The sequence below is a fragment of the Arachis duranensis genome, chromosome 9, assembly GCF_000817695.3.
Source record: "Arachis duranensis cultivar V14167 chromosome 9, aradu.V14167.gnm2.J7QH, whole genome shotgun sequence".
Lineage (NCBI taxonomy): Eukaryota > Viridiplantae > Streptophyta > Magnoliopsida > Fabales > Fabaceae > Arachis > Arachis duranensis.
The window spans coordinates 16,403,972-16,456,592 of NC_029780.3; the positions used below are offsets into that span (position 1 = coordinate 16,403,972).

Genomic DNA, 52,621 nt, shown 5'->3' on the forward strand with positions numbered 1-52,621 from the left:
TCTTTATATTAGTTATTTTTAGAATTAGAGAGTTAGTTGTTCTTAAAATATTAATAAAATATATATTTCAAATTTTAATTTTAGATTTTTTATTATTTTATATTTTTTATTTATATGAGACCGATTTTATCGGTTAGACTAGTAATTCATCGGTTGAACCAATAAAACTAATAATTTGACCGATTCGATCACCGATTATATTCTTACAACTATGTATTCTAGTATTGTATTTGTATGTGGTTTTTCACTTATCAAGAATCGATATATAATTCTCATATTCCTTGTCAGCACAAAACAAAACAAGTCTAGAGACAAAAACACAAAAGACATAAAATCATATTTGGCAGATGAAATATAGACAAAGATATTGTGTCTAAAAATACTAAATTAATTTATTTTGTTTTCGTCTGACAAGAAAGATACAGAGACACTAACAAAAGATGCAACTTTTTTTCCTTTCATTGTTCTTATTAATTTTTCTAATTATATTTTTCATTATATTTTTTCTAAATTTTTTTAATTAAAAAAATAAAAATAAATTAAATTTTTATAATTTGTTCTAATTTATTACCAAACAAAATACAAAGATACTAATTTTTATATTTGTGTCTTTTATGTCATCTTCTCAATATGTTATCTTGTCTTATTCTCATAACCAACCGTCGTCCAAGACTACATCCTATAGAGGCACGAGAGTGTAATAATTTCTTTAGGGCTTTGTCTCTAATCTTTATTCTTTATAATCCTTCTCACTCTTCTTCCAAGGGATGCATTGCTTCTACAAATGTGACTTTTTAGTAGTTTGTCATTAAGCTACCATCACAACATTGTTACTGCTGCTGTTAATTGCTTTTCTTTTCTTCCATTTCAATTATAGGAAAACTCAAAATATTGCGAGAGCCATTACTCCCTGTTTAATCTCATTCAGTAATGCTCTCAAACTCTATCAATCTTATTTTCCTCACCAGCGTACCAGCTTTCTTCCTGAATGAAAATTGTGATTCTGTTTGTTATACCCATTCTGAATGAAAATTGTGTACTCTCAATCCAGTTACTCTCTTACAGTAATTCCTTAGGCAACAGTAACCATCTTTGGAACAAAATTACAGACATAAAGGGTGTGAAACGTACTTAGAGAATGAGATAGGGACATCTCCCGAACTGTTTCCATCCCAGGAACAATTATGAACCTAATATGGAATCACCCAGAACAAAAGATTGAAAATAAAAAGCAAACACCAGTGCAGAAGTCAAAATGAAAAAAATAAAAATTAAGTGATGAATCAAAATAATGGAAATATACCGTAATTTATTTGAACCAACAGAATTCCTTATGGAATAAGCAATTTTGTAATGCATCATGGAGAAGTGGCCCATTAAATATCTGAATTTCTTTGGACCCTTCCAAGATAAAGAATAACCATCATCTGGATCAGAAATCCTCACTTTCAACTAGCCACAGCCCACAGTGATACACCAGAGGTTAGAGCTTTCTTCAATCAAGCTGTTTCACTGTTAGTAAGATGCTCCTTAATCCACCCCCAATCATGATCCCTGAATTTTGTTCGGTCCCTCTGACCCTCTCCCCCATCCCTGTCTCATCCCAATCCTATCTTTATTGATCCTGTTCCCCATCCTGGTCCAGCAAAGTGGCCTCCATTTGACAGTCAGACTTGGACTTCAACTCGTCTCTTGCTCCTCCCTTAAGAGCCGTGCTTTTGGAGTCATAATAAGATTTCTTAGATTCTTTCAGCTTATCAATGGCTTGCTTAAAAATAGGGAGAAGGAACAAGAAGAAGAATACAAGACAATAATGACCTTTACATTGAACCTTGTGAATGACTTCTTAGTTCATAAAACAGAAGAAACAGAACAAAAACCTGCCGTGTGACCATGACAACTTGCAGTCTGCCAGACAATTAAGGTAACAATCCAAACCAAATACGAGTGGATTGAGACTAGGCAGAACATAACAAATGGAGTGATACTAATATGCTAAAAAGCAAAGATAAGATAACAAAAATAGTTAAAAGGATACAGGCAAAGCAAAATAAAACTTGGCTGAGATTTCAGCCATAGATTGTAAGGGTGGTCTGAATGGCATCGTCTATGCCATCTTTCCTAGATGGTGAATTCTGTAGCTGCTCATAATTTGGAACTCCAAAACTATGTTTGGAAAAAAATTATGAAAAGAACAAAAAGGCTTTGGTCCACACCAAAGATTTGCAAAATGTTAACCTCAAAACTAAACCTACTATTAATCATCAAATCATGATTCAATATATTGCATCTGCATGCTGCAGAAAGGATTGATCTTCCAGGAGGAACCTATCCAGAGTGCATGTCAGCTTGCAGGTTCTGAAGTTCATGGTTTGCTTGAGAATCTTCTTTCAACATTTGATGAGCTTCAGGAGACACTTTCGATGCTGTAATGTACGTTGTAAGCCAGGAATCATCATAATTGTAACTCTTGAAAATCCTGCATAACTCCTCAACACCATCAAGATCTGTCTCTTCATAATACTTCAGAAAGGCACCTACTAATTCTGGTGTAGGGTGCCATTTGCTTTCTGAAACCAGTGCTTCAAGATGGCTCATGGCATTATCCAACTGACGCTTCTCCAAGAAGTAGATCATGAACGATTCGTGAATCTTAAAGAAAGGTCCTTTGCTCTTACAAGTAGCCTCTTTAAAGAGTGATTCAGCTTCTTCATACAGGTTCTGACTCAAGTAAGCACTGACAGCAATACTAACCAACCTTATATCATAACCAACAGTGTTAGATTCCCAATCCTTAAAGCATTTTATTATACCCTCTGTATCATTAAGCTTCCGAAGGGCACGCATCATAGTCAAATAACTTGTGCTGGTCACTGGGGAGACCGTCTTGAGGGAGTTCCACACTCTATGAACCTCTTGTAGATTAGAAGTGCCTGCGTAGAGGTAAAGCATGAAATGATAAGCGTCCCGCATTGAGGGTTTCGCCTTTTCCTCTAGCATCTTAAGCATAGACTCGGCTTTCTCAAACTGTTTGGCCTTTACATAGATAGAAGTAAGGTTGCAATAAGTATGCCAATCAATTTTGTCATTGTTTTCTCTTTTCATCTCGTCATAGACTCTTTCAACACCGTCGAGGTCATTCAGATTCCCGAGGCTATTCATCCATATATGATATGTGAAATCATTCAAGGGGATCTTCCTCTGCTTCATATCTTCCACCAGCTGAGGCACCTTCTCGGGCTGACCCAGCCTTATATACAGAGTCATCAAGTTGTTGAAGGCCAGGTTAGTGACATAATGCAACTCATCCATCTTTCTAAAATGAGCCAGTGCCTTGTCCGTCATTAGTTCCTTGCAGTAACAGTTCAAAAGAGCACCATATGTAAACTTGTTCTTGGCACGCGGTGGAAGACCACTAAAGTAATTCTCAGCTGCAGCCACCCCTTTGGTCTTCGACACAAGATCTAAGTACACCGCATAATCATTCAAAGCAAAGTTAATTTTCCTCCTCTCCAACCATTCCATTATCTGCTTAGCACAAAATAAAATCCAGATACATGAAATTCTATCACTGTTTGACACGATAGAGCTAATAACAATGTGAAATTAGCTATTACCAAGAACCAAAATGATCATTCACTACATTTTTGTCATAACACACAGGCCAGTTTTCACAAAATGATATATTTTTTCCCAGCCGTTATTCCTATATGCATATGAAAAATGATGATAAAATTAAACCTAAAACGAAATAAAATAAAAAGAAATGTAAAATCTTAATCCCATTCACGCTCTTCGTTGAAATTGTGGATATACCTCAAGTGCGTGCTGGAACTTACGATACTTTCGGAGCTCCACGACATATCTTTCGAGCTCACGTTTGCTGATGACGTTACCTTCCATTACGTACTGGTTCAGTATCTGAGACACGCTCCCTCCGGTCATGTTCAGCGATGATATCTTCCGATAAAGAGATTCCTTCTTCTTCGGTGGCAGAGCCTCAGTGGCAGCCGTGCACAGCCGGCGGAGCAGCCATGACCCTCCGGAAATTAGACGCTTGCAATTCATCTCAATCAATTTTTGGTCGCAACCCTTGCTCTGTTTATTATCACTCCTCTTGGGGTTTTGTTAGGGTTTATCAGAAGTTCAGAACACACAGGTACTGCATCGTTTTGCTTTTCTTTGTTTTTTTTTTTTAATTTTTTAAGTCACCAAAAAATAGCATCTGTTATTACTTAATACTTATTATTTACAGAAATATTTGATAATAAAAAAATATTAGTCAAAAATAGTTAAAATATGTCTTATTTAATATTTATTAATTATCACAATAATTAACAAATGTTAAATAAGACAAATTTCAGCTATTTTTTTGTTGTTTCTGTAGCATTACCAATTAATTATTAGTTATTATCGATATCTTTAAAGGTAAAATATTATATTCGCAAATTAGGGGTTTAAGGAAGAAAGGAATCATTTTTAAAAATTTTTTGCCACATCAGTTAATTATTACATTGCTAGAAATCAGTTCAATTTTTTAATGATAAATAATGAACCAAGAGTGTCTGAAATCATGACTATAATTATCAGAATCGAATCAGATCGGTCGATTCGACTGAAAAATCGATAAACCAGTAGTTTGTCCGATTCGATTTTATTATTAGATCACTTCAGCAATTAACTCGGTTAACGATAGTCAAATTCGTTGAAAATTAGACGATTCAATACGAACCAGTGCAGTTTGGACCGCTGACCCCGCGCCTCCACAGTACACCAGCGGAGATGCTGAATCACAGTAGAAGATACTTGTGAATTAATTCACAAAAATTCTTCACATGAAAGGCTTGTGTAAAGCTGCAACTGTCTTACCACAAGTATGATTTTGTTTTATTGTATGCTAATAATAAAATATATAACAATCAAGTTCACATGAGCAATGCTCCAAACTTACAACTTTACATTAGTTTATATCTTATTAGAATAAGAGTAAGGACAAATTCATCCCTAACCTTTTTTTCTGCAGACATTTTTGTCCTTGAGAATTGAAAAATACTTTAATGTCCCTGACTCCCCGAAAAAATGGACGTATCTACCCCTCCGTTAGAGTAGCTCCGTTTGGCCTGACGAAAAACGGTGACGTAGCTCCCGTGGCGCTGACCTGGCCGTTACGGGCTGTCATGTGGGATGGGCTTTTGAAAAGAAGACGTATTAGTCCCCAGGAACCAAAACGTTGTCGTTTCTCCCCCACCCCCAATTTATGAAATCCTTGAGCCCTAATCCTTTAACAAAGTATGCGTTATTTACGATGTCATCTGTTCATGAACCAAATTTATAATATTCTCATGAATGGCTCTCTTCCTTTTCATCACATCAACCCATTGACCGGAAGGACCCTGCAATTATGCGTCGTTTACGATGTCAAGATAATATGGTAAAACAACTAGCTAATGATGGAAGCCAAAAAATCACAAAGATATTATTCCTAGTGACTTGCTAGGGGCAGGCATTGTAAACTCATGCATGATATATCATGGAACATGAACGATCATTAACATGGATATCAATATGTGTGAGATGACACTAACAACCATGAAACAACACACCAAAAATTAAGTTAATGGAAACACAAACTACCTGTACAAGCTTTGATTTAGCTACTTCCCCTTCAGCTTCCAAGATAGTCTGCTTTGGTCTGAAAATTACACGATCTAGTTAACTTATGATAAAATGATCAAGCCATTAGACAATTTGTATATAATCTTATACTCACCTAAACTTTTTCAAATGCTCTGAAAATGCAAGGGCCATTAACTCTCCAGTTTCCAATACATTCTTGAACATCGGATGCAGATCCTCACGTGGCAAATCCTTTACTCTTCAAATAGACTCCTTGGATGGTAAGGGTTTTTCTTCATATATAAACGGAATGCATTGTTACATGTTCTTTGCAATGACTCCAATTCTGCATTAGTATCAATAATTTTCCTAACTCTATCTGAAACAAGGTCAATGACTGTTTGAGGGAATCTGCCATAAACAATTTCTCCATTTGCCATTGCGTGTTCAATTTTCGACATTACTCCAGTCATATTCTGCAAGACCTTTTCTTCGGTGGGAGCAGCTTTTATTGGCTTCGACAGAAACAAATGAAGATCCAATAGGTAAGCCATATCCTCTGATGTCACGAAGGAATAAGCAATGCCAATACGGCCAGCCCTTGCAGCCCTTCCAACACAAGGAACGAATATCTTAGGCTTTGGAGGGAAGTCCCAATTGATAACATTATCAAGCAACGGAATATCAATGCCACGAGCTGCAACATCCGTCACAATCAATAGCATCGTTTTCCTCGACCTAAACCTTGCGTAGGATGGGATTTGATGGATTATGGCTCAAGGATTTCATAGATTGGGGGTGGGGGAGAAACGGCAACGTTTTGGCTCCTGGGGACTAATACGTCCTCTTTTCAAAAGCCGATCCCACGTGGCAGCCCGTAACGGTCAGGTCAGCGCTACGGGAGCCACGTCACCGTTTTTCGTCAGGCCAAACGGAGCTACTCTAACGGAGGGGTAGATATGTCCACTTTTTCGGGGAGTCAGGGACAATTAAGTATTTTCCAGTCCTCGGAGACGAAAATGTCCGCAGGAAAAAAGGTCAGGGACGGATTTGTCCTTTACTCTTAGAATAATTTTAACCTCACATGTTTACTTATGTAATTCAACTTATATATATTTATTTATCTTTTAAAATTTTGATTGTTTCTTATTTTTTATCAACAAATTATTTTTACTTTTAATTTTATCTATATGTAACTTTTTTTAATTTTTTTTCCAGATTAAACCTATTAAATTAAAGACTAATAATTTATATAAATTATATATATCACATTAAAGTAACAAATTAATGAAATTTGCATATAATTTATTTAAATTTAAATAATATTGAATATTAAACACTAATTTTTATTTTTCATTAAATATTGTATTATAGTTTTATATATTTATTTAATTATTACCGGGTCAAGCGGTTCGACCACTGACCCATCGATTGAACCACTAACCCAATGACCCAGTAACTTTATTGGGTCGATTGCCGGTTCGGTTTTGATAATTATGATTATGAGTGTTGGAGTATAATTTCGAAGACAAATTTAAGAAGAAATTATTTAAATAAAATGATTGAAAACTAAATTTATTAGATTATATTTTTTTGAATTTGTATATTTGTTTGTAACTTTTCTATAATTTATGTAAATCGTTAAAGGCACCAACAGATTTGAAATTAAATGCAATCTGTTACTGATAGTCGCAGTTTACGTTAAAATGGAGCCGGGCAAAAATCATTATAAATTGTTTACATGAAGGTTGGTTATAAAATCGCGATAGCCAGCGGCAGATCCTTCATTTGGTGTGAAGAGTTCATTTAGTTAGAGAGAGAAAATATTTGAGAGAGGGAGGAAGTGGCTGAGAGAGGATTTAGATTTTTCGGAGTGTGCATATTCAAGTAGGACTATGATAGACAAACCACTTATACTGACTCAATGGCGTTACCCATATCGTCGGAGGTATCATTGAAGAGGTTAGTTTGTTCTTTTTAGTATCAGAGTTTGGAATATGGAATCTAGTATTTAGAGTATACGAATAAGAATATATAATTTAAGATTTATAGTTTAGTATTTAAAATTTAAGATTTAAATTTTGAAATTTATGATTTCAAATTCTAAATGTAGACTAAAAAATTAAAAAAATTGGCACATTTGTTACTTGTGCTAATGTACGTTAGCATTTATTCTATTTTTATATACAGTCATATATATTAAATATTTTATAATGTATATATTGAATCGGATTTGGACCTTTGTAGTAATCATTTAAAGTTTAGGCTTGTACATATTAGAATTTAATTATGGTGTGGTTATTTATATCACATAATGCAGTCGAGTAGGTGTATTTACAGCATTCAAAAGCAATAAAATATGCCTATACATGAAAGGATCATACTTTATTTGAAGAGGAATGATTTATACCACTTGCTAGGGTGAATAACTGTTGGTTCTGGTTGGATAAGCCTATGGTCAGCGTATTCATTGAGAGATGGCATTATGAGACGCACACTTTTCACTTGCCATTCGAAGAATGCACCATCACGCTGCAAGATGTGGTGTATCAGTTGGGGTTGTCCGTCAATGAAAAAGCTGTTAGTGGGTGCCTCACTGACTTTGAAAATTTTGTGGAAGATGGCAGACCAGCTTGGGAGTAGTTTCAAAAGTTATTCGGCGAGTTGCCACCGCCGAATAAGGTCAAGCAGATGACAGTCCAATTCACATGGTTCTATGAGAGGTTTAGGGTGCTACCAGCTGCTGCAAGTGAGGATACTATTCACATATACGCACGTGCCTATATCATGATGCTGCTATCCACTCAACTGTTTAGTGACAAAAGTGCAAATCGAGTTGGTGGTTACCATTCGTGGCGAAGCTTGACGAGATGGGCAGTTATAGTTGAGATTCAACCACATTGATATGGTTGTGTCAATGTATGTGTCGGGTGGCCAATAGAAATGTCACCAACTTGGCCGGTCTTCTTCACCATCTACTATCGAGTATCTCTAGTGCAGTCTTGAATAGCGATTTTCACTTACCCCCATTTATACATAAATCCCTATAACCAATAGCGATTTATGTATATTACATGTCCTTCAGGAACCATTACAACCTATAACAATTTCTATTCAACTCTATTTCAACGTAAATTGCGACTACGAATAACAGATTACGTTCAGTTTTAAATTTATTGATGTTTGTAACGATTTACATAGTTATAGAAAAGTTGCATACAAATATGTAGTTTCAAAAAGTTGTAATCTAATAAATTTAATTTTTAATTATTTTGTTTAAGTAATTTGTTCCAAATTTAAATAACTATAAATTTTAAAAATCATTTAAAAAACTAGATGCAACTCTAAAAATTAGTCTGAGGCTTACTTACTTGTTATAATTTAATATAGCATTTCGTTAGGTAGACAACAGAGAATTTGAACAATGTAAACAATGAGTTGATTTATTGGCTCACTAAAGAATAAAGAAAATAACCATCCAAATCAAGTAATAAAAAAATCTTTTATCTTACATTTTCAAATTTTAACTATCTGCTACTACTACTGATTTCAAAGTTTTAAATTTTAAATTGCTGATTTTTTAAATTTTAAAATCTGTTAATAATTATTTAATTAATTAGAAATCTGAATTTTAATTGCACCGTAGGTCCTTCTTTCACCGGCCAGCCTCAACCTCACCGAGCTTCTTCTTCATCAAGTCATCGTTTTAGAATAAAAATAATCATCTATATAGCTGGTAAAATGAACATTTAGAAAATTTTATTGTATCTACATAAATCCAATCCAAATTAAATGAACATCCACTTTAAAATGAAAATAACCATTCATATACCTAGTAAAATGAACATCCACATCCAACAAAAAAAGGAGAAGAAGAGGAAGGAGAGAAAGAGGAGAAGGAAGAAAAAGAAGAGGAGGAAGAGGGGAACCACAACAACAAGGAGAACGACGACGAGACAGTAGCAGCGCCGCCCATGAATCACGAGGCAGCAGTAGCGGTGCCACGTATACAACCCCAAACACATTAATAAGGGTGTCCGATGAAGCAACGATGGTGATGAGCGGGGTTGGTGGTTGAAGGAGCGACGACGACAAGAGTTGGGAGGCGATAATGGTGTCCGGATAGAGGGAGATCAACGCCGGTGAGAGAGCTGGTGGGATGAACAACGGCGGCGCTAATTTGGGGAGAAGTTGGTGCGGCGGGAAGGAGGAACGGCGATGTTCTTTTACGTTTCACCGGCCGTCTCCGACAACGATGGTGAATAATGGTCATGGATGTGAGAGGAACTGGTGCGGATGTCAAAAACGTAATTATGGTGTGATTAGGAATAATCGTGCTTAGTGTGAATATGTTTAGGTGTTAATTCTAATTTTTTAACTTTTAAAATTTGTTAATAATTATTTAATTGATTAAAAATCTAAAATTTAATTTCTTTTTTTAAATTGTTATTCACATTGTTCAATGTAAGATTTTTTATTTTAATAAATAAATAAATTATAATAATTAGTGAAATAAATAATTTAAAAAATATTTACCAAAATAAATATTCTTTTCATATTTCGTTTATACTGTAAACAAGTGGAAACGAGATACATGTTATCTCGTTTATACTGTAAACGAGATATATATATTCATAAATAATTAAATATAATTTTTAAAAATAATAAAAAATATTAATGATTTAAATTGGACAAAATTCTTAAAAATGGAACGTAAATAATACTGTAGATGGACGATTTTAAATAATGATAAATTGTCCATTTTAAATGATAGAAAAAATGGACTCTCCATTAAAAATAAGCACTCAACTCGTCTACGTGAACGCACATAAGTGCACCACTATTAATACGATTACTTTTTTTCTAACTGACCAAATTTTTAAATTTTTTTTATGTACTCTTGAGTATTAATTTTTAAATTCAAATTATATATATTTCAAATTTCATTTGGTGCATAAGAGTACATAAAAATTTAAAATATAATTTAAATATAATTATATTTCAAATTTTGTTTGTAGTATGGAAGTATGTAAAAATTTGAAATATATTTAAATTTCGTTTGTTGTATGAGAATATATTTAAAAGATGGGAAGCATGAAGTTGATGTACGATAACTAAAATAGAAAAAAATGAGAAGAGAATTGAAATGGTTATCTCTCACTTATTTATTCTCGTTAACCTCTCCTAACAATTGGCAAACCTCTCTTAACAATTGCCTAACAATTTTCTCCTACTCTTACTATTTACCCCATTAACTTTTCTTAACAAACAGTTATCTCCCACTCTTTTTCTGTTTTATTTATCTTTGGTACAATTATCATATTTATTCTCATCATAGAACTTGAACGTACGATTTTTTTATTAGACCGTAAACAAGATATTTTGTTTATACAATAAATAAGATACGTACAAAATTATCTTGTTTATAATGTAAATAAAATAAAAAAAATATTTATTTTCATAAATATTTAATTTATTTATTAAAATAAAAAGTCCGTTCAATGTATGTATTATTTTGTTTTATTATTTTTATGCTTGCTTGTCTTTAGAACTAAAATTTAGATTTTTTAAATTTTAAATTTATATTTTAAAAGGTAAATAATAATTTTTTAATTTTAAATAATTTTATATATTTATTTTAATTTTACCTATAAAATAAATAATAAAATATCACACTTTATTCTCAAGAATAAAATTCAAACTTTAGAAATTCTGAACCTTTTGCTAATTCAGTAATCGTCGTTCTTCTCATCCCTTGAACTGAAGAGCCTTATAGGCGACTACTGCATGTTCAGCTCCCACATCAGAAGCTCTCACCTGCACTGCATTCTGCAACCCTAAGCCATCAACCATGGTAACCTACTCTCTCTCTCTCTCCCCGGTGAATTCCAGTCTACAAGTTAGTTTCGTATTTCAAACTAGTTTCAGATCGTCTCACAAATACAATTGATCCCTTAATCATTCCCATTCCCTATAACACAATTCATCATCTACTTTGACTAATCCTGTAATTTTGGTTACGATTCACCATGAAAACCGATTCTGTTTTTTTTTTCCTTCATTTTTTGTTATCGTTATTATTTAAAAAAAATAAATACGGAGTATGCTGGAAAAATCGGCATGTTATCTTGATGAATATGCAATATTTTGCAAGAATTAACATCTTTTTGTTTGAAGTCTAACCCTTGCTATTTTGAATTTTTTTTTTTTTTACTAGGTTCTTCTACAGCTAGATCCGTTTCTCAATGAACTCACCACCATGTTCGAGCGCAGCACCGAGACGGGCTCTGTTTGGGTTACACTTAAACGATGTGTGTATGTGTGTGTTAGTGCTGGCTTCTTGGTTGATCAAATGTTTTTGGTTTTATATTTCTGCAAACCGAATTTAGTTCATTATGCCTCCTTTTCATGTTCTTGGTGTGCCTTTAGCATCCTTGAAGTCTAAAGCCGTGAGGAATAAAATGGCCGCAGCTGGTGAAGCGATTGACTATAAATGCCTTATTCGTGCCACCAATGGGAAGAAGACAATTTCTACATCCGTACGTATCTCTTGTATATTCTGAACTCGTCATTTTGGTTTCTCAGTCTGCTTTCAGAACCTTCATGCTTGGTGATGCAAGTTTCAAGTAGTGTAAACTTAGATTATCCTTTGAGTAGTTGTAGGCATAAAACTCCTCTAATCCCCTGGCATGTTATTCTTCGATCCCATTCATAATGATTTAGTGCTCTTGGTTAGAGTAGATTAATCACCAGAAAGATATCAAGTGAAAGAGAGAATGACATAGAAGTAGAATCTCAAACTAATTCTCAATAAAGAAAAAGTAGAGATCACAAAATCGATCTAAACCAATTCAATTGTATATTTTTTTGCAACTTATGTGAAACCATTCTGTATGATTTGTTCTGAATATGCCAAAGACCTCCTTTCAGTCTTCATTGTATTTCTTTTAAAGATGACCTGGTCTTTGTTTTTCTATTGGACTGTGAAAATGAACCGGAGATGTGATTATGGTGGAACAGCTTCTTAGCTGTGAAACTTGTTTTATTTATTGCATTATTTCTTGCTTGTGTGGAATGTTTTTCTGTTTGAGTTTTAGATTGCAAAACATTTTTCTTCTATTGTTAGCCTTTTTTTTTTCTTATTTCGAATGTTGTTCTTTCATGCTATCTTATTGCCATTATTGGCACTTCACTTAAATGAATTACCTCACGACCTCAGCCCTCAGAAGAGTTTCCATGTGGTAGATGTCCAGAGGAATGAATTTGGTGGGTAATTGGTGGAGTTCTTTGATGCAAGTATTCAGATTTATTAATGAGAAACACGTTGCTCTGTAAAAATTCAATGACTGAGTTTCATACACTCTGGGAATACTGTCTAATAGTAGTTCAAATATTTAGATCGAAGCATGGACGACGAGTTGATGACCATAACAACATGATCTGTGGGAATAGCATTAGAACCAAAACAGGAGTATAAATCTAAGTGATGATGAGTTGCAGTTAGAAGTCTAACTTCTTGATAAACATCTTTGAACTTGATGTCACTTAGTAGTTATCTTTTTTTAACTTTTTTATATCAACTTTTTAATTTGCATATATGTTGTTTCCACTTCTGATATTCCAAATTTCGGGTAATTAATTGGAAAGGTTGGAACAAAGGATCATCAGCGCTTTCAAGCTTCTTATGCAACTATATTAAAGGCCCACATGACTGCATTGAAGAAGAGAGAAAGGAAAGACAAGAAGAAATCTGCGGAGGCTGATAAGAGAGAAGGCACTTCAAAGAGACCTAAGAAATCTTAAAGTAACAACCTTTGCTGCTTGAGCTTCTATACAAGTCTAAAGCATGCGATTTGTTACATATATATTTTTTCTTGAGACTGATGTTCCTTCGGGTGGCAATAGGTTAGAATCTTCCTTCAATTCCCTTGGAGATCATAATTTTTTTTGGTTAGATCCTTGGAGATTATAAAATGAATTTGTAGGATATATTCCTTTTTTTTTCATTATATTGCATGTTTTTAACTTGTTCAGAGTTAATCTCACTTGAACTCATTGAATCATGATTGGGTTTAGAAAATTGGAAATGAGGTTGAGGTTGCTGCATCATAGGTATGAGACTTGTCCATCATATTTGATTTTGTCGCCATTATTGGAAGCATTTGTTTTAGATTTCAAAATGATTGAACGCCACATATTGATAAATTGTGATACATGTGCGGACGTAAATAATTTAGGTATAGGCGATTTATGCTATCAAGTATCAAGGTTTCATACTTTAGTTGTTGAGCAATTCAGACATACAAACTATGACAGTTCGACTTATATGAGATAAAATTTGTATTCGGTCTGTGTTTTAACTTGTTTTTCTTAAATGTAAAAAGCGTTTCGCCAAGATTACTTGTTAAAAATACAAAAAAAAAATGTTTCTTAAATTTTGTATATATACTTAAAAAGTAATTTACAACTATGAAGCAAGAATATCCATAACCTCAGTTCCTTGCTCAAAGACAAGTTGGGGCAATAATGTGCATGGTATTTTGAAGCCATGTACATCAATGCTCTGAAAGCCCCTGACCAGAAGTTATGTCTTCGGGCACGTAGTTACATCTATATTTCGGGCAACTGTTCTTCGTTTTGCTGCATTCGGACATATTTCCAAGCAAGGTTCCTTCAAGACACTATCGTCCTCATGCGGTGGGGCAAGAACTCCGAATTTGAACTGCAAATTTATTTGGACATGGTAAGAAATTTATGATGGGAAGGTTTATCTCATAAAATGGAGATCCAGAAGAGATTATACAATACTTACCTGACAGCTGTAATCAGCAAAATTGGGTTCCATAAGTAATGGAACTCCCATATGATCCTTGAAGAACGTCTAGATCAAAAAAGGACTCAGACTAAATCATTGAAATAGTGCGGCATAATAATTCTATCTCGAAAGATTAATGTGAAAAACAAAATGTGGGTGAGAATGTTCAAGTATCACTAACCTGAGTTGGAAACTTACAAGTGTTGATACAAATACCAACACACTTGCTTTCCTCCAAGTACTTACATCTCTCCACAAACACCTTCAAGATTTTGAAAATGCATCACTTATACAACACATCTAAGATTATAAAGAGTATTGCTTCAAGTTTACAAAACTCAAAGGTGGCTGATTCGGTAACTTTCTTATGACAGAATAGAGACACAACTATTTCTAGAAAACAAAGTGATACAAAACGAAATAAAATATCTTTTCACCAGAGACAAAATTTGCCAATTTTTTATTTACCAAAACACAAGGAGAGTTGGGACAAAGATATTTTGTCTCTGCCAGTGTCTATGTATTTCTGTCCAAGAAACTTACCAAGCACAGCCAGAGAGATCAAGCACAGGCAAAAGTATAGGTAATCACCCCACTACTACATAAGGTTCCATCCGGTAGCTCCACGGAATTGACTTTGCATGGGCCCATGAGCCATTGACAAGTCAGTGCGGTGACCCTTGCTTCAAACCCAAAACATTTTAGGATATCTAACCAAGTTTCTTAGCCTATTATGTTCAGGGGAAGATCAGGCATGAATAAAGAATGGAAGGTGATTCATATGGGAAAAAAAAATGAGTTGGTATCTGATCAGACTCACCAACCATCATAGCAGCAATTTTGCCCCTTCCCAAAGGAGCTATAAAGATTTTATAGAGCTCCAAAAGGAATGGAGGGAACAGAGCCCTCAATACTCGTACCTGTCACAAGTCACAAAAGCAAGCCAGCGGACATGACAATCTAGAATTTATAAGAACATAGATTTGCGTGAAATAGTATAAATTTGACAACCTATGTTATGCATATAAATATAAGGATTAATGTCTTATAAGGCACTTGCCAAACTTTTTTGGTAAAAACAGTAGTAGAATTTTATTCTTACAAGTTATAATCTTGGGCAATGGCAATCATTATCTTGGAAATGATAAATTCTTATTTGGTCAGTTTATAATATAAAATAATTTCAAAAAATTGCACCCAAACCTTTTATTGCGCATTAGGAAGACTTCCAATTAGGAAAGAGATGAATGTTTAGGTTAATTCCAAAAGGATGACTGGTGGACAACATTGAAAAAAAAAAAATAAACAAACAAACAAAAACAAAAACAAAAAAGAAAGTACCGCTGCTTCTATGGTATCAGAATTTGTTTTGCCCTTCATCATTAGACGGTTCACAACTTCGATAAGCCCATCATATCCAGGTCTCTGTGAGTCCCATCCTACCTCCTGTTACAATCGGTACAAAACAGTTTACCACGTATAAATCTATGATGCAACAACTAAAAAAAAAACGAATTTTCAGGTAATATCCAATTTGGTTTCTGAAATTCTCTGAATTTACAAATTGTAAATCTCTAAACATCTCTAATTCAACAGTAGTTATCAGTTATCACAGTAAGGTAAGGTAACATGATTAAAACTTCAGTGTAATTAAATAAGTGTCCTAAATCAATTAGGACTTAACGCTGGCACTTAACTTATTATGCATTACCTCAACCAATGTCACTAATTAACAAAATTTAATTTTGATGCACCGTAAAATAGTATTATACATGTATTTAATTATATAATATCTCATTAGTAAAAATCTTTTATATTAATCGCATAAATAATCATAAAAAAGAAGGAATGTGGTTGTAAAATGCTTTACGGGTATCAAAAGTAAACTCAAATGAGAAAAAAAATGTTCATTACCTGTACCAATTTGTTGCGGAATAAATTGAGGAAAAAATCATCAAACACTCCGGGCTTGTATTCAGATTTTAGAACAGCAGTTTTAGCTTGTTCTTGTACCTGAATTCAATTCAATTAATTCACATTCTTAGGTTACCGTGCACTGCACAGAGGCTCCGTGAAACATAGATTTCCAAAGCGAATTGGGAGCAAGAGAAGAAAAGTGAAAAAATTAAAGGAAGATGCGCACCGTTTTGGACGAAGAAGAGCAAGAAACGCAAAACGGATTGTTCCGAAGAGGCTTCTGCTTAGGTTCGTGGAAAGAAGTTGTAAACCCCGTTGGGGCACGAGCAGCAACAAGGCCTAACGCTTTCATTTCTCTGCAAGACTTACGTAACAACTGTCTAAACTGAATTTAACACTACCTTTTTTTTTTAGTTTATCAGTTTATGGTGATGGGGTGTAAAGCAACTGGGTAAGTGGGCACCGGCGGAGAGTGTAGGTTTATTGGTTTTGCTTAAAAAGGAAATTTTTTACAATTTTTTTTGTAATTTCAAAAAAAATTTCGCTAGTTGTATTTATAAAATAGACCACGGATTTGTTACTCCCACTTTTATGTTTTTATGTGCTAATTTCGGTCTCGGTCTTTCTCTCGCACTTCTGTCCTTGCGAACTAGCCTTTTTAAGGTGGAGTTTTTCACTTTTCTTAGGTATTTAACATATTGTCATAATTTACCTCTCCTCGTTACTCTTTTTCAATAGACAACCTTTACTCCACACTACATTTATTATGCTTTTTCTTAATCTGCATTTTATTTGTGTATATTGATCATATTCTAATATTTGTAGAGCTTAAAAAGAACAAAAAAAAAAGGTTAAATTAATTTAAGTTTCGGGTTTGAAATTTCTCAAGAAAGAGAGAAAATTCCTAATAAACAACTCAGTCTTACAAATGTCATTTTCATGCAGAGTATTGCACATTATGCAAAAGGATGCTCAGGAAGATCCTACAATATTTTTCGATACCCTACATGCAAGGAGACTAGTTAATCAGGTTCTATGCCATCCTTTTGGTGTTACTTGGTGCATAAATGTAATCTCGTATTTTTTGAAAGAATAAGTTACAATTTCATCTGGAATCTTAGGTTCTTAAGGCATTTGAAAATAAATTTTCTAATCAGCAATTATAGTTCGTTTATTTATTGTTTTTTGTTCTCGTGTAGAAGCTGATTTTGATATGATCTTGTATACTGTTAGATGGATAGAAAATTGGTTAAGCAGACAATGATGACATTAGTATATGGTGTCACGTACATTGGTGCGCGGGAGCAGATAAAGAGGAGGTTGAAAGAAAGAGAATCCGATTTAGATGATGACGAACTCTTTGGCACTTCTTGTTATGCTGCAAAGGTGAGAGGGTGAAAATAATTCTGTATTATAGATATATATTATCCTTGTAGCATAACATGTATTGCTTGTTTAATCTCATTTCCTCCTGAGGTCTCCTTAACTACCTTGGAGGAGATGTTTCAAGGTGCACGGAATATTATGAAATGGCTTTGTGACTATGCAAAAGTATGTTACAATCTTTCTTCTACCTACATGTGTGATGCACATATTCTGATTCTTGTTTCGTCCTTTTGTTGTCGTCGTTGTATTAGTAACAGAATTGGTATGACAATGACCTTGAATAGGTAATTGCATCTGAAAATCAGCCAGTCCACTAGACCACTCCTCTTGGACTTCCTGTTGTGCAACTTTACCGGAAATTTGGAAGGCATATTGTAAATATAGTAGAATTTTCATGAAATATATTTCTCAGGATATGTTTGGATGGAGGATTATCATTTTATTCTTTCAATTTTTAAAAAAGAACTTCAAAATATTGTTTACTTTAAACCTCAATTCATCATCCCTTCCAAAATTCTCCATGCCAAATATACCCTCAAATTCTGAGTTTATGGCTTTATATAGGTTAATGCTATTATTATGTGATGGGTTACAGGTCAAAACTTCACTTCAGATGTTGACATCGCAACGAGAAACAGATAAGGTAAGCTTAACATCATGTATAGATATTTGGATCATTTACTTCGGAGGCAATTAGATTTTATCTATTAACTATTTTATGCTTTGCCCAAGGCATCTCTATTGATTATAATTTATAAGAAGTTATGATATGAAAATAACACCAAGATTCAAAACATAGGGAAGCTAAATAACATTGAAACTATTCAGAAATTTGTACTTCTTCAATGACCTAAATAACAGCTTAGGATTTAAATTTTTAACAATAATATGAAATTGTTTTGTTCTATAAATGTTCTAGGTCATGGCAAAGAGGCAGAGGACAGCATTTCCCTCAAATTTTGTTCACTCACTTGATGGTACTCATATGATGATGGCTGCGGTGGCCTGCAAAAAAGAAGGCTTGAATTTTGCAGGTTTTTGCTAGTTAGGTTCTTCTCATTCAGATTTGATTTATAATGATTAAAATGCTTACAAGGAGTGATTTCTGTTCATACATTTAGGGGTTCATGACTCATATTGGACACATTCGTGTGATGTGGATAGAATGAACAGAATACTCAGAGAGAAGTTTGTTGAACCCTATGAGACCCCAATACTGAAAAATGTATGGTTTAGATGTTAACGTCATTTACATGATATGCTATTATTTTTAATCTTTGGTATTCTTGGGAATATTTGAGGGGAAATTGATTTTATTATCTTTAGTTTCATTGGTATTTTCATACTTATTTGTGTAATTAAATAGTGGATACTTCTTTTGGTATTGTGCTTTGTTTTCTGCAACCTGAAACCTGGTTTAAATTTCTCAAAAAAAAAATCGCGGGAAAAACCATTCTATGTTTTTAGTAGATGGGGAAACTTATGTGACTAGATGCAAAGGTTGATATTAATGGTTAATTTATTTTATTTTATATTTGTATAAATAGCCTCTTTGTAATTTCTAAGTTATTGCTAGATCTGTTAACCTGTTCTTATTTGTGAGCAGTTAAAGGAGAGCTTCCAGGGATCTTTCTCAACATTAATGTTCCCCTCATTATCGGAACGGGGAGACTTCGACCTAAGGAAAGTTTTAGAGTCACCATATTTCTTCAACTGATCTTTCTGCAGCCCTCTGTAGGGCATGGACTCTTTTTTTAGGGTTTATTGACTGCATTCTGAGTTATTTCGACATGTGCATAATAGCGACAACAGTTCTTCCGAATGTGCTCGCAATACAACCCGTTCCTCAGTGGCATTATATATCTTTGAAGGGATCCAGGGTCTTGAGGAAGACTCTTGTCTGGTATGATAATATAAATTCACTCGTCCCACTGAAATTTTTGAGGGTATATGCCTTAACACCAGATAGAAGCTTTCGTAGCTTTTGCAACCATGATGCTTTCAAGAAAAAAATAGCCAAGGGATAAAGCTTGGCATTGCTAGTTAGTGAGTGTAGTAGTTATTAATTTTAAAAATTTGGGAAGAAATCTACGAATAAGTTCAGCTCACAAGTCTCCATGAAAACTATCCCAGGGATAGTTGCAAGACCATCTTTGATATCAAGAGAATAGCGAATGTGTACCTTAGATAAGGTTTTACATGTGTATTTTCTACAAGCTTTCTTTTGTAAATAATTAAATATAAAAGAAACATTCTTTTTTATTATTTTATAACATGTTTAAGATAATTTATTGTAGACATTATATGCACCAAAAATAGAAAAAGAATATGAGCCCTTTTTAGCTCATGAAATTTCAGAGACCAAATGACGTACTCATCTTTCCTTCCTTAAATAAACATCTTCATGCATATGGAAAAACAATGAAGATTTTTCATAAGCATCTATGTTTGCAAACCACCTTTAAGATGATGAAATATTGAAATGTCATTTCCCTATAACAATGGAGCCCTCCATTAATCCTCTTAACACCACACACCTACTTCAAATAAACTTTTACAGTGGCAGCAACAAAATTGTTTTCCAAATGACTCCATTCTGTACTTTAAAAAAAAAAAGAAAAAAACGAGAAAGTTACTTGTTAGTAGCATTCTGATATCCTGTGGCTGTACCAATGGTAAAGTGCATCTCAACTTGCCATGTCTGCTAAATACACTACTGTTGTAACTTAAACACCAAGTAACCTCATCGTCATCCTTCCACTTCCAATTGATAAAAGGATGCAGGTCAATGAGTTGTCCAACCAACTCTGCAGGTTCAATGAATCTTACCAGGTTCTTCCAAATCCTCCCTCGATATCCATTATTTCTTGAAATCGGCAACATTATGCATAAATCTGCTCAGTAGCCATATTTGTCATTCAAAGAAGTTCGTCCATCACCTGATTGTCTTGCACACACGATATAGGAAAATATGAACATTCTGAAAAAATGACAATCCAATCATATAGTAAGGACATTGAAACCAATTATGCTTACCTTGAGGGGGAACCCATGTGTCATCTGTCTGATCGTTCAAAAATAATGGTTTCTCAGGCCCAAGCACTCTTTTAGGCTTCCTCTTCTCCTCATCTTGGTTTTCCACATCATCAGTTGCATACAATCCCCTTTTGTGCTTTATAATAAAGCCACAGCATCCTCAGCCATTTTTTCACCCACAGGAGCAGAAGTCGATTGCCGAGTGACATCATTACTATTTGCACCTGTCATCTCAACTTGTTTTCTTTTCCTTAAAATCAAACCAGGAGCAGTAGACTCAATATTAGATTCTCTAGTCTTTGCATCATCACCTGAACCCAAAATTTTGTTCCTGTCCTTATAGTCAACGAACTGGTTGGACTCGTCCGTATCATGCAAATGGGCTATTGGTTGTTGGTTATCATCTGTAACCCTGTCCTCTAGAGCCCCAAGCCACTGGGGCTTTGGAACCGTGTATACAACATTCTCACCCTCCACTTTGTCACTTCCAGGTTTTGACTTGTCCAAATCCATAGTTGCATCTCTAGGTTTCCCTTCTTGTATGGAGTTATCTGCCTTTGCACAAGTGTCACTGATATTCTGGGTTTCCACAAGTGGTTTCTTCTTATCGACCTTATTACAAGATTCACTGATTTTCTGGGTTTTTGCTTGTGGTTTCTTTTTTAAGTTAGAGGCAACTTCTTGAGATTTGTTTGATTTGGGTTCTTGTGTTTTCGACTTCCTTTTCTTGACAGCTTCGCCTGTTGGGTCAACAATCTTCAATAAGTAGCAAATCCTATCCAACTCGAACTAAAGAGTTGACAATTCCTTCTCAAGCTGCACACTTTTGTCTTGAACTAACAACAACAACAAAATCAGCAAGGATAAGCTAACGTGTGCTAATGAAATGTCCAATTTAAGACTTATAATTGCACATAAAGTTAGAGTTTGAAGGAACGAGACAACTCATTTTCTAGCATTACTTCCAAACACATCAAAGCACACAATTGCATACAATGAATATGTGCAAATATAAGCAAGCAACCAAAAAAAGCAAACAAATATAACTCTTACCAAGTTGTGGATGAAAGTCCAGACATGTAAGCATCAAGGGAATCATCAACTTCATCTTGTTTGGCAAACTCTGATGACATCTTATTCTTTTCAATTATAAGAAACTCTTTCTTCTCATTCATCTCTTGGATAATGGCATCTTTTTTATCCAGAAGAGTATCAGCAGTCTCAATAGATTGGTTTTCACCAGGCTTCTGGCGAGAAGACGTTTTCTCTGTGCGGTCAAAAAATTCATCATCACCGTCGCTATACAATGCAAGTAATAACCATAGTCCTTTTAGTTTTAGTGCATCACTTTATACATATGGTATACATAAACCAAGATAGCACATGAAATATCAGATTTGCTCCACAGTCTAAAAGAACAGCTTCTCAAAAAGGAGATAAAAGCATGTAAATAGCATTAAGCAGTTCAGATTATGAGTATATCCTCTGTCAAAACCAAAAAATTCTAAAAATCACAGCATGTCACAAATTAAGCACAAAAAGAAAATAATGATAAAAAAAAAATCAAAGGTACAAGTTCTAAATGCAAACAAGAAACAAAGTGCTACTCAATACTTTATTACAATTAGAGAATATAGGAACTGCAACCTAGTTTCTTCATGCACTTCATCATAATAAACACAAGTTTATAAAAAGAAACACCATCTTACACCATCTTGAAGGTAAAATATTAACATCATTCTCGTTTTACTAACATCTAAATTTTCACAAATTTTACAAGCAACTTATGTCTCTTGCTACAATTCACACCTTATTTTCAAGATTTTTTCAAACCAGTATTCCTAAAACATTTGTATTATATCAAATACTACCAAACATTATCGAAACTTCAGACACCAGTTAAAATGTTGCATGATAAATTTCATGTTCCGGATATAAGGGTGGATGCTTCACGGACCAAGTGAAAGCCATGAAATGCATTCCTCATAAATGCTTACCATCTTATGCCATTATCAACTAAAGAGAAATAATTTTAAATAGTTCATCAATCTTTACTGGTCAGAAACATGTGTTCTGGACAAGCATTGTCTATTTACATAGATCCTTACATAGATAGAAATACTGAGTTAGGTACAAGTTATACTTGCATCGAGTCTCAAATTTATCATGAAATCCTACCAGAACAAGAGCATCTAAATTCACATAATTTTCATAGAAAAGACAATAAAATAAAATAAAACCTTACAAGAGTAGTTCGCAAGGGCAGAGGTGCGAGAGAAGGACCGAGACCGAAGTTAGTAGTGAAGAAGAAGAACAAAGCGGCAATATATACGAAGAGAAGGGGAAAAGAGGAATACTAAAAAGGATTGTCTCATTTGGAGAAAGGTGAAGAATGAATGATAAACCCTAGTAGAAGTAACTGATTCATCTCTTAAAAATTTTGATTGAACGAGAAAAAAAATATAAAAAGTAAAAAACAGAGAGACAAATTTTAATTATTGATTTTTCCGAAAACAAAAACACAGGATCTAATTTATAAATATTTTTATGTTGGTTAACCTTACTCCCACATAAAAGTGATAGTAACAAATCTGTGGCCTATTAAATAATCGAATTAAACATATCAAATTATTTATTAGTTTTACTTTATGTGAGTGGCCACTTTCTAAAATAGTTTTTTATACATTATTTAAAAATAAAAATTTAGAATTAATCTTTTTTTAATTATTTATTATTTATTCTTTTACAACCATTAATCGAGATTTCGTATTCTTTCTATATTCATTATATTCATCGAGCCTCTATTTCCATCCGAATTTTTGAGTTAATGTTTGAAAACCTAATTTTGTCTTATTGTCGATCTTTAAAACCTTGAGTGGCTGAATCTTCTCTCTATTTATTTCTCTCTGCATCCATTATATTCTTCAAGCCTCTTCTTCGATCGAAATTTCCGTTTTGAGGTTATGAAAATTAATTTTGCCTCTTTTTTTTTGTCAATATTTAAAACGTTGAGTCGATGGATTTTTTTATTGATTTTTGTTTGGTTTGTGAATATTTTTTATTTTTTAAATTTTATAAAAAAATAAATAAAAAAATTTATTTATTTATTTTTTTTATAAAATTTAAAAAATAAAAAATATTAAAAATAAAAATACAAATACAAATAAAACATACTTTAATAAGGTGTTTGAAAATTTTTTAAAATTTAATTTCTATGAAAAATGAATTCAATTTTAGTATTTCAAATAAAAATATTTAAATTAGTATAGATGGAATTCAATTTAATTCCATTGTTTTCTCTCAAAATCAATTTCAGTTCAAATAGGTTTAATTTAAAATTCTATTCTATTGAAATTTTACTTAAAATTTAAAATGTCTAAAATGTCTTTATCATCTATTTACTTCTTTTTTTTTTAACTCACTTTCTCTCAATGCCTCCCACATTTCAACAGACACTCCGTCTTCTCTCACCACCTTCATTCTATTTTCTTCTCTTTCCTTCCACTCACTTAATATAATATATACTTTTATTTTTTGAAAGACCTACTATATATTATCATGGTACAAAGGGTTTAGGAAATAAAAGAAGAATTATTCAGAAAAATATTATTTGTTATTATTCTCACTTGTGATTACAACCTTCTTACCAATATATAAACCAAGAGTATGTTAATGAGTACGTTAATTATGAAATAATATCCTAATAAATTACATTGAATTTTTTTACCCTCTTTGATATTTTCTGATTTTGTTTCCTAATTATGATATTCTAATACTCCCCTTAAGGTGAGTAGTGGGATCACCAATACTTAGCTTGGTTAGTACTTTAGTAAGGGCTTGTCTTGAAATCGCTTTAGTAAGAATATCAGCCAACTGATCTTCTGATCTCACAAATAGAAGCTCAATAATGCCATTCTCAATTTTTTCTTTGATAAAGTGTCGATCCACCTCAACATGTTTTGTTCTATCATGTTGTACGGGATTCTCTGAAATGATAATTGCGGTTTTGTTGTCACATTTCAACCGGCTTGGCAATTGTGGTGGAAACCCAATTTCATTCATCAATTTTCTTATTCACAATACTTCAGTTATGCGTTTAAAGATCCTTCGAAATTCTGCCTCTGCACTTGAAAGTGCTACAACTTTCTACTTCTTACTTCTCCAAGTTACCAGGTTGCCTCCAAAGTGTAAAGCAACCAGCCCGCCCAATCTGCGTCAGTATATGCCTCAACTTTCAAATGACCATTCTTTTTTAATATGACTCCACTTCCTGGAGCTCCCTTCAAATATCAAACTATTCTCATGGCGGCTTCCATACGATCTTCTTGTGGCTTATGCATAAACTGACTTACTATTCCCACAGCATAAGCTATGTCAGGCCGAGTATGGGATAAGTAAATTAGTTTCCCAACCAGCTGGTACCTGTCCTTATCTGCTAGGGTGGCACCTTCTGCTATCTTCAACTTGTGATTAACTTGCATGGGCGTATCTATTGGTTTGTAATTCACCATTCATGTTTCTGCCAGAAGGTCCAAAATGTACTTTCTTTGAGAGATAAAAATTCCTTTGCTGGAACGTAGAACCTCTATTCCTAAGAAATATTTTAGTCTTCGCAAATCCTTTATTTCAAAGTTTGTAAATATGTTCCTTCTCAATTTTGTAATTTCGTCAGCATCACTTCCCGTTATGATCATATCATCCACATAGATTATTAGGCAAGTGGTTAAATCTCCCCGTTTTTTCAAAAAAAGGGTATGATCAGAGTTTCTTTGCTTGTACCCATACCTTTTCATGACCAATGTAAATCTTCCAAACCAGGCACATGGAAATTGTTAAAGCCCATAAAGAGCCTTCTTTAACCGGCAAACTTCATGTTTTCTAAATCCCGTTGAGAAACTTGGAGGAGCTTCCATGTACACTTCTTCTTTCAACTCTTCATGCAAGAAAGTATTCTTAACGTTAAATTGATGGAGTGGCCAATCTTCATTTGCTGCAACTGAAAATAACACCCTGATAGTATTAATCTTTGCAACCGGTGAAAAAGTTTCAGTGTAGTCGATACCATAGGTCTGTATATAACCATTGGCCACTAACCTTGCCTTGTACCATTCAATGGTGCCATCTGCCTTGTGTTTAATGGTGAAAACCCATTTGCACCCGACTGACTTTTTTCCTATCGGTAGGATACACTTCTCCCAAGTTCTGTTCTTCTCTTGAGCTTCCATTTCTGTATTCATGGCTTTTCACCATTCAGCTTTCTCATTGGCTTCCCGGACAGTTCTTGGAATGTCTTCTATCAAGAGTGTGGTAGAAAAAGCCTTTGCAATATTTGCTATTCCTTCTCTAGCCATCCTTATCGGATATCTTGAGTTACGGGAAACATGTTCTGGTGAGTACTGATTAGGAGGCATTCCTCTGTTATTGTTAGTGGCCTCATTAAAGGTATTAGGCTCTGGTTCTTTATGTTCCAGTGCTATACTGTTATTGTTAGTGGCCTTATTAAAAACAAGGAGTAAATTATCAGATTGGCAATTACTTACCTTTTGTCTGACATTCTCAACAGGACTCTCACTGGTTGTATGTACCAAGTTATTTTCTACGTTGAGTGAAGTATGCTCGGTAGCTCCATCTACTTGCTCTGTTTGAACAGTTTTTGGGCAACAAATATTATTTAACCAACTTGGTGGTTCGTTATTGTTCTCTCCCTGAATGCTATGTTGGCGGCTGAAATAAAATTTGGATTCTAAAAAATCACAATCTATGGACACATGAATACGATGAAAGATTGGATTATAGCACCTATACCCCTTTTGGTGTGTAGCATATCCAACGAAAATATATTTTTCTACACAAGGATCAAATTCGGTTCTATTGACTTTGGGGATATGGATAAAGACAGAATATCCAAATACTCGAGGTGGTAAGGTTAGAAGGCGGGATTGGAGTCTGAGTAGCCAAGATTTGTAAGGGTGTTGTGTGGTGGAGAACTTGGGTAGATAGACGATTCAGTAAGTAGGCAGAGGTCGCTATAGCTTCAGGCCAAAAGGTTTTTGGAACTTGTGCATCAAAAAGCATGGCTCGGGTCATCTCAAGTAACTTACGATTTCGCCGCTCAGCCACACCATTTTGTTGGGGTGTATTTGGGTAGGAAGTTTGATGGATAAGACCATTTTTTATAAAAAAATCGCGCATTCATTGGTTTATAAATTCTCCACTATTATCTGAGTGAAGTACTTGGATTTTCTTGTTGAATTGAGTTTGAATAATTTGATAGAAAGCAAAGAATTTATCAGGCACTTCAGATTTGTGTTTTAAAAAATATACCCAAGTCATGCAAGAGAAATCGTTCACAAATAACACAAAATATTGAAAATTATTATGGAAAATAGGGACTGGACCCCACATATCAGAATGTATTAGAGAAAACTGGAATTGACTCTAGTGTTGGTTGGAGGAAAAGAAACTCTGTAATTTTTTGCACGAATACAAGTTTCACATTTGAGGGGTTCAGTGCTACTTGTAAAAATACTAGGAAATAAAAACTTGAGGTACCCAAATGTAGGATGTACGAGACGCTTATGCCATAACCAAAGTTGCCCAGTAACCGTTCCATGAGCAAGCATGGCATGACCCTGGTGTGATACTTCATCGACGTAGTAAAGACCTTTTCGCTCAGTACCACACCCAATGATCTCCTTCGTAAGAATGTCCTGTAAAAGACAAAAAGTAGAGTACATGAGTACCACACAATTTAGTTCCTTTGTTACTTGACTAATAGACAATAATTTTGATGATAGTGCATGGACATAGAGGCAATTTTTTAGTTTCAAATTTTTTGAAAAAGTAATGGAGCCTCCTCCTTTAACGTTAATTAATTCTCCACTAGCTGTTTCAATATGGGCTTTTGAGGGTATAGTCAAGCTGTTAAAATCATGGAGGTCATGAGTCATAGTATCGGTAGCCCACAACTAGAAAATTGTTTAATACAGACAGATTTGGTCTTTATTCCAGACAGATTTTTGGTTACCGATAAAATTATCGACGGATTTTGTCCCTCTGTAAAAGCCTCGTCAAAAATTATTTACCGATGGATTTTTTTCGTCGGAAAATTATCGAATGATTTTTACCAGTTACCGACGGATTTTCCCTTTGTAAGTTCTCCATCCATTTCCCTGAAACGTCAAACTTTTCGACGGATTTTTCGTCGGTAATTATAGACAAATTTTTCGACAGATTTTTCATCGATAATTACAGATGGATTTTCCGTCGGTAATTGGAACCTTGGAAAACCATTCCAAACTCTAAATATAGACAGAAAATCCATCTAAAAATCCGTCGGTAAGGTAAAATAATTTTTTTTTATTTTTTCATTGCAAAATAAACTTGTTTTCATACAAAATAAATATAAATTTAATAAATACAAATTTTTATCTATTTTTTATTCGAATATTTATAATATTTCAAAAAATAAACAAATTCATCGTATTATCAAACTAAAAGAAAAATACTATAAACAAACAAGTCAATATAATTCAAAACATAAACAAAGTGTATTGATACATCACCTATAAAAATAGATAACAACCATTCATCAACAAAGTGTATTGAGTAAATTAAAAGTTGTTAATGGGTATCCAAAGGGCTCTAAATAATTTTTCTCATACTAGTAAATTAAAAGACCTATGCTACAAGCAACTCCTATTCAATTTTCTAACTCATTTGAACAATTTTCGCTGCTCTAATAATTAACTTGTAACATAGGATTCATTAGATGAAGTTGGTGAAGGAGGTCCTGTGTTAATTCTACTTATCTCATCTGCAAACTTGCTCTTTCTACTGCTACTGCTCTCCATCATCCCAGCTTTTTGCACACGGTCACAAATGTTCTCTAAGACCAAATCATCCATGTGCTGAAATAGTAGTACCTGAAAAAATTAAATTTTTTTAGCATCCAATGCCTGTTCACCCCTTTAGAGTTTGGGCTAGTTCAGTTCATATCTTTAGGACCCAAAAGAGAATTAACATCTCAAGTAGCTGATATGTATCAAAATCATGAAAGACATTTACTAGAAACAGAACCAGGCAGCTGATGTTACATTACTGAAGCAAGCTAGAACTATGGGGACACCATCACATGGTCCATCCACACCGGGAATGAAGTCCATTCTTAGGCCAATCTAGTTATAGGGTCTCACAATTGTGAACTTGAGGCCATTCTCTGCATGCTCAGCTATAGTTTTGCACAGCAATATAATTAAGTTAACAAAGAAAATAAAATCTAATTATAGCTAACCATAAAAGAGAAAAAAATATATTATTTACCTTATATTAGCCTATCAGTCATTTGCTTTGCACAGGCATAAGACCATCTCTGCTTCTCTACTGGACCAAAGATACAAGGATTGACGTCTTTCTTTAGCATATAGTATTTAAGATCCTGCAGCATGAAAAAAGTAAGGGTTTATACAAGGGTACCAGCATCATATTAACCTAAATCCTCCATTTCTTTTGGAATTCTTTGCACCAGAAGATACCTAAGCAACGAACTTTGACAATTATGCCCTGGCTTTCCAATATGGAGTCAACATATAGGCCAGAACCAGCACAAGTGATGCAAAGCACAGCACCTTTAGCTTCGCAATATGGAATGAAACTTGACACAGATTGAAACAATAGGAAATAGTTATCTATGAGGTACATTAAGTGAAATTTGCAATCAAGATTTATTTACTACCATGTAGTTCTCAGGTTCTAATAGCTCAAATATGGTTTAGGCAAACTGTGATTGGATTTCAGAAACAGAATCGTCATTTTTCTGATCATAAGTCATTGAAGTGAACCGTCGGTTTACACTTTCAATAGGAGCATTGGAATAAATTAACAAACAGAAAATATTATAAATTAAACAAAACACATTAGAAGCAAATTCCAAAACCAATGTAAAAAAATCAAAGGTAAAAGTGGCCTCACTCTCCAAACAATAATTATAAACCAACTTTAATTAAAGGTAAATTAAAAAAAAGAACATTACCTCACTTTTCAAGTATTTTAATTCTCATATCTAGAATTTTGGTTCCCATTGATTCAAAACTGAATTGTTAAAGCTAAGCTCCAGTTTGATTCTTCTTTTGCCATTGAAGCAAATAAATAACAAACTTTTCCATTATTATACTTTTCTCTACTATTCAATTTCTCCATCCCAAAAAATACAAACAAAAAAACACACGTACGTACGCACAGGTTCATTCTATTTATATGCATTCATTACTTTACTGCATTCACTGGCACTAGAATAAAGGGCTACAAATTGATTCAGACTCTTCCTATTTCTTTTCAATCATGCTAGGTGTATAGTGTATATTAAATGTAAACTTTCTCTAAATGTAAACTTGCAATTTGTCATGAGTTTGTACTTAATTTATTTCCTAATGCTTGAAACATATCTTATTCAGATTATTCTCCTTTGTAACATGGCATTTTTATGGTTCAAAATTTGGAAAAAAAATTATCAAATCAATTGAAACTGATCTACCTTTTTATCATTGCAAACTTGGAAGTACCTTGTTATTCCCCTAATTCTCTATTCTGCTAAGAAACTACATCCATTTGTTATCCGTGAAGATCATCGCGTTAGCATGATTAAGGTCTATGTTAGCTTTTTCTTTCTAGTTTTGCATCATGAAGCAAGACACATTATTAATGATTGGGAATAAATTTCAGGCAATATTATACACATGAAATGATAGCTCAGATCAAAATTCAAATAAAGCATCTACGCTTATAAGATTATTTAGTTATGGCAAATGAACCAAGCATTGAAAACACAAAACAATATTTAATTAAGGGAATTAGGGAAACATAGCATTTTTTGTTCAGGGTGGCCACCTTGAAGAATCAATGGAAATAACTAATTATTATTACAATTTATTTGTTTATTAACATAAATCATGACATGGAGTTGTGGGGACAAACCTTATGGAAGTTGAATATCAAGTCCAGTACATAGACCTGCAAATGGTGATGCAAGCAATACTGAATTAGAAAGATTTGAGAAAATGCTATATTCTGAGGAAGAGAAGAATGGTACATTAGGGTCTGAATGGTATTAATTGTTACCTTTAGAGGTAATTAGAAAGATATGAGAAAACGTTATATTCTGAGGAAGAGAAGAATGGTACATTAGGGTCTGAATGGTATAAACAAACTCAAATTCATTAACCTTGATTTCAAATTTATACCCTCAAAAAAGATAGAGAATGAAATATGAAGTGTTTTTTAGAGCGAAGAAGCTCTGTTCAAGGTCATGGATGAAATCACCTTCGTTCTTTGACAAGAAGAGCTTGATGCGATGGTAACTCTAAAACATGGTTCAAACCTCATCTTTGTTCCTCTGCTTGGTGACGACCTCATCCTGTGACAGAGGCGGAGGAGGAGAAGTAGGCAGACGAGCTACGGTTTGAGGAGATTGTGGCGGCGGTGCAAGCAGCGGTGGTGTGGCAGTGGGGATTCCGGAGAGTGTCGTGCTTTTGCTTCTTCAATGGCTGCTCGGCGGACACCATTGGTTATGGTTAGTGCCGCTGAATGAGCAATCGGTGCTGTTGTTTTATAAAATTGCGAAGGTAGAAAAAGTGAACGCAGGAGAAGGTGAAAAGGATGGGGACGAAGGCGACGAAGACGGTGGCAGAGAAATGCACATTAGGGTTCGAAATGGAACGACATGAGCAACACATATAGAAGAGCCAAGAAGGGGTTTGACGAGGCAATGGAAGTTCAGTGCAATTGAGGTTCGGTGTGGCGGCGGCGCAAGGTGTTGTGGCGCAAGGTGCGACGGTGGTGCAAGGCTGAGAAGCGCCACCAATAGAGCATTTGGAGGGGAGGGTGTGGAGGCGCGGGGGAAGAATATGTGAAATGAGGAGGAGTTCGTAACGCCGAACTTTATTTTAATATTTCCGACAGAAAATTTTAAATTACAAATAGATTTTATGTCTGTAAATGCATCATTTTTGTTCATTTAATTACAGACGAATTTTTTGTCGGTAATCATTTTTCACGAAAAAATTAATTTTTTCGACAGAATTATCGACAGATTCTTTTTTCCATCTGTAATTTATGCTAATTTATTTTTTTTGTTTCCGACAAAAAATCTCTCGCAAATTCCGTCTGTATTTCCGTGGAATAAAATTCGTCGAAAATATCCATCTGTAATAACTAATTTTCTAGTAGTGGCCCCCCAATCGAAAATTCATTCATTTATTTTTTTAATTGGATTCAGATTTTGGGTCTCCCTTTCATATTGAGTCGCGGAGTAGTCCTTGCCCTTACCACCGCTATTGTCTTACTATCGCGACTTGCTTCCTCTCTTCTGGCCTCGCCAGTACTACTGGTGACCTCTGGGCCCTGGAGTGCTCACAGTGGCTGCTCCCTTACTCTGATTTCTCGATGACTTGGGATTGTTTTTCCACCAATTTGGGTAACCCACAATCTTAAAGCAATTTTCTTTGGTGTGTTTCTTCTTTCTTCTTCCACCAATTCCTTTTTAATCTGAGTTGCCCATAATGGATAATTATCTCCATTTAATTTGAAACCAATTGACAAATTGTCAAAATTGGTTTGTGATGATCGCATGCTAAGACTATTGCTTAGCATATTTGCAATTTGTAATGTCAATTCGTCAAAAATGGTTGATTTTGAGTTTCTAAAACCTAACTCTGCTCTGATACCATGTTACCATGGTACAAAGGGTTTAGGAAAGAAAAGAAGAATTATTTAGAAAAATATCATTTGTTATCATTCTCACTTGTGATTATAAGGTTCTTACCAATATATAGACCAAGAGTATGCTAATGAGTACGCTAATTATGAAATAATATCCTAATAAATTACATTAATTTTTTCTGACCCTCTTTAATATTTTTCTGATTTTGTTCCCTAATTATGATATTCTAATACTATATAGATAAAAAAATATCCACACGTATAAATTTTATGTATTTAGCTTAGATTAATGATACTAAGCGTTTGTCAATACATCTAAATATTTTAAATGAAGTTGTATCAATTATGAAACCAGCAGAAAGTGACATAATTTTGTTCTATTTTAATAACATAAATTAGTTGTTGTAATTTACCATTAATAACTAGCTTTTTTTTAACTTGATGTGTTATTAGACCACTCAACAAATTGGTTTTTGATAGTTCATGTGTGTTTTTTTGTTGATAATTTGTCATTAAAATCAATTATAAAGAACCATTTATTTTTTTAATTAATAATAATGTTTAAAATTTAATATTTTTAGATTAATTTAATTTTTATTTTTTGAAAAGACATGAACAAATTTTAATGGAAAAAATTAGTTAAAAAATATAATTTTTAATTATTTCATATATAATAATAAATAAATACATTTGTTATTTAAATATGATGTGTTTCGAGGGTTATCTGAAACGTTGATTTGTGCTTGGACATGAGGTCCAAATTCTTTTGTATGGCAACGTCCGACTTGATGTGCCGAGGTGCCACCTGTCCGATTTCCTCGTGCGGAGGTGGGGGTCGTACCTGCAAGAGACTCTAATGCTTAAGTTAGCAAGGACTTTAGACAGGTTTTTAGTAGATTAGAACGTACCTTATACCTGAGGAGTGTCAGTGTATTTATAGTAGAGTCAGTAACCACCTTTGTTGGAGTAGTTCCATCTTTATTGATGGATAAATGTTTCCTTTATCTTGGGAGTCTGTTAAGATCTCCCTTTTAGATGTACCGGAGGGATATTCGAGGTAGTTACTTGGTTGGGCAAGTAGAGCTGGACCCCTCTATCGGTGTCCAACCTCTTAGAGGTCGGGTATGGGATAGAGGCCACCTTCTAAGGTTGGGCCCTTTATCTGTATTGGGTCTCGCTTAATGTTTTGGACCAAGGTATGAACAGTGCCTCTCTACTTGAGTCCAAACTTTAGAGAAGTCGGGCCCAAGCATTTTGACTTTGACGTTGGTCACCTGATTGTTTTTGAAATTTTGAACGTTACCCCCTTTAAATGGGGAACAAACGTTACGCGACAGTTTCTCTTGGATTCCACGCATATTTTGATGAGGGTAGTAACGGCGGCTATGCCCCTGTCTCCCTTTATAAGGTGTTATCTGTTCTCCTTTTCCTCTTTTTACATTTCTAGAATAATTTTGTTTCTACTCTCTTTGTGAAACAGTGTTCGTTTTTCCTTTCAATTTCTTGCTTTTCTAGAGGCTTCAGTTTTGAGATGTTTCCTTCTTATTCTTTCTAGAGCTCTGTCTTAGGAAAGGGACGTTCGTGTTTTTGCTGATTGACATGCCCACCTTTGATTCGCATCTCCTTCAAGGTTAGTTCTTTACTTGTTTTGAATACTTGTCTTGTGATTCTGAGTCTTTCTTGTCTATGTGTGAAGATTGTGAAAAAAAAACTGTTTCTTGTGAGGATGCAATTCTTCTTCTCTTCCCTCTTTCAAAAAAATGCTGAGACTAAAACTGCTATCTTCTAGTTGTTTTGCAAAAAAGAAAAATGTTTGCTTTGAACTGTGTTGCTTTTGTCTGTCACCGTGGGTTCTATTGCCCCCAGATGGTGTCGTTGCTATGCAATGATATTGCATAGAAAGGACACCATTTGATTGTTTCAGAGAAAATGTGAAGAAAATGGATTTTCCTAATTTTGTTGACTTTGTTCGACTTACTTTGGGCGAGGTCCAACTTCTTTTAGTAATAATTTTTTACTTTGCATTTGTAGGTATAGCCTTTGTGACTCACCCTGTCCTTTCGAGTATGTCGACCAAAGTCCCTCCTAGTCTTCGAGCTTGGGTAGATATTACTGTCTTTTCTTGTGTTCCTGTGACCGATAGAAAGTATTGTTAGGAGTTTCGTAGGAATTATAGTATTTGGGAGAACAGTAAAGATGAGAGAAATTATGAATTTGTGGTGCCCGATTCGAAAGAGAGGGTGTGTTTCCTCCCTTTAGAGGACTCTGAGCGACCATTCTTTTATGCCTATGGCTATTTTTTTACCTAGCTAGGTATTCGATTTTCTTTTACTGCTTTTGAAATAAATGTACTGTGGTCGTGCAACTTGGCCCCTTCTTACTTGCATCCTAACTCTTGAAAATATACCAGCTTCTATGTCGGGATCGGAGTTGGATGTCCGACCTTCTATGAATATTTTCTTTTATCTCTTTGTTGCGACAAAACCCTATAGTTCCACGAAGAAGTCAGGATGGATATCCTTCTGAGCTGTTCAAGGTCGGAAGGTTTTTGCCATCTTCGATGATTCCTTTCATGATTTTAAGAATTACTTTTTTAAGGTCCGGGGTGTGGAGGGAGTCCGACCTTACTTTTTGGCCAAGAATCAAGAGCCTCTTGTCCCCTTATATTGGCAAGACACATTGGTCACCCTTAAGCCTGACGTTAAGGACATAAATGACCTTGAAAGGAGTGTTGTAGACTTAGGGGTGTTCAGATCCAAACCGGTCTAAAAAAAACTGTGAAACCACATCGATCTAAACCAAAACCCGTTTCAAACCGCTCAATTTTGGATATTTTTTGGATTTTATAATAATAATAATAATAATAATAATACCCATGCTCCCTTACCTTTCCCCACACAGCGCTGCACACACTCATTCCCCTTCCCCCAAACATACAAAAACCCTAATGAGTAATGGCCTAACCTAAAGAAAGAAACCCTTCTCACAATTCTCCACTCTTACTCACTCTCACCAAGTCAACAAATCGTATCTCACAAAGTCACAGAGTCATACACACCTCACTCAATCTCACTCATTCTCACCGTCACACGCCAATGCCGTCCGTGGCACCCCTTCTCAATGATACCCTTTGCCACCTCCTCTTCTTGGTGGCGCCGCTGTTATCTCCTCTTCTCGGGGACGCCGCTGCCGCCTCCTCTTCTTGGTAACATAATCGTTTCTACTTTTTTACATGATGATCATATCAAAGTACACATAATTTTCTAGTCTATTTTAAGCTTAATCATAAAAAAATCAATATTATATATGTGTCTTTAATTTTCAAACTATAGTTATAATAATAATATCCATGCACCACCCCAACCCTGTTTTCTTGATAACTTTTTTTATTAAAAATAAAAAGAAACAGTTTTTCTCCTCTATTTCTATTAATGTATTGAATTTGAAGTCAATCTATTATTGTTACTTTGACAATCTGTTATGTTAAATTTGTTATTTTTGACAATTTGTTCTTGTTATCTTTGAAAATCTTTTATGTTAAATTTTGTGTTGTATTTTTGCAGATTTTATATTTGTTTAGTTGATTTTAGCTTTTAATTTGAAAGTCAACAATGTCAACTTCATATCCCTAGGTAATATTGTTATTTTGTAATGTGTATGTTGGTAACAATTTAATATGTTGATTAATTGAGAAAAATATTAAAATAACATAAACTAATTTTGGTTATCATAGGATGTTCAAAGCAATGAGCCAAAATTTACCAGTGCTACTCCGTCCACTTTTGAATCAGTTAGATCTTCGAGACAGTCAGAGTCGATGCCGCCGCCACAGCCACAGCCACAAACGCAGATGCAGATGCAGCCACCATCGCTGCCGCCACGCAGTGATCAGAACAGTGAAGGAACTAGATCTAAGAGGAAGAGAGGCAAAGTAAATGTTGCTAATGAGTCAACTAATCATGGCCAGTCTGAGAAACAAGGTACAGGTAACACTAAAAAACCTATTAGACCTAGATCTTAGACTTGGGAGCATTTTAAAAAAGATGAAAGTGGTCCCAAACCTAGGACTATATGTAAGTGGTGTAGAGCATCTTATGCAGCTGATTCACATAAAAATGGTACTAGCAATCTTAATAGTCACTTGTTGATTAAGTGTAGAAAATTTTCAAAAGATTTACTTGATCCCACACAAAAAATACTTGTTATGCAGCAACTTAAAAAGGAGAAGGAAATGGGATGGGTAATTGTTTGACTCATGTATCATTTGATCCTGATTTATGTAGACAAGCTCTTGCTAGAATAATAATTGTAGATGAGCTGCCTTTTAGATTTGTCAAAGGAGAGGGGTTCGTTATTTCATGAGTGTTTTGCAGTCAAAACTCCATATTCTGGGCAGGATATCAGTTGCTAGGGATTATTGGAACTTGTTCATGAATGAAAACCAAAAGTGTAAGAGTGTCTTTATAAACTCAAATCAAGCTCTTTGTATCACTGCACATTTTATTGATCAAGATTGGAAGTTGTTAAAGAGAATTCTTAACTTTTGTCTCATCAAGAATCATAAAGGTGAAATAATTGGTAGGTAGATAGAAAAATATCTTTTAAATTGGGAAATAAGTAGAGTCTTTAGCATCACAATTCATAATGCTAGTTTAATTGATGTCAATTTGTTACTTGAAAGGTAGAATGGAGGATTGGAATTCACATCTTTTAAAAGGTGAAAATTTGCATGTTAGGTTTTGTGCTCATATCTTGAACTTGGTGGTGAATGATGATTTGAAGGATATGCATTCTTCAATTAGTAATATTAGGAATGCTGTTAGATATATTCGTACTTCTCCTAGTCGCATGGATAGGTTTAAAAGTTGTATTAAAGAGGCTAGGATCCAAGACCGCTCTTTTGTGTAATTAAATGTCCCCACTAAGTGAAATTTCACTTACATAATGCATGATAGTGCTTTAAAATTTCAAAAGGCCTTTAAGAGATTAAGTGAAAGGGACGCTGAATTTGTAATGATGCAAGGGGAAATTCCAAAGAATGAAGATTGGGATAATGCAAGATACTTTGTGAGGTTTTTGAAGATTTTTTTCCAATGTAACAAAAAAAAGTCTCAGATTCTACATTTGTGACCTCTTCTTCATATTTTCATCGCTTTTGTTCAATTCTTAGTTCTTTGAAAACTTGGGCTGATAGTAATGACATATTACTTAAGTATATGTTTACAAAAATGAAGGCTAAGCATGATAAATATTGGGGTAACTTGAGGAACATGAATATGATGATTTTTGTTGCTGTGGTACTTGACCCTAGATACAAGATTAAGTTTGTTGAGTGGAGTTTTCAAAGGTTGTTTGAGAAGGAGGATGTTGATTTCTAATGTGGTAAGGTGAAGGAAGTATTCAATGGCTTGTTTAACAGTTATAGAGTTGCTTTCAATAGTGATCATGCACACCAATCTGCACAACACATCCAAGATGTGGATATGGATGATAGTGCCTTTGATGATGTTTGCTTTACAGTAACATTTGAAAATGATGTACAAACAAGTGAGAGTGTCAACACAAATAAAGTGAATTTATATCTCATGGAGTTATTGGAGAAACCAGTTGATCTAAGTAGTTTTGATATTTTAACTTGGTGAAAAGTGAGCTCTAACAATTACAAATATCATGTTCTATGTTAAATTGCGAGGGATATTCTAGCTATACCGGTGTCAACGGTTGCTTCTGAATCTACTTTTAGCACTGGAGGTAGAGTGCTTAATCAATATAGAAGCTCTCTTACCCCGAAAACTATTGAAACTTTGATTTGTGCACAAAATTTGGTTTTGATTCAATTCATTGCCAATTGACCTTGAGGAGTCTTTTGAAGAATTTGAAAAACTTGAGAAAGGTAAAGTTCTTTATTATTATGTTTTATTCTATCTACATTTATTTATTAATTTTACTACTTGATAATATGTTTAAATTACTAATATTTATTTTATTATATTTTATTGTAGAACTTGAGCAAATTCCTCAACTAATAGATGAAGAAGACTCTGGTGATGAATCTGATTAGTGATCGGTGCTTTACCTCTCAACTTGGAGTTTTTGATGTTATATTTTTATTAAGACTTTGTTATGTTATTTAATTTTGTGTTGTTGAGACTTGTTTAGTTGTTCTTATGTTGAAAAATTATTATTCAAGACTTGCTGAATAGATTGGATTGTTGGATATTTGGACATGTTGCTTTATAATGTTTAATGGGGTTTATATTTTATTATTATGTTAGATTGTTGGACACGTTATTAAATCTATAAATTAAGTTATTATTTTTTATTTAAAAAACCACAAATCCAAACCGATTCAAACCGCTTGTAATCGGATCAGATTTCCAAAAAAAAAGTTCATCCAATCTAAACCGCACCGCACATAAATTAAGCATTCGGATTGTATGACTTTTTCCCTAAGAGAGAGAGAGAGAGAGAGAGAGAGAGAGAGAGAGAGAGTGTAAAGTTTGAAAGAGCGCGTGAAGGAGATAGAGAAAAATTTCTTGTTGGAAGAAGAAGAATAAGTAGTAACAAGAGATTCGTTTGCTTTCTTATTTCTTTGATAAAAGATTGGGTAACGGTAAAAGAGGTTAAAGTACTGGAATATGGATGATGATAAAATGTTGATTTGAGAATTTGAATAAATTACCATTTGTACCCATGAAAGATACAGACGCTGACAAATGTACCGATATAAGAATGAAACGACGATTGTAACCACGGAAGATGGCCTCTGTGTGCCAAGAGTACCCGTGCGTTGATTACGCAATTAGTCCGTTAGTTTCCAAACCTACGTGGTAACAAAAACCTCCCAAACCTATCTATGTGTGTTGTTACTTTGACATGTGAGTGTTTCAGAGCCAAGTGATACAAAGATTCAAACCCTAGCATTCCGTTCTTCTCCAATTTGAACTTTGACCTAGAAATTGACAGTATTACATTTTGCATTGGTCCTAAAATACGAACCGTGGTAGAAGACAACCCTTTAACCCCGAGAGATGTCTTTACGCAAATTTAACTTGGCTACAAGTAATGCAAGTTGCAGCAACGCTTTGAGTTTAAAGTAGAAGAAGGAAAAGAAGCTTGATGGGAGATGTTTCTGTGGGATGGAGGTTGCGTTGATGGAGTTTGGCACGATGACGAATCCAAAGAGATGGTTCATCCGATGTCCTCTCTAGAAGGTAATGGATATGCATTTATTTTTTTGTGAAGGTTCTCCCTTTTTTTTTTGAATTTTAGTTGACACTGGGGGGTATATATGTTAATATTCCTGGCAAGAGACTGCAAATATTTTGTGTGGGTGGATGAGATCGAAGAAAGTTGGGAGGGTCTGGCAAAATCATTAATTAAAAGAAATATGGAGCTTTCTCATGCGAGACAATAAGATGGATTGACAATTATTGCAGTTGCAGGGGAGAATCATGAGGTTTTATTGATGATGATAAAGAAGATGAAAAAAGTTAAGCCTGAAGTTAAGAGGAGCAAATAATTACTTGCAACTATGGCCTTGGGGGTGATGTTTTGTGTAACTTGTAACTTGAATTTAGTGATCAAAATATAGGAAGTTTGTATTTTTAGATCGTTGTTGTCTATGAAAATGGTTTCTTGTTCTTCGAATGCATAGAGATTGAAAACAATACAACGGATCATGTGATTTATAAACGTTTGACATAATTAGCCATGAATGATTGATCATTTGACAAGCTAAACTATAAATCATTTCCATATATGACAAAATAGTTCTTTTATCAATTGGGCTGATGATCTAAATATGCATTTTCATACATTCCTTAACCATCTCATTGTAATTCAATAATACTAATTCCAGTGCTAAACAAGAATAGCAACCTCAATGGTAAAATGAAAATGTAAACCATAAATACTGTATTTCCATAAAGAAACATAAGATTAACAATAAGACTTTAGCTCCTCTGTCTAGTAAATCAAAATACCAAAAGGCAGGCATAATAGTATAGTAGCTCTCTTGATTACATGATAATACCAAAACAAGTAAACAAAATGCTAATGTAACCACAACAAGACATCAATCTGCAATATAGTTTTCATCATGTAAACATCTGAGGGAAAACTCATCCCCAACTCCAACCGGACTTGCCTAACAGGAACATTAGCATTGCTCTGAGGAAAAACTGGAGGCTGATATGCATCTTCATCACTTGCTATACTCCTCAGTTCTTCTAACTCATAACAATGATATCCAATATTTTCATCAGAGTAGTCCTCTTCATCAATAGGGATATAAAAGGATGGAGGCTTTTCAAGATTAGGGTTGGGTATAAATGATTGTCTGGTGGGAGGAGGCCTCTTTGCTGGTCTCTTGTTCACTTTAGGCCTTACCTCAGCCTTCTCATTTGTTTGGTGGGAGGAAGCCTCTTTTCTGATCTCTTGTTCACTTTAGGCCTTACCTCAGCCTTCTCATTTGGATTGGATTGGTTATTTTGGGGAGTGCTATTCGTATCAGATGGTGGAATTGGATCTGATTTAGGATTTGATTGTAAGATATGTTCCTATATGGCTGTGGAATGTACTGGGTTAATTGTTCAAATGTTTGGCCTTCGTTCTCACTAGATCCTGTACCAAAAACTTGTGTTGGAGATGTTTCACTAGCATTATGCCTTGGCTGCTGGTCATGCTCCTTGGGGTGCTGTGAATAGGGGTGTAAGTTACCAAATCGGACCGAAAAATACCGCAAAACCGAACCGAAAATTACAACAACAGAATGAGAAACCAAAAAAATGTTTTTTTTTTATTTTTTCGAATCAAACCGATCAGTTCGGTTTGGTTTTTGGTTGGTTTGGTAAGAACCAAACCAAACCGAAAAGATGCTGCATAGTGATTTTTTTTTACTGATTTAACCTAGGAATAAAACCCTAGATGTAAATACCCTTAGTCCCTCACTTTTTTTTCCTTTCACTTGTGCAGCCGCAGTCACCCACTCACCCTCACTCCCTCAGTCCTCACTCCTCATACAGACACCCACTCACCCACAGGCCACAGCTCACTTCCATCTTCGATTCTTCCTCCTCCATCTGGCCATGTCAGAGAGAATGAGAGCCTCAGAGAGCCTGAGAGCTAGAGAGCGTCATCCATTCATCTCCGTCGCAGGCTCGCAGGCATAGCAAAGAGCAGCGCCGTCGTATAGCCAGCAGCATCGTCCAGTTTGCATCCTCGTGCAGTCTTGAGTCCACACCGTCGTCCAGTCATAAGCCGTTGGAATAAACCCTAAGTCGTGGCAAGAAACCCTAAGCAGAGCAGCACTCCAGTCGTCGAGCAACACTCTAGTCGCCGAGCCATCTTCTAGAAAAAGCACCTGAACAATGTCTTCTTCGGAGGTTAGAATTTGATGTTCAAATTTTTATAATTGATTAAAGGCACATATATTAGTTAAATTCACAAATCATTATATTGCCATAGTATATCAAATTTAATTTGTCCCTGATTGTTGTTGCTGGTCTCTTCTTAATTAAGAAGATGAGTTTGATTTTTAATTTTTGTCTCTGAGGGTTGTTATTGGTTTGTGCTTAATTAGGAAGACAAGTTTTATTAAAATTATTGTCTTTGATTGTTTTTGCTAGTTTGTGTTTAATTAGAAAGATGAGTTTGATTGAAATTTTTTCTACAGAATTTTTATTGTTGTTGATTTTACTGAAATCTGTACTCGGTGAGTGATGATAACAATGTATGGTGATGTAAAATGTGGGTTACTATATGTTCTTTTTATCTTGTTTATCAAAACCTGGTCTCTGTTTTATCCAATAAAAAATTAACAATTTTTCTTAATTTTTACTAAATAGCTTTAATTAATTGGTTAATTTGTTTGTTGACATGGTATCTAAGTGGTTATAGGAGTTCATATTTGTTGCTCCTATTCTTTATATAAAACTATATTATAAGACATGGTTTTAGAATTGATCTTACCTCATGCTTTATATTTATGTTGCAAGATTAGAGTGTCTGGTTTATTTATGGTATTAGGATAAGCTTTTGAAACTTTAAAAGAAAAAGAAAACATATATCCAATACAAACTGTAAAATCTGAATCGAAAGAAAATATCTATTTGCTTCTAATAAAACATAGAAAATATATTTTTCCCAGATTATGCAAAATGCTATATTTGCTTCTAGTAAAACACAGAAAATATATTTAATTGTATTTTTCTTTGAAATAATATCCATTATGAAAATACAGTAAATATGAGTGCCTATTTTTTTTCACATGGACCATGTGATTTTATATGTGTGCCTTTATTTTATATGATTTTATATGGCTGCATATATATGTCTACATATAATGCTTAAGTTTCACAATTTGTTTGCATATATTTCACATGTCTGCATATATTTCACGTGACTTATAGTGCTTAAGTTTCACAATTTGTTGTTGTGGCTTAATTTGGCTGCATATATATGTTTCACAATTTGTTGGACTGGCTTAATTTGGCTGCATATATATGTTTCACGTGATTTTATATGACTGCATATATTTCGTTGTTATGTTTGTATATATGCAGCTAACTGATAAACCCCATTTTTAGGGTTTATCTCGTATTGAATTTAGAGTATTTTGATAACCTTTTGTCACATTTAGCCTATGAATTAGCATGGTTTTGTTATCTCTCCCATATTTATGCTTAAGTGTAAAAACATGCTTTTTAAGCCTTATTTTGATGAATTCTAATTTCTCCTTGATTCCATAAGATGCCTTGATGTATTTGCTAGTAATTTCAGGATTGAAATAGGCTAGGCATGGATCAAAGGAGCAAGGAAGGAAGCATGCAAGTGGAGAGAAACACAAAAGGCAAAAGAATTGATCTCGGCCAAGCACGCGCACGCGCACAAGGCGCTCGCGCGCACATTGCAGAATCGGCCAGGGACGCGCACGTGTACCATGCGCGCACGCGTCGATGACCGCACATGACTTCATTAATGCAACACGTGCCTGGCGATTTGAGAGGGTTTCTGAACCCATTTTGGTGCCAATTGCTAGGGAGAAAGGAATAAAAGGATCAAGGATTGAGGGGAAGGCATTATTATTAAACCTCTTCCTCTTTCTAGTTATGTGCTTTGATAATTGTAATTCTTCATTTTGTTTTGGATAGATTGTTGTTCTTTTATTTCCTCTTTCAATAATGTAATTTGAGGTAATTCATGATAATTGTGATTTCCTTGATTGTTGTTGTTAATTCCTTGCAATAATTATTGTTAGATTCTATTCTTGTTCTCAAATTACTATGCTTTTCTTTTATGCCTTCCAAGTGTTTGATGAAATGCTTGGTTGGACTTTAGTGTAGGTTTTGTTCCTCTTGGCCTAGGTAGAGTAATTAGTGACTCTTGAGTTATCTAATTCCTTTGTTGATTGACAATTAGAAGTTGCTAATTGATTTGAATGCCTCTAAAGCTAGTCTTTCCTTTAGGAGTTGATTAGAACTTGAGGAATCAAATTAATTCATCCACTTGACTTTCCTCCATGGTTAGGAGATTAACTAAGTGGGAGCAATGAACAATTCTCATCACAATTGAGGAAGATAACTAGGATAGGATTTCTAGTTCTCATATCTTGCCAAGAGCTTTATAGTTGTTAGTTTATTTTCATTATCATTTACTTTTCATGCTTCTTATCCAAAACCCCAAAATAACTCACAACCAATAACAAGACACTTTATTGTAATTCCTAGGGAGAACGACCCGAGGTTTAAATACTTCGGTTTATAGATTTTAGGGGTTTGTACTAGTGAATAGTGTAAATATCTTGCTTTTTCTTCATTTGCTAGTTGTAGAATTTTATTTTCTCTTTTCACCATGAATTCTCATTTTGGCTATGAGTGTGATTACAACTATGTTGTAGGTGATGAGAGCTTCAATGAGGATGTGTATCAAGGATGGGACAATCAAAGGTGGAAGGAGCCATATGCATATGATCAATCTTCATGGCAACAACCTCCACCAATGCACTATGAAGAAGAGCCATTCTATGATGCATACTACTCCAATGGCTATGGTAAATCACCTTGTGCCTTTCAAGAACCACCACCATATGCCTATGAACCATATCCTCAACATAAACCTCAACCATACTCACAAGCCTTTCCACATCAAGCACCTTCCTATGATCCATATCCACCATATGACCAATCACCCATACCATATTCTTATGACATTTATAAGCAAGAACCTATAGAACCACCACAACCCTATCATGATTACTACCAAGAACCACCTCAACACTCACCATCTACATACCCTTACCAAGAAGAACCACCTTCCTACCATGAACCCTCTCTCCAAAATAATGAACCTTCCTATTCACCCAAGCCCCAATAGATGATCCTCTCACTTTGTTACTCCAAGGACAAGAAGCCATGAAGCGGGATACACTTGAGTTTGTGACCAATTTGACCAAGGTGGTGCACACTTTAGCCCACCAATGTTTGAATACTCAAGATACTTCTGTGACCACATGTGAAAAGTCAAAAGGAGAGTAAAGCATGAATGAGAAATTGGAAAATCCGGTGAAGAAGGAGGAGTCGAATTTTGTGCTAGAACAATTGGAGGAGCCTATGATCATTGAAGAAAAGGAAGAAGTGGTTGAAGATTTAGGAGATGTTGAAAGTCCATGGGAATGTAGCATCATAGTGAACTCTTCCAAGAAGCTTGATATTAATGTTGAGGAGGGTGCGCAACCTCCAAAGCATATCATCATTGAAGACTTGGAAGAGGCTTATCAAGAAATGGATTCAATCATGGATGAATTTCTCTCCACAATGGAATCCTCTCCCATTGGACATGAAGCTGAAACTGTAAAAGAGTGTGCACAACCTCCCAAGGAAAGCGAAAATGGCATGGTGTATATTGAAATTGAAGAATATGAAGAGGTTGATCAAGAGATGAATTCATTCATCAATGAATTCCTGTCCAAAATTGAATCACCTCCCATTAAACAAGATGAAGTTCTTGAAGACAACACCAAGCCACGTAACAAAGGGGATGAGGTTGAAATTGAAGAAGCATGTGAAGAGGTGGAAACAACCAAAGTAGAGCCTAAAGAAGTAGACCTTGCATTGTCTAAGTGTGGGGAGGTCTCCCTTCCCAAGTCACCACCCATCACAACATTCAAGTGGGTAAAACTCTTATCCCTAAGCTTTACTTTCTCACTTGAATATGGTTTAATTGAAAATGATGGTCAACTTAGAGCTCTTTGTGGAATTAAAAGCGAGAATGAGTTGTGTAGTGGTAGCAAGTTAGGAATTAAGCTCATTAAGGTCAAATCTTCAAGGTATAGGAACGATGATTGGAAGAATGCCACTTTACAAGGGTACCGATGGAAGGCTAGGTGTGTTAAAGAGAATTCTATATGTCAACCACCCGGAAAGAAAAAAGTATGAAGATCAAATTGAAGACGGGTGCGAAGATAAGATATGGGATCCCGGTTTGCTATGTGAAGACCGCTTATGGGAACTCATATCTTGGGTAGAACTTTGCCCAAGCTTGGTGAAGATGGTTGGAAATTCTGTCAACCAATGGAGAAGCAAGGATCCTTGGAGATTCAAGGATGAGTACAAACATAAACCACCATGACAATAAGCACCTCAACATGTCCAACTTAAGGACTTAAACTAAAAGTGCTAGGTGGGAGACACCCCACCATGGTAAACTCTTTCCACTCTCTTTTAAATTTGCTCAATAAGTGATTTGAGTTGCCATTGTAGGTAGATGTTTCACATAAATTTGTTTGTACAACTTAATTGTTAGCTTAGTCACATGTATGTTGTGTTTAGTAGTAGATGAATAATATCAAATTGCATTTTTGTGAATTGTATGATGGTTGATTGAATAAAGAGTTGTGAGCAATATGGGGAACACCCAGCATAATTTTTCTGAAAAAGAAAGGGGGGGTGGACGCGCGCGCACAATGTACGCGCACGCGTCCCTGAGCGGATGCATCATCACCCACATCCCTGAGAGTTGGGCCTCTCTTGGGCAAACACTATGCCCTGAGCCCAACACAATCCACGCGGACGCGCACCTGCCACGCCTGCGTCGATCTGGGTGCCGCAATTTTTTGAGCCAAGCCCCAGAGAGTTGAGCCGGATCTAGGCCAACTTTAAGCCCCCAGCCCAACTCGATTTGCACGGACGCACACTTGCCGCGTGCGCGCCCATATGTCCAGGAAGGAACAGACGCGAGCGCACGCATCGCGCCAGCGCGCCTTATCACAAATAACTAACGTACGCGGACGCGCGCTTGCCGCGCGCGCGCCCTTGCATGCTGCCGCCACTTTAGACTTTTGCCCCGAGAGTTGGGCGTGCGTCAAGCCCACCCTAAGCCTCAGGCCCAACCACATGTACGCGTGCGCCCGCTGTACGCGCACGCGCCGTTGCATAATCTGCCAATCCACGCTTGAGCGCACTGCACGCTCACGCGTGGGTCCTAAGTTTTCTCAATGTACGCGGACGCGCAAGGTGCGCACTCGCGTCGATTCAAAAAAGGGGATAACCCTAATACGCGAAGAGTGTTGCGCACTCACGCACTCTCTCCCCTCTCACTCTCATCTTCCCTTCCTCCAACCACCATCATCGCCACCGGTCACAGCCCCATCACCGCCGGCGACTGCGACACCATCGCCACCTAACCCCTCTGCCTTCCTCTCTCTCCTCCACTCACTCTCTCCTCCTCCTTTCGGTCAAACCACCGCAGCCACCATCTCCGCCGTCATTCCAGCGTCACCGCCGGCGACATTCTCCTCCCCCATTTCACACTCCCCTATCACTCCCCTTCGGTCACCACTGCCAGCTTCCTTTTCACTCGGTCCCTCATTCTTCCGAATGCCACCACCGTCGCCGCTCTTTTGCCATAACCGCCATCGTTCACGGCGGCGCAACTTCTGATTCTGCTGCCCCTCTCCCAAATACCTTTCCATTCTTAGTTCCCCTCCGCTCCCAGGTTCTTGCTCCACTCTGCTTGTTTTTAATTTTTCGTTTCTGTTACTTACTGTTAGTTGTTTGTAGTTAGTTAGAATTGGAACTTTGTATGTTAGGTTAGATAGAAATATTTGCTGTTAGGTAGCTAGGACTGGATAGAGGATTCTAGGCCTGATAAGTGCTCCGTTATGTGCATATTTGCTGTTTGTTTCCTTGGGTACTGTATGTTGATTTTGGGGTGCTATTTTGTGCAAATTGTGTTGCCTGCATGCTATACCACTACTGCTGTGCTTCATTGATGTTGCTTTCTTGCTATTTGTGCTATTTTGCTATCCGGGAACGTCTAATTTTAAGCCGGAATGCTGCCCAATTTTCAAGAAATCTATTTTCATTTAAGCCTCTATTGTAATTTGGGCTAGTTTCCGTTTCCTTTCAACTTCCCGGATTTGCATCAATCATTGTGAACATGAACCGCAACTTCTCTTTTCTTTGAGCCTAAATATCATCAAGCCGCTGATCCACTTTTCTAACTTACTAATTTCTTTAACCATTTGACATTTACTCACATTTAACCCTCATTAACCACTCTTTCAAAGGTATGATGATATTATTGCTTAATAAGTAAGAGTTGTTGACTTTAGTGAACATTGCATTCTTGCTAACTTGTTCACTTATGCTTACTTGTTACCAATTCTTTTCAAATTCAGTTCAACATCATGATTGTTATTAGCCAATTGTATTCTGCACATGCCTTCTTTGTTACATGCTAAGTGTTTCATTGCTTATATTCTATCATATTTTTCAGGATGTCGGATAAAGGAAAAGCCATAGCCACTGTTTCCAAGAAAAGAAAACACTCTACACCCTCTATTCCCTCCATCTACAAGAATTATGCTAAGAATCCATTAAATGATGAAGAAAAGGAAAATCAGTTGCTACCTTCTACCGATCCGACTAAGTTCCCCAATCTCTACTGTGAGCTTCGATTTTCCAAATATCGAACAACGAAGCTGAATACTGAGAAGAAATTGCTCCTACCCAATGATGTGAGACGGTCCATTACTAGTCGGATCCTTAAGTTGGGTCTCGATTTTGTTGACAGAGATTTGAGGGATATTAACATCTCTTGGGTGAAGGAATTTTATTGTAACTTCTTTCGTCCAACTTTGGATTCGGTTCAGTTGAGGGGTAGGGAGATCATGATTACTGAGACTGCCATTGAGGAGGCTTTGCAGTGCCGACATATTCCTGATGACATGTGTGGCCATTAGCAGGCGGAGATGGCTATCCATACCATGACCTTTGATTATGAGGCGCTTAGGCGCGTGATTGGGTTACCAGATGCTACATGGGTTATGGATGCAACCAACACCAAGCCTAAGGGGATGCTATTTACTCAGTTGACCAGAGAGGCCAAGACTTGGTAGATGATTTTTGCCCACTATATCTTGCCTACCACTCACTTCTCTGAGATCCATATGGAGATGCTTCTGCTGATTGGGTGTGTCATGGAGGGGAAGGATGTCTACTTTCCTCGACTTATCCGACAGTGCATGTGGCGGGCGCATATTCGTGGCCTACTTCCATTTCCTACTTTAGTCACGAGTATGGCGGCCCTAGCTGAGGTCCCCTAGCTAGAGGATGATGTGATACCACCACCCCCTGATTCAGATGACAGGGAGGTTACTATTCCCTGGGGTGGTTGGGTGCACGAGAAGCCCCCAGCTAGACGCCGTTCCAGGGCTAGAGCAGTAGTGGGGACAGCTTCACCATCAGCCCCTACAGCAGCCCCATCCTCTTCTACAGCAGCAGCTCCATCTTCATCGACAGTTCCTCCGGCAGCACCTGAGCCCACCTACTTACTGGTCCAGTGCCTATTTCGGTTTTTAGAGCGCGAGAGACTCCATGTCAGACGCCGACTGGATCGGATGGACCAGGCGCTTATTTCTCTGGGTGCTGTGTTACCTCCGCTTCTCGACTCTCCAGCCTCCGATGAGCAGGATCATCAGGAGGAGGATACGGAGGCACCGACTCAGCAGGATGCCCCTCCAGCTGCTCCAGACACCACAGACCCATGAGGAGCCGGTCCCACAGCCTCAGACAGATTCAACACCTACCGTTGTACCTTCCACTGATCCTCCAGTTTAGCATCGAGGACGATGCTTGATCTTAAGTGTGGGGCGGTAGCCGGTAGCACCATCATTAGAGGACCGGTGAACATTTTGGCCACTTTCCTAGTTATCCTATTTTGCATACCTTTTGTATATATTTTGATGCATTTTTAGTTTACTTTGGATACTTTTACTGCTTATTTTGGATTTTTGATATTTTGATGCCTTCGGATATCTTTAGATGTTTTAGATGATAGATTCCATACTTTTAGTTGGATTTTTCCTTATACATTTTTGCATATATTTCTTTTTAGTTTGTGGTTGTGATTAGAAACACTTAGTCACCCTTTTTGCATAAGAATTTGGTTTTAAGCGGAAAAGGAAAGGGTGAACTAAGGGAATTTTTGAATTTTTCAATCACAACAATGCTTAGTCAAATATTGAGATTTTTCAAGAAATTTAAAAATAGGGCATTAACCCAATTAATTGAAAGAAAATTTTTGGTGAAACTTGCTTGAATTCATACCTTGTGAAGCATGTATTGAATTAAGAACACAAGCTTGTGAGACTTGAGCCTATTGATGTGGATACATCTTATAACCACTTATTTTCCGTTCTTGTGTGAAATTGTCCTCTTTCTATGATTATGATCCTTGATTTGCTTGATTCTATATGTCCATTTATTTCTTGTATTTGTGCATTTGTATGATTGAGGCCATTATTTCATTAGCCTACTTACCCAAATAGCATACCTTTTACTCTCCATTGTTAGCCAATTTTGAGCCTATGCTTAACCAACTTATTCTCATTTTAGCACATTACAAGCCCAAGGTGGAAAACCAATGAAAGTCCTTGTTTGGATCTTTGATTAGCCTAGGCTAGTGAGAGTGTTTATTATTCAAAGTTGGTGAGGCTTGGGAACATTGGACGGGATAAAAAGGGTAGTACACTTTCATATTTTAGAATTGGGAACATATTCATGTATTGATTGAATGTATAGACCTTATGCATTGATGTTCTTGTGTATAGTTTGAAAGAAAAAAAAAGAAAAGAAAAATGAAAAGAAAAAGAAATAAAAGTAAAAATGAGAAAAACAAAAGAATAGAAAAGAAAAAAAAAGAAAAGAAAGAAAGAAAGAAAAGAAGAAAAATAATAAAAAGGGGACAAAATGCCCCAAAGTGAAGTTCAATAAAAGAGAATCAATGCATAAGTGTTATGAATCAAGGAATAGAATGCATGAGTATGTAACAAAAAGTGAAGAATAGGTAGTTAGAATAGTTTGAACTTATATAGGTCATTACATAGTTAGGTGGGGAAGTCTATGCTAATCAAAGATTCAAATCCTAGTCCACTTAACCATAAATGATCCTACCTTGACCCTAACCCCATTACAACCTAAATGAAAGACCTCATGATGAGTGTATGCATGCATGGGATAGGTGTTGATTGTTAGAAGAAAATCAAATTTTGGAAAACTTGAATAGAAGAGAATTGAGTGAATTAACCCTTAAACACTTGAGTGAATAAAGCAGATACACATCCGGTGAGGGTTCAAAAGTTCAATTACATGTACTCACCCATATTATCTATATTCTTGCAAGTTTGAACTCTTTTTGATAATTCAATACAATTGTGGTTTGGACTTAACTCCTATTGCCCTAACTATTGTGCTTACACATGTCTCTTGGGAATTGATTTATTTGAACTAAGCATTTGCATTTACTTTAGGTAGTTGCATTTAGATAGGACTCATATAGTTTAGTTGCATTCAATAAATGTCACACCCCTTAGTTCCTTCTTATTTTAGCATGAGGACATGCTAAGGTTTAAGTGTGGGGAGGTTGATAAACCCCATTTTTAGGGTTTATCTCGTATTGAATTTAGAGTATTTTGATAACCTTTTGTCACATTTAGCCTATGAATTAGCATGATTTTGTTATCTCTCCCATATTTATGCTTAAGTGTAAAAACATGTTTTTTAAGCCTTATTTTGATGAATTCTAATTTCTCCTTGATTCCATAAGATGCCTTGATGTGTTTGCTAGTAATTCTAGGATTGAAATAGGCTAGGCATGGATCAAAGGAACAAGGAAGGAAGCATGCAAGTGGAGAGAAACACAAAAGGCAAAAGAATTGATCTCGCCCAAGCACGCGCACGCGCACAAGGCGCTCGCGCGCACATTGCAGAATCGGCCAGGGACGCACACGTGATAAACCCTATTTGTAGGGTTTATCTTGTATTGATTTTAGGGGATTTTATCACCTTTTACCCACATTTATTCAATGAAATAGCATGGTTTTGTATATTCTCCTTTAATTGTGCTTAAGAGTGAAAACATGCTTTTTAGGACTTAAAATAGCTAAATATAATTCTCCTTGATTCCATTAGAAGCCTTGATATGTTTGTTAAGTGATTTGAGGTTTAGGAGGCAAAGATTGGATCAAGGGAATGAAGAAAGAAAGCATGAAAAGTTGGAGAATTCATGAAGAAATGAAAGAACCGGAAAGCTGTCAAGCCGACCTCTTCGCACTTAAACGACCATAACTTGAGCTACAGAGGTTCAAATGATGCGGTTTTAGTTGGGTTAGAAAGCTAACATCCGGGGCTTCGAAACGATATAAGATTTGTCATAGTTGCTATACGTAAGGTGGCACGCACGCGCATAGTACGCGCACGCGCCGTTGCTGCCACCTGGTTCACTTAAAGCAAAACGTGGCCAGCGAATTCTAAAGCCTTGTGGGCCCAATCCAACTCATTTCTGATGCTATTTAACCCAAGGAATGAAGAGGGAAACAAAATGTTAGTTGCCATTAGTCATAGTTTAGTTTTAGAAGTAGTTTCAAGAGAGAGAGGCTCTCACTTCTCTCTAGGATTAGGATTAGGATTAGGTTTAGTTCTTAGATCTAGATTTTAATACATCTTCTTCTACTTCTATCTTCTCAATTCCTTGTTGTTACATTCCTTCTTCTTCCGTTCTTTTATTGTAATTTCCTTTATGTTGTTCTTATACTTTGTTGTAGATCTACTATTGTTCCTTCCATTTTCTTTCAAT

The 52,621-nt window shown here is 35.6% G+C and overlaps 3 protein-coding genes, 1 long non-coding RNA gene and 2 pseudogenes across 8 annotated transcripts; 2 read left to right on the plus strand and 4 right to left on the minus strand.

Annotated features, from left to right (window-relative positions):
* Positions 1-1,825: 1,825 nt before the first annotated feature.
* Positions 1,826-4,209, minus strand: LOC107495060 (pentatricopeptide repeat-containing protein At1g02370, mitochondrial). 2 transcript variants are annotated; one of them, XR_002375561.2, is made up of 3 exons: positions 3,817-4,111; positions 2,039-3,528; positions 1,826-1,908 (listed from the first exon to the last, which is right to left on the minus strand). XR_002375561.2 is itself a non-coding variant. In XM_016116131.3 (2 exons), the coding sequence occupies exons 1-2, from the start codon at positions 4,066-4,068 to the stop codon at positions 2,329-2,331; spliced, it is 1,452 nt and encodes a 483-aa protein (XP_015971617.1). In that variant the 5' UTR covers positions 4,069-4,209; the 3' UTR covers positions 1,826-2,328. The 2 variants fall into 2 exon arrangements, 1 of the variants encoding a protein (XP_015971617.1); XM_016116131.3 differs by having other exon boundaries at positions 1,826-3,528; positions 3,817-4,209.
* Positions 4,210-11,339: 7,130 nt separating this feature from the next.
* On the plus strand, positions 11,340-13,447 carry LOC107495053 (signal recognition particle 14 kDa protein). 2 transcript variants are annotated; one of them, XM_016116119.3, is made up of 4 exons: positions 11,340-11,470; positions 11,834-11,927; positions 12,046-12,155; positions 13,264-13,447. In XM_016116119.3, exons 1-4 carry the CDS (start codon positions 11,468-11,470, stop codon positions 13,417-13,419), a joined length of 363 nt encoding a protein of 120 aa, XP_015971605.1. In that variant the 5' UTR covers positions 11,340-11,467; the 3' UTR covers positions 13,420-13,447. The 2 variants fall into 2 exon arrangements, with proteins under 2 accessions (XP_015971605.1, XP_020998230.1); XM_021142571.2 differs by having other exon boundaries at positions 11,452-11,470; positions 11,834-11,931.
* A 586-nt stretch (positions 13,448-14,033) lies between these two features.
* On the minus strand, positions 14,034-16,838 carry LOC107495045 (beta-carotene isomerase D27, chloroplastic). 2 transcript variants are annotated; one of them, XM_016116107.3, is made up of 8 exons: positions 16,575-16,838; positions 16,346-16,444; positions 15,773-15,877; positions 15,252-15,351; positions 15,023-15,114; positions 14,613-14,693; positions 14,429-14,497; positions 14,034-14,338 (listed from the first exon to the last, which is right to left on the minus strand). In XM_016116107.3, exons 1-8 carry the CDS (start codon positions 16,698-16,700, stop codon positions 14,201-14,203), a joined length of 810 nt encoding a protein of 269 aa, XP_015971593.1. In that variant the 5' UTR covers positions 16,701-16,838; the 3' UTR covers positions 14,034-14,200. The 2 variants fall into 2 exon arrangements, with proteins under 2 accessions (XP_015971593.1, XP_052110778.1); XM_052254818.1 differs by having other exon boundaries at positions 15,023-15,141.
* LOC107495320 (DNA-directed RNA polymerase 1A-like) lies at positions 16,780-19,451 on the plus strand (annotated as a pseudogene).
* A 1,181-nt stretch (positions 19,452-20,632) lies between these two features.
* LOC107495226 (uncharacterized) lies at positions 20,633-25,251 on the minus strand (annotated as a pseudogene).
* A 3,096-nt stretch (positions 25,252-28,347) lies between these two features.
* On the minus strand, positions 28,348-30,890 carry LOC127741644 (uncharacterized). 2 transcript variants are annotated; one of them, XR_008002778.1, is made up of 4 exons: positions 30,743-30,780; positions 29,305-29,423; positions 29,093-29,207; positions 28,348-29,000 (listed from the first exon to the last, which is right to left on the minus strand). It is a non-coding gene; the product is annotated as an uncharacterized LOC127741644 (long non-coding RNA). The 2 variants fall into 2 exon arrangements; XR_008002777.1 differs by having other exon boundaries at positions 29,305-30,890.
* Between the last annotated feature and the right edge of the window lie 21,731 nt (positions 30,891-52,621).

Coding starts and splice junctions, on each gene's coding strand:
- LOC107495060 (XM_016116131.3), bottom strand. CDS start 4,068: ATGAATTGCAAGCGTCTAATTTCCGGAGGGTCATGGCTGCTCCGCCGG. Junction 3,529..3,816: donor AGTTCCAGCACGCACTTGAG/GTATATCCACAA, acceptor TGTGCTAAGCAG/ATAATGGAATGGTTGGAGAG.
- LOC107495053 (XM_016116119.3), top strand. Junction 11,928..12,045: donor TTGGGTTACACTTAAACGAT/GTGTGTATGTGT, acceptor GTGTGCCTTTAG/CATCCTTGAAGTCTAAAGCC. Junction 12,156..13,263: donor AGAAGACAATTTCTACATCC/GTACGTATCTCT, acceptor TTAATTGGAAAG/GTTGGAACAAAGGATCATCA.
- LOC107495045 (XM_052254818.1), bottom strand. CDS start 16,700: ATGAAAGCGTTAGGCCTTGTTGCTGCTCGTGCCCCAACGGGGTTTACA. Junction 15,352..15,772: donor CTGATACCATAGAAGCAGCG/GTACTTTCTTTT, acceptor GACTTGTGACAG/GTACGAGTATTGAGGGCTCT. Junction 14,694..15,022: donor GAACCTTATGTAGTAGTGGG/GTGATTACCTAT, acceptor AAAATCTTGAAG/GTGTTTGTGGAGAGATGTAA.